This window comes from Abramis brama, assembly GCF_963993115.1.
Source record: "Abramis brama genome assembly, chromosome: 14".
In the NCBI taxonomy this organism is placed as follows: Eukaryota; Metazoa; Chordata; class Actinopteri; order Cypriniformes; family Leuciscidae; genus Abramis; species Abramis brama.
Window position 1 is genome coordinate 114,706 of NC_139976.1, and position 72,089 is coordinate 186,794.

General features: G+C 42.6%; 4 protein-coding genes across 6 annotated transcripts; 3 read left to right on the top strand and 1 right to left on the bottom strand.

Moving 5' to 3' along the window:
- Positions 1-11,519: 11,519 nt before the first annotated feature.
- On the top strand, positions 11,520-27,986 carry LOC311095858 (cadherin-related family member 1a). 2 transcript variants are annotated; one of them, XM_084134697.1, is made up of 17 exons: positions 11,520-11,717; positions 12,088-12,183; positions 12,664-12,809; positions 12,919-12,969; positions 18,776-18,865; positions 18,947-19,033; positions 20,349-20,495; positions 20,669-20,812; positions 20,907-20,985; positions 21,168-21,268; positions 21,366-21,569; positions 23,317-23,469; positions 23,549-23,713; positions 23,910-23,977; positions 25,502-25,730; positions 25,908-26,162; positions 26,406-27,986. In XM_084134697.1, the coding sequence occupies exons 1-17, from the start codon at positions 11,666-11,668 to the stop codon at positions 27,174-27,176; spliced, it is 2,838 nt and encodes a 945-aa protein (XP_083990823.1). In that variant the 5' UTR covers positions 11,520-11,665; the 3' UTR covers positions 27,177-27,986. The 2 variants fall into 2 exon arrangements, with proteins under 2 accessions (XP_083990823.1, XP_083990824.1); XM_084134698.1 differs by having other exon boundaries at positions 20,385-20,495.
- A 1,782-nt stretch (positions 27,987-29,768) lies between these two features.
- Positions 29,769-45,392, top strand: rgrb (retinal G protein coupled receptor b). 2 transcript variants are annotated; one of them, XM_084135238.1, is made up of 7 exons: positions 29,769-29,884; positions 38,451-38,607; positions 38,922-39,043; positions 39,209-39,368; positions 43,850-43,967; positions 44,203-44,316; positions 44,411-45,045. In XM_084135238.1, the coding sequence occupies exons 1-7, from the start codon at positions 29,848-29,850 to the stop codon at positions 44,537-44,539; spliced, it is 837 nt and encodes a 278-aa protein (XP_083991364.1). In that variant the 5' UTR covers positions 29,769-29,847; the 3' UTR covers positions 44,540-45,045. The 2 variants fall into 2 exon arrangements, with proteins under 2 accessions (XP_083991364.1, XP_083991363.1); XM_084135237.1 differs by lacking the exon at positions 29,769-29,884 and adding an exon at positions 37,399-37,732 and having other exon boundaries at positions 44,411-45,392.
- Positions 32,139-35,514, bottom strand: lrit1b (leucine-rich repeat, immunoglobulin-like and transmembrane domains 1b). Its single transcript, XM_084135236.1, has 4 exons — positions 35,229-35,514; positions 34,418-34,878; positions 34,025-34,330; positions 32,139-33,779 (listed from the first exon to the last, which is right to left on the bottom strand). The coding sequence occupies exons 1-4, from the start codon at positions 35,336-35,338 to the stop codon at positions 32,707-32,709; spliced, it is 1,950 nt and encodes a 649-aa protein (XP_083991362.1). The 5' UTR covers positions 35,339-35,514; the 3' UTR covers positions 32,139-32,706.
- A 13,085-nt stretch (positions 45,393-58,477) lies between the features above and the next one.
- On the top strand, positions 58,478-60,717 carry slc18a3b (solute carrier family 18 member 3b). Its single transcript, XM_084135852.1, has one exon. The coding sequence runs from the start codon at positions 58,704-58,706 to the stop codon at positions 60,246-60,248; it is 1,545 nt and encodes a 514-aa protein (XP_083991978.1). The 5' UTR covers positions 58,478-58,703; the 3' UTR covers positions 60,249-60,717.
- Positions 60,718-72,089: the final 11,372 nt, after the last annotated feature.

Sequence of the window (72,089 nt, forward strand, 5' to 3'; positions counted from 1 at the left end):
GAGTTTACACACACACACACACTCACACATAGACACACACGCTCTCTCTCTCTCACACACACAAACACACGTTTTGAGTTTAGAGTTCATTAGTTTAAATGAGTCTCAATGGCTCATATAGTATATAGAACGGCAGTTTGGTTTAGTCTTCAAGGTGTTTAGATTTAAATTTTCGACATACACACAAGCACGCACGCACAGACTCTCACTGTCTCTCACACACACACACACACTATCTCTCTCACACACACACTCACTAACTCACTCACACACACACAGACAAGCTCATTAACACACACACACACACTCACGCACATAGACACACTCTCTCTCACACACACACACACTCAGAGTTTATATGAGTTTAGAGTTTATAAGTGTACAAGTTTTTGAGTTAAGAGTTTATACACACACACACACACACACACACGTTTTGAGTTTAGAGTTCATTAGTTTAAATGAGTCTCAATGGCTCATATAGTATATAGAACGGCAGTTTGGTTTAGTCTTCAAGGTGTTTAGATTTAAATTTTCGACATACACACACACACAAGCACGCACGCACAGACTCTCACTCTCTCTCTCACACACACTATCTCTCTCACACACACACTCACTAACTCACTCACACACACACAGACAAGCTCATTAACACACACACACACACACACACACACTCACGCACATAGACACACACTCTCTCTCTCTCACACACACACACACACACTCAGAGTTTATATGAGTTTAGAGTTTATAAGTGTACAAGTTTTTGAGTTAAGAGTTTATAAGTTTAAATGAGTGTGTACGAGTTTTTGAGTTTACACACACACACACACACACTCACACATAGACACACGCTCTCTCTCTCTCTCACACACACACACACACACGTTTTGAGTTTAGAGTTCATTAGTTTAATTGAGTCTCAATGGCTCATATAGTATATAGAACGGCAGTTTGGTTTAGTCTTCAAGGTGTTTAGATTTAAATTTTCGACATACACACACAAGCACGCACGCACAGACTCTCACTCTCTCTCACACACACACACTATCTCTCTCACACACACACTCACTAACCAACTCACACACACACACACAGACAAGCTCATTAACACACACACACACACACAGACACACTCACGCACATACACACACACACACACATAGACACACACACTCTCTCTCACACACACACAGACACTAACTAACTCACACACACACACACACACACACACACTCACTCACGCACATACACTCACTCACACACAGACACACACACTCTCACTAACTCACACACACACACACCCTCACTAACACACACACACACAGACATGCTCACTGTCTCTCACACACACACACACACACACACACTATCTCTCTCACACACACACACACTCACTAACTCACTCACACACACACAGACAAGCTCATTAACACACACACACACACTCTCTCTCTCTCTCACACACAGACACACTCACGCACATACACTCACATGCACACACTCACACACACACACTAACTCGCTCTCACACATACACAGACACGCTCACACACAGACACACACACACACACTCTCTCTCTCTCTCACACACACACATAGACACACACACACACACACACGGACATACACTCACACACGCACACACACACACACACACACACTCTCTCTCTCTCACACACACATACACACGCACATACACACACACACTAACTCGCTCTCACACATACACAGACACGCTCACACACAGACACACACACACACACACACTCAGAGTTTATGAGTTTAGAGTTTATAAATGTATAGATTGATGAGTTTATAAGTGTACGAGTTTTTGAGTTTAGAGTTTATAAGTTTAAATGAGTTTAGAGTTTATAAGTTTAAATGAGTTTAAGAATTCAGAGTTTATTAATTTATGAGTTTAAGGGTTCATAAGTCTATGAATTCATGAGTTTATAAGTTAATTAGTTTATAAGTGTATGAGTTTAGAGTTCATTAGTTTAAATTAAATGGGTGAGAGTTATGTTATAAGTTATGTATGTTAGTTTAAAGCTTAAAGTAGTTCAAAGTTTGAAGTAGTTTAAAAGAACTTCTTTAAAAGAAGAAGAAAGTTGCTAGAAAGAAAGTAAGAAAGATTAGTTAGAAAGAAAGATAGATTAATTAGAAAGAAAGATGGATTAGTTAGATAGAAAGAAAGAAAGTTTAGTTAGAAAGAAAGAAAGAAAGAAAGAAAGAAAAAGATTAGTTAGAAAGAAAGAAAGACAGAAAGAAAGAAAGATTAGTTAGAAAGAAAGAAAGAAAGAAAGACAGAAAGAAAGAAAGATTAGAAAGAAAGAAAGAAAGAAAGACAGAAAGAAAGAAAGATTAGTTAGAAAGAAAGAAAGAAAGAAAGATTAGTTAGAAAGAAAGAAAGAAAGAAAGAAAGAAAGAAAGAAAGAAAGAAAAAGATTAGTTAGAAAGAAAGAAAGAAAGAAAGAAAGAAAGAAAGAAAGAAAAAGATTAGTTAGAAAGAAAGAAAGACAGAAAGAAAGAAAGATTAGTTAGAAAGAAAGAAAGAAAGAAAGATTAGTTAGAAAGAAAGAAAGAAAGAAAGAAAGAAAGAAAGAAAGAAAGAAAGAAAGAAAAAAAGAGAAAGATTAGTTTCTCATTAGATTAGATTAGCTCATATAGTATATAGAACGGCAGTTTGGTTTAGTCTTCAAGGTATTTTGATTTGAATTTTCGTCGGTTGGAATTTTTTAGAACTCCCCAATGTAAGTCAATGGGAGTTTTTGAATGAGTTTTTTCGAGTTTTGATCGTCATTTTTAGGAAAACCGTAAGTCCGATCAGTCTGAAAAGATATAGCACACTTGGTCAGAACAGTTTGAGTGTCTGAGCCGAGTTTGGAGTATGTAGAGTGAAAGCTCTAGGAGGAGTTTGATATAGAAATTTTTAGTCTCAGAAGAATAATAATAATAATAATAATAACTAGATGCGAAAGTTCGTCGAGACAAACTTTAAGTTGGCTTGAGAAAGTTTGGACCATAAAGTTTGAAAAAGTTTAAAGTAGTTTAAAGTTTAAAGTAGTTTAAAGTTTAATTTAGTTTAAAGTGTAAATTAGTTGAAAGTTTAAAATAGTTTGAAGTTTAATTTAGTTTAAAGTTTAAATTAGTTGAAAGTTTAAAATAGTTTGAAGTTTAATTTAGTTTAAAGTTTAAAATAGTTGAAAGTTTAAAGTAGTTTGAAGTTTAATTTAGTTTAAAGTTTAAATTAGTTGAAAGTTTAAAATAGTTTGAAGTTTAGTTTAGTTTAGTTTAGGGTGTTCTGGGTGGTTGCTATGGTGTTGCTAGGCGGTTGCTAGGGTATTCTGGGTGGTTGCTAGGGTGTTGCTAAGCGGTTGCTAGGGTATTTTGGGTGGTTGCTAGGGTGTTGCTAGGCGGTTGCTAAGGTATTTTGGGTGGTTGCTAGGCGGTTGCTAGGGTGTTATGGGTGGTTGCTAGGGTATTCTGGTTGGTTGCTAGGGTGTTCTGGGTGGTTGCTAGGCGGTTGCTATGGTGTTTTGGGTGGTTGCTAGGGTGTTGCTAGGCGGTTGCTAAGGTATTTTGGGTGGTTGCTAGGCGGTTACTAGGGTGTTCTGGGTGGTTGCTAGGGTGTTCTGGGTGGTTGCTAGGCGGTTGCTAGGGTGTTTTAGTGGTTGCTATGGTGTTGCTAGGCGGTTGCTAGGGTGTTCTGGGTGGTTGCTATGGTGTTGCTAGGCGGTTGCTAGGGTATTCTGGGTGGTTGCTAGGCGGTTGCTAGGGTGTTCTGGGTGGTTGCTATGCTGTTGCTAGACGGTTGCTAGGGTATTCTGGGTGGTTGCTAGGGTGTTTTGGGTGGTTGCTAGGCGGTTGCTAGGGTGTTCTGGGTGGTTGCTATGGTGTTGCTAGGCGGTTGCTAAGGTATTCTGGGTGGTTGCTAGGCAGTTGCTAGGGTGTTCTGAGTGGTTGCTATGCTGTTGCTAAGGTGTTCTGGGTGGTTGCTAGGCGGTTGCTAGGGTGTTCTGGGTGGTTGCTATGGTGTTGCTAGGCGGTTGCTAGGGTATTCTGGGTTGTTGCTAGGCGGTTGCTAGGGTGTTCTGGGTGGTTGCTATGGTGTTGCTAGGCGGTTGCTAGGGTGTTCTGGATGGTTGCTATGATGTTGCTAGGCGGTTGCTAAGGTATTCTGGGCGGTTGCTAGGCAGTTGCTAGGGTGTTCTGGGTGGTTGCTATGGTGTTGCTAGGCGGTTGCTAGGGTGTTCTGGGTTGTTGCTAGGCAGTTGCTAGGTGTTCTGGGTGGTTGCTAGGCAGTTGCTAGGGTGTTCTGGCTGTTTGCTAGGTGTTCTGGGTGGTTGCTAGGCAGTTGCTAGGTGTTCTGGGTGGTTGCTAGGCAGTTGCTAGGTGTTCTGGGGGGTTGCTAGGCAGTTGCTAGGGTGTTCTGGGTGGTTGCTAGGGTATATTTGGTGGTTACTAGAGCATTTCTAGATGTTGCTAGGGTGTTCAAGATGGTTGCTAAGGTATTTTTGGTAGTTGCTATGGTGTTACTAGGTGGTTGGTAGTTGTCAAAGATGGTTACTATGGAGTTTTTATAGAGTTCTTAAAATCTTTAATAACGAGTGCCTTCAGTACGGCACTCGGCCTGCGGCCTCGTGCCTATGGCCGAATAGGCACAAGCATGGAGCAATATCGCAAGGCCACGAGTGTAATATTGCGTTAAAAAATACAAAACAATGTAAAAAAAAAAAAATTTTTGGTTTAGGGTGGTTGCTAGGGAGCTCTTAGTGGTTGCTAGGGTGCTGAAACTGGTTGCTATGGTGTGGCTATGAAGATTTTAGGCCATTACTTATTGGTTGCTTGATAATATAAATCCTCTGAGGGAGAGAGAGAGGGAGAGACGCAGGGCTGTCAGGCCCTTTTGAGTCTGTGTGTGTGAAAACGGCAGTTTGGATTCAAATGTTTTTAGAACTCCCCAATGTAAGTCAATGGGAGTTTTTCCGAGTTTTGATCGTCATTTTTAGGAAAACCGTAAGTCCGATCAGTCTGAAAAGATATAGCAACGCGAGTCAGATCAGTTTGAGTGTCTGAGCCGAGTTTGGAGTATGTAGAGTTAAAGCTCTAGGAGGAGTTTCATATAGAAATTTTAGTCTCGGAATAATAATAATAATAATAATAATAATAATAAGTTTAAATAGGATTTCAATATGTTGGCTCTCTCAAGCCAACTTAATAAGTTTAAATAGGATTTCAGTAAATTGGCTCTCCAAGCCAACTTAATAACTAGATGCGAAAGTTCGTCGAGACAAACTTTAAGTTGGCTTGAGAAAAGTTTGGAGCAGAACGTTTTTTGCTAGGCAGTTGCTAGGATGTTATGGGTGGTTGCTATGGTGTTGCTATGGTATTTTGGGCGGTTGCTAGGGTGTTCTGGGTGGTTGCTAGGGTATTTTGGGTGGTTGCTAGGGTATTCTGGGTGGTTGCTAGGCGGTTGCTAGGGTTTTCTGGGTGGTTGCTAGGCTGTTTTGGGTGGTTGCTAGGGTATTCTGGGTGGTTGCTAGGCGGTTGCTAGGATATTTCTGATGGTTGCTAGGGTCTTTTGGGTGGTTGCTAGGCGGTTGCTAGGATATTTTAGGTGGTTGCTAGGGTCTTTTGGGTGGTTGCTAGGTGGTTGCTAGGGTCTTTTGGGTGGTTGCTAGGTGGTTGCTAGGATGTTTTGGGTGGTTGCTAGGGTCTTTTGGGTGGTTGCTAGGCGGTTGCTAGGGTGGTTTGGGTGGTTGCTAGGATATTTTGGGTGGTTGCTAGGGTCTTTTGGGTGGTTGCTAGGCGGTTGCTAGGGTGTTTTGGGTGGTTGCTAGGGTCTTTTGGGTGGTTGCTAGGGTATTTTGGGTGGTTGCTAGGGTGTTCTCGGTGGTTGCTAGGGTCTTTTGGGTGGTTGCTAGGCGTTGCTAGGGTGTTTTGGGTGGTTGCTAGGGTCTTTTGGGTGGTTGCTAGGGTGTTCTGGGTGGTTGCTAGGGTGTTCTGGGTGGTTGCTAGGGTCTTTTGGGTAGTTGCTAGGCAGTTGCTAGGATATTTTGGGTAGTTGCTAGGGTCTTTTGGATGGTTGCTAGGCAGTTGCTAGGATATTTCGGTGGTTGCTAGGGTCTTTTGGGTGGTTGCTAGGTGGTTGCTAGGGTATTTTGGGTGGTTGCTAGGGTCTTTTGGGTGGTTGCTAGGCGGTTGCTAGGGTCTTTTGGGTGGTTGCTAGGGTGGTTGCTAGGTGGTTGCTAGGGTGTTATGGGTGGTTGCTAGGCTGTTCTGGGTGGTTGCTAGGCGGTTGCTAAGGTATTCAGGGCGGTTGATATGGTGTTACTAGGTGGCTGGTAGTTGTCACAGATGGTTACTATGGAGTTTTTATAGAGTTCTTAGCATGATCTTGGCATGATTTAACACTTAACTAATCACTACTAGCATGTAGCTATTCACTGCTAGCATGTGTAGTATGTTGGAAGTGCTGTTTGCTAGCATGAGTCAAAAGAGCCAAACCTCATCTCTATACGATGTTCTGATACAGAGATATAGGTCTTACAAAACGGTTGCTAGGGTACTCGAGTTTGGTTGCTATGGAGTTGCTTGGGAGCTGGAAGATTTAAACTTAAGAAGTTTATAGTGGTTTGAAGTTTACAGTAGTTTACAGTAGTTTGAAGTTTGACAGATAGATAAATAAGTTAGATAGACACACACACACACACACACACACACACACACACACACACACTCTAACTCGCTCACACACTCACTCATAAACTCAGTGTGTGTGTCTGAGTTTAGAGTTTATAAGTGTATAAATTGATGAGTTTATAAGTGTATGAGTTCTTGAGTTTTGAGTTTATAAGTTTAAATCAGTTTAGAGTTTATAAGTTTAAATGAGATTAAGAGTTCAGAGTTTATTAATTTTATGAGTTTGAGTTCATAAGTTTATGAATTCATGAGTTTATAAGTTAATTAGTTTATAAGTGTTTATAGTTTAGAGTTTTTTAGTTTAAATTAGTCTCAATGGCTCATATAGTATATAGAACGGCAGTTTGGTTTAGTCTTCAAGGTGTTTAGATTTAAATTTTTGTCGGTTTGAATTTTTTAGAACTCCCCAATGTAAGTCAATGGAGTTTTTGAATGAGTTTTTTCGAGTTTTGATCGTCATTTTTAGGAAAACCGTAAGTCCGATCAGTCTGAAAAGATATAGCATACCGAGTCAGATCAGTCTGAGTGTCCGAGCCGAGTTTGGAGTATGTAGAGTTAAAGCTCTAGGAGGAGTTTGATATAGATTTTTTTAGGGTCAGAAGAATAATAATAACTAGATGCGAAAGTTCGTCGAGACAAACTTTAAGTTGGCTTGAGAAAGTTTGGACCAGAAAGTTTTTTGCTAGGCGGTTGCTAGGGTATTCTGAGTGGTTGCCAGGCAGTTGCTAGGATATTTCTGGTGGTTGCTAGGGTCTTTTGGGTGGTTGCTAGGCGGTTGCTAGGGTATTTTGGGTGGTTGCTAGGGTGTTCTGGGTGGTTGCTAGGCGGTTGCTAGGGTGTTCTGGGTGGTTACTAGGGTGTTCTGGGTGGTTGCTAGGCGGTTGCTAGGATATTTTGGGTGGTTGCTAGGGTCTTTTGGGTGGTTGATAGGCGGTTGCTAGGGTATTTTAGGTGGTTGCTAGGGTATTTTAGGTGGTTGCTAGGGTGTTCTGGGTGGTTGCTAGGCGGTTGCTAGGGTATTTTGGGTGGTTGCTAGGGTGTTCTGGGTGGTTGCTAGGTGGTTGCTAGGGTGTTCTGGGTGGTTACTAGGGTGTTCTGGATGGTTGCTAGGCGGTTGCTAGGATATTTTGGATGGTTGCTAGGGTATTTTGGGTGGTTGCTAGGCGGTTGCTAGGGTATTTTGGGTGGTTGCTAGGGTGTTCTGGGTGGTTGCTATGGTGTTCTAAGGTATTTTGGGTGGTTGATAGGGTGTTCTGAGTGGTTGCTATGGTGTTGCTAGGGTGTTCTAAGGTATTTTGGGTGGTTGCTAGGGTGTTCTGGGTGGTTGTTAGGCAGTTGCTAGGGTGTTCTGAGTGGTTGCTATGGTGTTGCTAGGCGGTTGCTAGGGTATTCTGGGTGGTTGCTATGGTGTTGCTAGGCGGTTGGTAGTTGTCAAAGATGGTTTATATGGAGTTAATAACGAGTGCCTTCAGTACGGCACTCGGCCTGCGGCCTCGTGCCTATGGCCGAATAGGCACAAGCATGGAGCAATATCGCAAGGCCACGAGTGCAATATTGCTTTAAAAAATAAAAAAAATATAAAAAAAGGTTTTTTTTGGGTTTATGGTGGTTGCTAGGGAGCTCTTAGTGGTTGCTAGGGTGCTGTAACTGGTTGCTAGGGTGTGGCTATGAAGATTTTAGGCCATTACTTATTGGTTGCTTGATAATATAAATCCTCTGAGGGAGAGAGAGAGGGAGAGATGCAGGGGTGTCAGGCCCTTTGGAGTCTGTGTGTGTGAAAACGGCAGTTTGGATTCAAATGTTTTTAGAACTCCCCAATGTAAGTCAATGGGAGTTTTTCCGAGTTTTGATCGTCATTTTTAGGAAAACCGTAAGTCCGATCAGTCTGAAAAGATATAGCAACTCGAGTCAGATCAGTTTGAAGGTCTGAGCCGAGTTTGGAGTATGTAGAGTTAAAGCTCTAGGAGGAGATTGAGTGTAATTTTTTGGTAAGAAGAATAATAATAATAAGTTTAAATAGGATTTCAATATGTTGGCTCTCTCAAGCCAACTTAATAAGTTTAAATAGGATTTCAATATGTTGGCTTTCTCAAGCCAACTTAATAATAATAATAATAAGTTTAAATAGGATTTCAGTAAATTGGCTCTCCAAGCCAACTTAATAATAATAAGTTTAAATAGGATTTCAGTAAATTGGCTCTCCAAGCCAACTTAATAATAATAATAATAATAATAATAATAATAAGTTTAAATAGGATTTCAATATGTTGGCTCTCTCAAGCCAACTTAATAATAATAATAAGTTTAAGTACAATATCACTAAGTTGGCTCTCTCAAGCCAACTTAATAAGTTTAAGTACAATATCACTAAGTTGGCTCTCTCAAGCCAACTTAATAAGTTTAAGTACAATATCACTAAGTTGGCTCTCTCAAGCCAACTTAATGAGCTTCGGATGATCCGGCGAAGAGAAACTGTGGCCTGATTATTCTATCATAAAGGCAGCCTTATGATTTTATATTTTAGGGCATCTAAAGCATCTCCACCAGTCCAACACTTGCACACCTCACTGAAACAGTGAATCAGATCAGTGTGTTTAGAGTAAAGCAGGAGAGGTCGTATCTTTCAACGACTCTTCATCATATAAGAAGAGTTTCGTCTGTGTTCGTCTGTAATGTTTCGTTATAAGCACATGATTCTGTTCTTCCTGCAACACTCTTTATATAGCGGAGCGATTCTCGTGATGTTCTGCGTGACGTGTGTGTGAACACACACCAAACCCTGATGAACGTCACCCTCACCCTAGAATAGCTCAGTGACAGATGTGTGTATCAGGAGCTGATGCTAATGTTCGTATAGCAGAAAGATGATGTATTAAAGGTTCTGTCCTTCCATTTCATTTGGTTCTGAAGTTACAGAACAAACTTTCTGAATCAGAACCCTGTGATATGTCCAGGAGAGGTTAGGGTTAACCCTAACCCTAACCCTAACCACAAGCCTAACCCTGTCCAGGAGAGGAGCCGGTGTTGTGGTTCCTGGCATTTGTTGGAAAGTTTTCTTTCATCGAAGCAGAGACCAGGAGACAGTTGGGATCGCGTTCAACGGAAGTTATTCTTTATTGAGAACTCCGCTGTACGTTGCTGTAGTACTTCCAACATGATCTAACTCTAATACAGCATGCATTGTAGTTATATACATTCCAAGGGGGAGGGATTACATAGAGGTGGAGATTCTGAACAAAGCATGCAAATTAAGTATACAGGTTAAGGTAACACCCTAGACTGAGGGTCTGGCCCATCCTAATTCAATCAGCATAAGGCTCCAAGAGGCATTTGGGTCCGAAAGCCATTTCCAGAACAAAAGGTGAGATTCTCAGTGAATCATTCGTGTGCTAATCCCATCAGTCTGACAATAAGGAGAGAACAGAAATTGCAACTTTGCTGAGATCTTAAAGATTCTTTACCATGATGTTATGTACAGAAGCATATTTGAAATAGATTCTTAAATTTGTAACCCTAACCTTCAATGAGTAACTTCAATGTTAAGTTCAAAATGTGGCTAAACTCTGAATGAATGAAGTGTGTGTGTGTGTTAGGGTCAGACCCATGGGTGTGTGTGTGTGTGTGTTAGGGTCAGACCCACGGGTGTGTGTGTGTGTGTGTGTGTGTGTTAGGGTCAGACCCACGGGTGTGTGTGTGTGTGTGTGTGTGTGTTAGGGTCAGACCCACGGGTGTGTGTGTGTGTGTGTTAGGGTCAGACCCACGGGTGTGTGTGTGTGTGTGTTAGGGTCAGACCCACGGGTGTGTGTGTGCGTGTGTTAGGGTCAGACCCACGGGTGTGTGTGTGTGTGTGTTAGGGTCAGACCCACGGGTGTGTGTGTGTGTGTGTTAGGGTCAGACCCACGGGTGTGTGTGTGCGTGTGTTAGGGTCAGACCCACGGGTGTGTGTGTGTGTGTGTTAGGGTCAGACCCACGGGTGTGTGTGTGTGTGTGTGTGTGTTAGGGTCAGACCCACGGGTGTGTGTGTGCGTGTGTTAGGGTCAGACCCACGGGTGTGTGTGTGTGTGTGTGTTAGGGTCAGACCCACGGGTGTGTGTGTGTGTGTGTGTTAGGGTCAGACCCACGGGTGTGTGTGTGCGTGTGTTAGGGTCAGACCCACGGGTGTGTGTGTGTGTGTGTGTTAGGGTCAGACCCATGGGTGTGTGTGTGTGTGTTAGGGTCAGACCCACGGGTGTGTGTGTGTGTGTTAGGGTCAGACACTTGTGTGTGTGTGTGTGTGTGTGTGTGTGTGTGTGTGTGTGTGTGTGTGTGTGTGTGTGTTAGGGTCAGACACGTGTGTGTGTGTTAGGGTCAGATCCGCGGGTGTGTGTATTAGGGTCAGACATGTGTGTGGGTGTGTGTGTGTGTGTGTGGGTGTGTGTGTTAGGGTCAGACCCGTGTGTGTGTTAGGGTCAGACACGTGAGTGTGTGTGTGTGTGTGTGTGTGTGTTAGGGTCAGACATGTGTGTGTGTGTGTGTGTGTGTGTGTGTGTGTGTGTGTGTGTGTTAGGGTCAGATCCGCGGGTGTGTGTGTTAGGGTCAGATCCGCGGGTGTGTGTGTTAGGGTCAGACATGTGTGTGTGTGTGTGTGTGTGTTAGGGTCAGACATGTGTGTGTGTGTGTGTGTGTGTGTGTGTGTTAGGGTCAGACATGTGTGTGTGTGTGTGTGTGTGTGTGTGTGTGTGTGTGTGTTAGGGTCAGACATGTGTGTGTGTGTGTGTGTGTTAGGGTCAGACATGTGTGTGTGTGTGTGTGTGTGTGTTGTTCCAGGTCTCAGTCATGAGCTGCAGTGAGTCACAGGATTACTGCGTCTGCTTCTCCTGCGTTCTCTCACACACACACACACACACACTCACACACGCGCGCGCCTCTAAAGACTTCTTCAGATGGGCAGCGGCTGCTTCTTCACTCTCTCTCCAGAATGAGGAATAAACAGACTTTACTTCTTCTCATCTCACTGTGTGTGTGTCCGGGTGAGTAACTGAGTGTTTGTGTGAGAGACTGTAGTTTAATCAGATCCAGATCTCTGAGTGTCTCAATAATCCTTTAAGTATCATGGACTGAGCAGAGCTTGTCCTTTAATATACACCTTTTGTTATAGTTATAGTAGTTATCTAAAATGCATGTAATTCTCACTTACTACTGTAAGTTTCAGTAGAATTGGTCCAAATGATGATTCTGTGTCAGTGATTTCACTGAATGCTGTTGCCAATCTAACAAAGACACACAACACTGTATTTCTTACCGCAGTCTCAGGTTTAGGGTGTGAACATCCTTATGTTTAACATTTGAAGTGTATTTCTGTGTTATTTGATGCTAAGTTTGAAGTATCTGTGTTTTCAGGCAAATCTGATTTCGCACCGTATTTCTATGATAATGGATCTGGCAGCAACAACGGAAACATGGCGCTGTTCAGTCTCGCTGAAGACACAGCTGTGGGTTAGTGTTCGAACACCTCACTTCTGAGTCAGATAGAGGAGAATAACTGAGAGCAGAAGAACATCTAATGCTGTATATGCACTGACTGAACGCAGGACCACAGAACAGAGATATCATGAGACAAATCTCTGATCACGCTGAATTCATATTTGTGTGCAGAAATTCATTTCTCTAAATCAGTGGTTCCCAACCCTGTCCTGAAGGCCCCCCAACACTGCACGTTTTCTTTGTCTCCCTACTCAAACACACCTGATTCAACTCATCAGCTCATTATCACATGGGTTAATGAGCTGATGAGTTGAATCAGGTGTGTTTGATTAGGGAGACAAAGAAAACGTGCAGTGTTGGGGGGCCTTCAGGACAGGGTTGGGAACCACTGCTCTAAATCATTTTCATGAAATCAGATATTTATCTCATTGTAATGGTGGGTTTAGGGTTTTGGTCGCACAGTATGAACACTTCTGGACTGGTTCTCCACAGGGACTCATGTGTACACGCTGAACGGCTCCGACCCGGAAGGGGAACCCGTGACCTACGGCATGACCTTTGATAAGGGATCCAAAGAGTGTTTCAGCGTTGAGCCCAAATCAGGGAATGTGACGCTCGTGGAAAGTCTGGACAGAGAGGTGAGTGTGTGTGTCATTACAACGGCACAATATAAGGACAGAAATCAGGAAGAATACCAGCTGAAGTCTGAGATTTGTGTTAATAATTAAACTTGTTTTGATTGTTAAGGTTCAGGATGAGATCGTTGCATGTGTGACCATAACAGATGGAAGAAACAAGGTGAAAAAACTCCATTACAATAAGATTTAATTACAGGCTAACTTCTTACAGTGGAAGCGTGTCATTGTTTGTGTGTTCAGCTGTCAGTGGCGTCTCAGTGTCAGTCGCTGTCAGTCATTGGTCAGTTTGACTGTAAAGAGTGAAACACTGTCAGTGTGTTTGACTTCATGAGTACAGAGTCTAGGGGTGTGCAAAGCAGCCGGTATTTGTATCTGTATTTGTATTTGTTGAGGGGGGAAAAGTATTTGTATTTGTATTTGTATTTGTATTCGTATTCGAGTAAAATTCAAAATAGGTGTAAAAATCCATTTTTTTTGCGTTACACTTCTAATTTACGTTATAGTGTAAGTATTCTTTAATTATATCCATTATAATAATTATGGATATGCAATATTGGTTGATGTTTTTCCATAAATCCAGCAATTGAACATGTAACAAGGAACGTCATTGAAAAGAAAATAACATAACAGCCATTACCAACAACTCTGTCAACAGCCTATTGTCTAAATTACCGAGCTAACAGAGCTACTAGTGTTGTCACTGTACCAAAATTTCAGTATTCGGTACCAATACCAGTGAAAATCCACGGTTCTCGGTACCAATTTCGGTACCAAAGCTTAATTTAGATTAAATTTACATATATTAAAGTGTATATCACGGTTACAAAGATGGAAACTGTAGTATTAAAAACACTTTACAATAAGATTCAATTTGTTAGATAACATTAGATAAAATGACCTAACAATAAACAATAGTTATATAGCCTACTGTCGCAATTATTCTCCTTGGGGTTAATTTAAAAATACATTTTTAAAATCAAAAGTTAACATTATTTATGTTAACATTATTTAATGCACAATGACTGAAGTGAACAAACATGACCAATCAAGTGTTTGTATTAAATAACATTCACAAACATTAATTAATGTTGTAAAAATATATTGTTCACTCAATGTGTTGATGTTAGATGTGCATTAAGTAATGTTAATGAATGGTATCTTGTAGTGTTACCAAATACAGGAGATAAAACGTGTTTTATTTGACTTGGCTGTACTTTTATTTAATCCAAAAACTGCATTCATATTTAATTTTTAAAGGGCTTTTTAAACCTGCTAAGAGTTATCCAGCCAAGAATAAGCCTAGAACAGCTTTTCTGAAGGACTGATATTAATGACATGATGACGGCTTTTTATTTCATTTCTCATCTCCATAAATATATCTAAAGCTAATGCAAGGGCTAGAAATCAATTAATTATTTGCTGATACTTCCTCGTCATCATGGAGAGCGCAGTTCGCACCGCGTCTGTCGTTGCTATGCAACCAACATAGGCGCGCCTGGAAAAACGAGCGCGCTTGCCGCGCGCCTACATTTGAAATCTGCACGCGCAAAAAAAGCGCTATGTGAACGACCGCTTATGGCAACGTGACATTAGCCTAATCCAAAATATTTCCGTGTCATTTCCTCCTTTCTTATCAAGTGGATTTACAGCCGGAGGAAACGCAGCTTTTTGATATAAAGTTTTTCTTGTTCCCGAATACAAATATTTTTTTAAGTATTTGTTCGAAATAAGTATTCGTAAAAAACACATTATTTGTGCCTTTCCGAATACCGTATTCGGGTTCGGCTCCACCCCTAGTACAGACCGATCGCATCTGACCTGAAGAGGTCAAGTCATCTTCATTTATATAGCGCAATAACAATGTAGATTGTTCTAAAGCAGCTTTACATTGATAATAGGAAATTAAAGTAAAGTGTTTTGGCTTTACAGCAGCTCTAGGATAAAGTTATTGTCCAGCTAAAGTTAGTTTGATTGATTCACTTCCGTCGCAACGATCATTAGTTATTAACTTAGGGGCTGCTAACACGACACCGTTCTAACAGAAAACTCTTAAGTTCTTTCTGCGCAAACTTCAAAAACGCAAACCAGTGAGAACGCTGATGGTGCACATGCGTATTACGAGTTCAGTCTATAGGTATGCGCGTTTGAATATATGTGCGCAGGCGTGTAGTCCTTCCCTACGAACCAACCCTCAACAAACCACTTGTCTGGCCTTAATATTTATAAAACAGATTTTTTATCGCTTCCACGTAGCCACGTGAACCGGAATTATCCCGACAATGCTTTATCTGTAGAGAGGGAAAGGGAGGGGAGGGAGGCCTTCACAGGGGAGAGACTAGTGACACTTCAGGACTGCGCTGTCGTCGCGTCCAGGCGCTGGTCCTTCATCAGATCTGGTGTGTGTGTCAAGTCAAGTCAAGTCATCTTCATTTATATAGCGCTTTTAACAATGTAGATTGTTTCAAAGCAGCTTTACAGAGATAAACGTATAATTTAAGGTAACAGAGACTGTTTTGGCTTTATAGCGGTTCTTTAATAAAGTTATTTTCCAGCTAAAGTTAGTTTTGATTGATTCGCTTCCGTCGAAACAATCATTTGTTATTAAATTAGGGGCCGCTAAGATGACACCATTCTCTCTACATAGACTTTAAACACGAACCTGTGAGAAACGCTGATGGCGTTCACATGCGCATTAAGAATTGGTTCTATAGTTATGTGCGTTTGAATATGTGTGCGCAGGTTTGTAATTCCCTACAGACCAATCCTAAACAAAGTACTGGTCTTTCCTTATAAATTTTGATGGAGAATTATATTTTATTTTGTCACTTCGGGGTAGGTACGCGAAACGAATTTTCCCCACAACGCTTTATCTGTAGAGTGGTAAAGGGATCCTCCATAGGGCTAGTTGGCACTTCAGCACTGCGTTGTCATCGGGTCCAGGCGCAGGTCCTTCATCAGATCTGGATACAGCCAGGATCCGGCAGGCTGCGGGAAAACCTTGGGATAAACAAAGACACTAAAATTAGCGTAGATGCCATTCTTCTTATGATGTAACGAATACATCAGGACAAGTGTTTCCGGTTCCGGCTGACCTAATCTATGCAGCCTAACATTGAATTATAGAAGTCTATAATGTGTTATGTGAATGCTAGGTCAAAGAGATGTGTCTTTAATCTAGCTTTGAACTGACAGAGTGTGTCTGCTTCCCGGACAATGATAGGAAGACTGTTCCAGAGTTTTGGTGCTAAATAGGAAAAGGATCTACCGCCAGCAGTCGATTTTGATATTCTAGGTATTATCAACCGTTAAGAGCTCGCTCAAGCACTGCAGAGCTAAACCATTTAGTGCTTTGTAAGTAATCAGCAATATTTTAAAATGTATACGATGTTTAATAGGGAGCCAATGCAGTGTTGACAGAACTGGGCTAATATGGTTATACTTCCTGGTTCTGGTAAGAACTCGAGCTGCTGCGTTTTGGACCAGCTGTAGTTTGTTTATTAAAGGAGAAGTTCACTTTCAAAAAAACTTTTGCTGATAATTTACTCACCCCCATGTCATCCAAGATGTCCATGTCTTTCTTTCTTCAGTCGCAAAGAAATTAAGGTTTTTGATGAAAACATTCCAGGATTTCCCCCCATGTAATGGATTCTATTGGGACCCAAACGGTAGAAGGTCCAAATGACAGTTTAAGTGCAGCTTCAAAGGGCTTTAAACGATACCAGACGATGAATAAGGGTCTTATCTAGCGAAACGATCGGTCATTTCCAAAATAAATAAAAAAGTTTAAGTTTTATAAGCACAAACGCTCGCCTTGCTCTGTTCTGTGATGCGCGTTGAAGACGTCACGTAATACGCAATTACGTTGAAAAGGTCACGCTTGACGTGTTTACAAATGTGCGGAAGGAGGACCATATACACATTTTCAAATGTATTTGTGTCAGTTTATCGTTTAAAATGCCCATTTCGTGTGCGTATCCTGGGTGTTTTAATATTAAAAAGCCAAAAAGAACATTTTCTTCAGGACAGAAATTTTTCAAGCGTGACCTTTTCAACGTAATTGCGTATTACGTGACGTCACGAACGCGCATCACAGAACAGAGCAAGGCGAACATTTGTGCTTATAAAACTTAAACTTTTTTATTTATTTTGGAAATGACCGATCGTTTCGCTAGATAAGACCCTTATTCATCGTCTGGTATCGTTTAAAGCCCTTTGAAGCTGCACTTAAACTGTCATTTGGACCTTCTACCGTTTGGGTCCCAATAGAATCCATTACATGGGGGGAAATCCTGGAATGTTTTCATCAAAAACCTTAATTTCTTTGCGACTGAAGAAAGAAAGACATGGACATCTTGGATGACATGGGGGTGAGTAAATTATCAGCAAAAGTTTTTTTGAAAGTGAACTTCTCCTTTAAGCGTGCAGGGCAACCACCCATAATAGCATTACAGTAATCTAGCCTTGATGTCATGAACGCATAAACTAATTGTTCCGCATTTGTCAATGAGAGCATATGGCGTAATTTAGATATATTTTTAAGATGGAAGTATGCGGTTTTACAGATACTAGACACGTGACTTTCAAATGAAAGATTGGTATCAAAGAGCACACCCAGGTTCCTAACCGACGACGAGGACTTGACAGAGCAGCCATCAAGTGTTAGACAGTATTCTAGGTTATTACGTGAGGACGTTTTTTTGTCCAATAATTAGAATCTCTGTTTTTTCAGAATTAAGTAGTAGGAAATTACTAGTCATCCAATTTTTTATATCACCTATACATTCCGTTCATTTTGTGAATTGGTAAGTTTCGTCAGGGCGTGAAGAAATATAGAGCTGAGTGTATCATCGACATAACAGTGAAAACTAATTCCATGCTTCCTAATGATATCTCCTAAGGGTAGCATGTACAGAGTGAACAGCAACGGTCCTAGTACTGAGCCTTGTGGTACGCCATACTGAATTTGTGATCGATGAGACATCTCTTCATTTACTGCTACAAACTGATAATGGTCAGATAAGTATGATTTAAACCATGCTAATGCAATTCCACTAATGCCAACATCATTTTCGAGTCTATTTAAAAGAATGTTGTGGTCAATGGTGTCAAATGCAGCACTAAGATCGAGTAACACTAATAGAGAGATACAACCATGATCGGATGATAAGAGCAAATCATTTGTGACTCTAATGAGAGCTGTCTCAGTACTATGGTACGGTCTAAATCCTGACTGGAAATCCTCACAGATATAATTTCTTTCTAGAAAGGAACACAGTTGTGAGGATACCGCCTTTTCTAGTATCTTTGACAGAAAAGGCAGATTGGAGATCGGCCTGTAATTGACTAATTCTGTACGATCAAGTTGCGTTTTTTAACAAGCGGTTAAAAAGGTGCATGTTGGGTAGAAACTGGAGACGTCACAGTGACGAAAGCCATCAAAAGATCAGCAATGACGACAGCGGTTTCACAAATCCATACTTTTATGAAAGTAAAAACTTTTTAATGTTTATTAACATAAAACTGATAAAAATGACATTCTGATGCTGTATTAAGCATTAGAGAAAGTACTGAATGAAAAGTGATCAGGAGTCAAACACACCCTGTGACTGATGCTTTCACAACACTGATGTGTGTGAGCAGCACGGCTTCTGCTTCTGCTTCTGCTTCTGCTTCTGCTTATGTTTATGCTTATGTTTATGTTTATCTGCTTCAACTGGAATGTGTTTGGCTGTAGGAATGCTTGGGAAAGAATCGTTCATTTAGGATTTTGTTTAATGCTGTTAGTTGTGCCAAAATTAAAAACTTCACTTCTAAGAAGTGGTATAGCCTTTGATGGATTTCAATTATAATTGTTTATTAATTATTATTTAGTCCCATAGTCCTCTGCATATTATTGTATTTAATGTGCTTTAATGTACATTTTTGACTATGCAAATGCAATTTTACTTTATACCTCGTTTCTCCAGGTGGTAGAAAATGTTCGAGTGTTTATCACAGATGTTAATGACGAAAAGCCTGAGTTTTTAAATCGACCCTTTATAGTGGACGTCCCTGAGGTAAGAGTGAAAATCAGCTTGGAAATTAATATATATATGTGTTATAAAACACAGTGTGCATGATTGTGATCTGTGTTGAAGGACATTCCCTCGGGCAGCAGCTTCTACAGAGTCCAGGCCGTCGACAGAGACATCGGCTCCGGGGGAAGTGTTTCCTACTTCCTGCAGGTGAAGATAAACTACTTCCTGTGGCGTCAGTGTCACTCTCCCGTTGTCAGGGGAACGAGTTTAAAATAATGACCACTGAGGATGAGGTTCGACTCTGAGTCGAGGACAGTCATGTGGTACGCTGTCGAACAGACCGGGACACTAAAGTGCTTTCAGAAAATGTGCTGCTACTGGATTAAATTTCAATTACATTTATGCAGGTTGAGGCTTAGCCTGGCTTACACCCACACACACACACACACACACACACGAACGTCTGGCCTCTAGTGCTGCTTTCCCAGAGGAAAAACTAGAAACTACACACTACAGATACACTACTCATACACTACACATACTCTAATCATACACTACAGATACACTACTCATACACTACTCATACACTACACATACACTACTCATATACTACAGATACACTACACATATGCTGATCATACACTACTCATACACTACAGATACACTACTCATACACTACACATACACTACTCATACACTACTCATGCACTACTCATACACTACACATACACTACTCATACACTACTCATGCACTACACATACACTACTCATACACTACACATACACTACTCATGCACTACACATACACTACTCATACACTACAGATAAACTACTCATGCACTACAGATACACTACTCATGCATTACACATACAATACTCATACACTATAGATACAATACTCATAACCTACTCATGTACTACACATACACTACTCATACACTACAGATACACTACACATACACTACACTTACACTACACATAGACTACACATACACTACTCATACACTACTAATACACTAACAGCGGCAGTCAGAACCTCTGCATGATTAAAAATCTAGATGTTTGGATCTAAACAATGCAGAAAGTGCATTAGTGTTGCTCTGAGAAACCAGATTCTTCATCATGCGTACTTCATGATTGTGTCAGATATCATCTGTGTCACGATTATCGTCACTGTCACCTGAGTTCTTGCTTGTTGCCATGGTTTCTAATTAGTTTGGCACCTGTTCCCTGTTCTGCTGGTTATTGACGCCTTCTGTTTTCTCAGTTATGTGTCCTGCATTAATAGCTGTAGTGGTTATAGCTCTGTGTGTTCATTAAAGCCTCTTGTAAAGAGTTTATTCTGCGTCACACATCTCATTCTTGTTGGATTGTCTACACGCACACCGTGACAAGCAGCTTGTAGTGGCGGTTCAGTGTGTGCCATTTGAGTTTTAGTCATCTTTCGGAACAGATTGGTCTGAAACGGTTGAGTTTAAACACAAACTGACTGTAATCTTGAGAGACATGTTATATATTTCAGGAAAGAAATCTTCATCAGTTGTCGTTTCGTTTGCAGTCCAGCAGTAAGTTCACCATCGACGGTCACAGTGGCGTTCTGCGCATCAGACCTGGTGAATCGCTGGATTACGAACTCACCAGGACTCATTTTGTCACTGTTGTTGCAAAGGTGAGCAGCAAAATCCTAGTTTGGGGTGTTGGCTTTGATCGTTCATAAATGCCTTTATGTTGTAAAAATGAAGTTCAAAGATGAGAAGAATTTCCTCGGAACGTCGTTTCCCATGTGGCCATTTAATTGAGTACGTATCAGATCATCTGTATGTTTCTGTATGTCTGTTTCAGGATGGAGGAGGTAAATATCATGGGAAATACCAGGTTATGACCTCGACAGCCATCGTAACCATCAATGTCCTTGATACCCAGGATTCTCCTCCAGTGTTTGTTGGGACTCCGTATTTTGGATTTGTCTATGAAGTCTCTGTACCAGTAAGTATGACACTATTTCCTATATACATATATATTTCTACAATTCCTGAGCTTTTATGACAATGTTCTGTCTTTTTGTCTGTGTTGTGTCCAGGGTTCAGAGATATTCACTGTTTTTGCCAAAGATGGGGACCAGAACAGCCCCAATCCCATCCATTATTCCATTCTCAGTGGTCAGCTGTGTTTATTGCCTCAGTGCTGAACATCTGCATTCATGTTATCTAGTTCAATTTATCTACCAAGTTCTGTCTTAATAATGTTAGATTGTGCTAAAGAGCTTCATAGTTTCACTAATACTTTGAAAGTTCATCTAAATCTATCGTACGACGTCTGTCTCTTCTTCTGTTGGCCAAAGGCAGCGACGGCTTCTTCATCATCAACAGCACCAGTGGGAGTATCAGCCTGACATCATTTCCAGTACAGCTGAGGAATGAGTTATATGAGTTAAAAGTCAAGGTTGGCTGTAGTTATAAAATGAATATCAGTAAAGATTGAGTATATATTTATAAGTAGTGTCATGCATGACATAAGACTTTCTTCATGTTAAATCAAGGCTTCAGAGGTTGGACCTGACAGTCGGTTTGTTGACTTCGCCGAGACCACAGTCACGATTCGTGTGGTGGACCTGAACAACCACCCGCCCACCTTCTACGGCGAGAGCGGGCCACAGAACCGGTTTGAGCTGACCATGTACGAACACCCGCCGGAGGGAGAGATTCTCCGAGGCCTGAAGATCACGGTCAACGACTCGGACCAGGTGCAACATCAACGTTAGACGTTAAACAGTCAACGTTAAACATTAGTTTCATTGCGTTCACCAGGGGTCGGCAGCCATTCACTGCGGCGAGAGACAAACATGCCATTAATTTAGAGAACGTCCCTGCATACCAATCTACATTTTGATGATATATGTGCAGAGCAATGAATTAGGGCTGCAACTCACGATTTCTTTGATAATAAATTAGTTGGCCGATTGTTTCTTCAATTAATCGGATTAATAAAAATGTAAAATTTAAAATTAATTTTGTTTTATCAAATTGACAAAACACACTATTCCACATCCTGCCCAATGCTGTCCTTCAAACAAACATGCCAACTGAACGCTATGAAAACATATATAGTGAATATATCTTTATCTATATATATATATATGCTATATGCAAAAGCAATAAAGCAAAAGGACAGTTTAAATCCCTAAATTGAAAAAGAAGATAATAATTAAGATAATAAAGAAAAAGAAAAACACAAACTCATTGTTAACAGATAAGAGGAATGTTCTGCAGGAACACACACATTCACTCTGGACACATTAACCTGTTTCTGTGTTTTCTTTATCCTGTATATGTATGAAACGGCTTTTATTCAATTACACACTATCATCACTTTACAGTTACCACTCTCATAACATACTTGAATTACACATTGACTTTCAAACCTAAATTTAACGTCCAACAACAGATATTTCAGCAAAATTAATATTTTATGCACTGAATATTAACTGTCTTCCTCTGTAATGACGTTACATTACTTCTTTTAATGATGTTTCGTCTGTTTGACGCGCCGGTGCTCATTCAGTAAAGTCTGAAGTTTAACGCAGATTATCAGGACGAGCCTTCATGCAAAATGGAAATACTTGCATGAATTTGTGACACTTACAAATATGGATATATAACCGTAAAATGAAAGTTTTGCTCTGAGGAAACATATTTCACATTAAACAGCACACGCATCTGTCTGAGTGCGTGACAGGGAAGCCATGTTAAACATCACGCTAATGCTAATGTTTAGTTCAGCTCGGATCACGCACCTTTCCCACAGCAGCTCACTGTTTCCTACACTGTTCTTACATGCATTAGTTCCATAGAAATGTGTTATATTCAGTGCTGAAATTTGACACGACTGGCGGAAGTTTTCCGTGAATGGTGGGCAGACGCGACTAATCGATAATGACATTCGTTGTCAATGATATTCATGACGGATTATTATGAATACTCTGAGTGTGAGAGTTAAACTGCAGGTGGACAGAAGATCAAGGCTGCACTTCCAGTGTGAGTCAGTCTGAGTGGATGAGGCTCAACGAATGTTCTGCTTTCAGAAAACTGTTAATGTTGTACGCATTATACACACAAATCACAATGATGGTGATGCTCAAACTGCAACATTCACACACACATCACATTGGAAATCAAAGTCTAATTTAGACTTGTAAAGTTTAAAAAAAAATCTTAGAATTCTGCACTGATTGATCATATCATGCGGGGATAACATATCAGGTTTAATCTGTGCACACACACACACACACACTCTCTCACATACACACTCTCACACTCACACACTCACTCACATACACGTGCGCACACACACACTTTTATATTTTAACACTAACCTAACCCTTCTCAATTTTTTTCAGAACTTTCTTCTAATAAACAGTTTTCTGTGGACGTTTTAAGTGTTTTTCCCAGTATTAATGTACTGTATTCTGTGACCTCTGCCGTTTCATTCAGGGAGCGAACGCTAAGTTCCGGCTGTTTCTGGCGGGACCGTCTCGAGTTCTGCGTGTGGTTCCTCAGACGGTTCTCAACGAAGCCCAAGTCACCGTCATCGTGGAAAACTCAACCGCCATCGATTACGAGAAATACCAGTTCTTAACGTTCAAGGTCTGATCCTGATCCTAGTTTGCTCCTGATGATCCTTCAGTGTGTGTTCAGAGTCTGAGCGTTCGATGCTGTTTTCCAGCTGTTAGCGGTCGAGATCGACACTCCGGAGCGTTTCAGTGCCACCGCAGATATTGTGATCAATCTTTTGGACACAAACGACAACGTTCCAAAGTTCTCCTCAGAGTTTTACATCGCCAGGATCCCGGAAAACTCCCCAGGAGGATCCAACGTCGTCTCAGTGACCGTGAGCAGCGTGTGAAATGATGTTTAGCCTTTACCAAGACATGAACACTAAGTGCTAAATGTAGGCAGCGTTTTCAGCCTGTGATCGAGCAAACGCTCCAGTTCATAATCAGGGCAATGTTTTCAGCTCCAAGTCTTATATTGAGTGTTTTCATGCATTCTGTGTCCACGTTTGATGTGTGTGTGGTGTTTTACAGGCAGCCGACCCCGACTCAGGGCTTTGGGGAGAAGTGAAATACTCCATCTACGGCTCTGGTGCAGATCTGTGAGTTATCGCTCAATACTGAACACTGTGGCTTCAGATACGTGATTATATGCTGAGCCAATAACAGAGACGTTCTGCCTTTACATAACATTTGGTTCCGTCATCTGTTTGGATTAAGCTTTTGTTCATAATAGATGTCACTCTTCAAACTTTTGCTTGAGATTTTTGCACTAAAGATACCTAAAATGATGGATTCAATGGCAAATCTGACACAGAATGGGACCAAACTCCACCGTGTGTGATTCAGTGTTTCCGTTAGTTTAGTGAGGTCAGAGAGTGACACAGATGCGCTCGCTCTCCCAGTGTTTATGAGGCCGGTAGAGGACTAAAGGACGAGCACAGAACAGCTTACAGACAGACTCCAGTGAGGGAGCCGGCTAATCTTGTTATGGGATTGGAGGAGCAAAAATAGCATCTCCACACCCCGCTAGTGAGTCAGGCCCAATTAGCACACGGTTTGACAGCTGGAGGCAGAACACATACAGATAATGCAAAACCTGCAAATTTATGCCTTGATTCTTCACCAATACAGAAGGCAAATTATAATGGTGTGAAAAATAGCAGGTTTCTGTCTGACTGTTAATTTTCACACTGACAACTAAAAAGCAGCTGCTTAAAATCCAGACTAAATGACAAGTTCTTATAACGGCTTTAACATCAGACACAAACCTGCATGTTTATTTTGGATCTTCTGTATTTTAATCCATCATCACCACACTGAAATGTTTCTTGTTCAGTGCAGGATAGTATTCGTCTCGTTTTTTGGACACTTCTCATGAGTTAGACATCATTTGAGATGTTAACTACCTCATAGCTGGTCCCAAGCAAATGTGACAACTCTTAAACCAATAGAAACCCTTTATAAGCAAACTTTAAAAATATTAGACCAAAAACCAGCCATCACCACTGCAATATTATTACTAAATATAACTTATTCAATTTTGACAGTTTCTTACATTATCTAGATGCCTGTCTCATTTTCAGAATTGTACATGGGCTTGCACCTTCACCACTGGGTGAATTTATACAACAGAAGAGCAGTAGTGGCAGGGCAGCTAGGGCAGCTACCAGGGGAGACTGTGTTGTACCGTATAGACATAGTAAGTTTGGCCAAACAGTGTTCTCAGTACGGGCCTCAAATTATTGGAACTGCCTCCCTACTGAACTCAGAGAGAGCACCAGCTATTTATCATTTAAATTTACACTTAAGAAATGGATTAAAAACACTCAAAACTGCATTAATAGTTGGGTTACCTTATCTTAGATACTGCCCTTCTTTGTATTGTACTTATTATTATTTATTTATTTTCTTAATTTGTTTTTTGTTTTGCATGTATTCTTTTTGTACTATGATGCTGTGTTGACCTGCCAAGGGACTACAGATGAAAATTAGCTCTCTAGCTAACTCTGGCGCATTTACATTTTAAGTGTAAACAAAAAATGTTAATTGATGTGCATTATCCCTTTTAAATAAAAATAAAAAATAGTTTTAAATAAAGTCTTGTGATTATTTGTCTGTTTCAGGTTTCTCATTCACCCCACGTCTGGCATCATTTACACGCAGCCCTGGGCCTCTTTAGATGCTGAAGTCAAGTCAAAATATAATTTCTATGTAAAAGCTGAAGACACTGAGGGGAAATACAGCCTTGCAGAGGTTTTTGTCACTGTGCTCGACCAAAATGACCATCGGCCAGAGTTCAACCAGAACTTCCTGGAAAAGACCATGATCATCGGGGCGCCGGTGCAAATACAGGTTTGTGGGCTTGTAGTTTTCGTTCTTTAACTGAATTGGCCCCCATAGTGGATTAGCCCGAATCTCTCATCATGAACTCCCATGATCCCACAACCAGCTTGGGTTGATGAAGGAGATCGTGACCAATGGTGTAAATGTGAATGCGATGATTGAGACTTGACTCCGGTTTGTGTTCAGGCTGTGGATGAGGACGCAGAGGAACCCAATAACATCATTGAATATTCCATCATGAAAGCCGATCCAGGCGACATCTTCGACATTAACTCGTCCACAGGAGAGATTAAGCTCAAGCCGTACATCAGGTCTATGGAGATCGTGCAGAACATCACCAGACAGAAGGACTGCAGGTGGTCAGTTCTGGTCCAGGCCCGGGATCGAGGCTCTCCGTCCTTTAGCACCACAGCGGTCGTGAACATTGACATCACTGAGCCGGTGAGACCAGGGTCAGGGGTCAATGTGTGTGCGCTGGGGGAATTCAACGGCTTTGGATGATTATTTATATCTGTGTTTATGATACAGCACTTTGGGGTATGATGCGAATGCCTTGACACAGGAATCTGGAGTGTGTGTGTATATACAGTTGTTTTATTGTACCATGGTACAACTACGGTACTTCTTCATGTTGTGTACATTATTTACAACCCTTTCTTGTAATATTTCTTTCTCTTTTGACAGAACGGGCTCAGAGGGCCCATGGCCGCGTTTCTAATGCAGAGCCGAGAGAATCCACTGAAAGCTCTTGGTCTGGCGGTCGGCTTCATCTCTGTTATGGTTTTGCTGACAGTTTTGATCTCCACTCTTCTGTTCTTTCGCAACACAAAGTCCAATAGGATCAGGCCAGCACGGCGCATCATTCGCAGGAGGGCCAAAGAGCCTCAGCACTGGAGCTTCAGGCCAGCGTTTGGACACGACCGTGACCGCGATGAGGATGATGAAGACACGAGTGACAAGCTCAAGGGAAACAACAGCAGCTCCAGAACCAAGCGACCCATTCCCAGTGCTCCGGTCCTCCCTCCCCCTCTAGCAGCGACCGGGCCGACCGGGCGGATCCAGCGGGACGTGCCCTCGGTGTCCGGGCCGACCAGGTCTCAGCGGATCCAGCGGGACGTGCCCTCGGTGTCCGGGCCGACCGGGTCTCAGCGGATCCAGCGGGACGTTCCCTCGGTGTCCGGGCCGACCGGGTCTCAGCGGATCCAGCGGGACCAGCGGGACGTTCCCTCGGTGTCCGGGCCTCAGCGGGACCAGCGGGATGTGCCCTCGGTGTCCGGGCCGACCGGGTCTCAGCGGGACCAGCGGGACGTTCCCTCGGTGTCCGGGTCCATCAGTCGCAGCTCCGGGTCCATCAGTCGCACAGACGGCACTGGCATCAGCTCCGCTCTCGTGTCGGAGCTGAAAATGAGAATAGAACAGAAAATTATCGAGGCAAATCGAGGTTATTATTACTGACACACTGACGCATTCCACATGTTTTACGTGTGTATTTGATGGACCAAACGTTTGATGTCACAAGCAGCTCTTTGTGAAGAATGTTTATTTTTGTGTGAAAGTTTTTAAAGTGGCCGTCTGGTTCAGCTAAAGTGTTTCTGTTTTTCTGTACAGTCTTTATAAATATATGATCTGGCTTGTATTCTTAAAAAAAAAAAAAAATCATAAAAATGCTAAGTAACTTGCCAACACTGGTCTATGCACATATGTGTCTGTAAGCAGAAAACAGTTTCAGTAATGTACACCTCCAGTTCTTCATCACAATCACAGTCCTGCTGCTCTTAAACCCGTTTCTGCTTTAGTTCTGGTGATCTCTCTGTAATCTCTTAATTAGCTCCATACTGCCATCTTTAGGTTTCATTCCATTCAGTCTAAGCAATCTAATCATTAATCCCTCTAACGACCCTCTCTGTCCATCGTGACTCTATAGATGTACGTAGATGTATGTCCGACTGTCTGACTGTATTTCTTCTTTGAACAACTTTTGCCTTGAGGATCTTCGGTGAAAGTCTATGACTGTACGGACATCTGAAACCAGACTCTCTCATCTAGTTTTTGCTGTCAAACCTTTTTATTATTATTATTTTTATTGTTTTGTAACAAATTTTTCACTGATATTTTGAAAGTGATTTAAGAGCAGATGAAAATCCATGTGCTATTTGTACGGCATATCAAAATGTAAAGTGTGTTTATTATGTAAACTCTGTGCTTTAAATCCATTTAGAAATAAAACGTTTTTAAGGTATTGTTTAAAAATGAAAAAAATTAAAAGAGTCTAATGTCTTCTTCCTACTATTACATTGATTTAGATTTACATAATCTCATTTATTAAACATTTGTATTCAAGGCAACTTGAAAAATAAGGTAAAACATGAAAAAAACATTTTTGCAGTGCAATCATAAACAATGGCACAAACCCCGTCACAAACACCACACACTGCCCGTCACAAACACACACACTGCCCGTCACAAACACCACACACTGCCCGTCACAAACACACACACTGCCCGTCACAAACACACACACTGCCCGTCACAAACACACACACTGCCCGTCACAAACACCACACACTGCCCGTCACAAACACACACACTGCCCGTCACAAACACCACACACTGCCCGTCACAAACACACACACTGCCCGTCACAAACACACACACTGCCCGTCACAAACACCACTTAGTTTGAGGACAGGAGGTTTCTGGCTCCAAGCATGTCTTCAACTCCAAGTCAAGTCAAGTCAAGTCATCCTCATTTATATAGCGCTTTTAACAATGTAGATTTAGTTTAGTTAGCTAAAGTTAGTTTTGATTGATTCTGCTTCCGTCGCAACGATCATTTGTTATTAAATTAGGGGCCACTAAGACGACACCATTCTCTCTACATAGACTTGAAACGCTGATGGCGTTCACATGCGCATTAAGAATTGGTTCTATAATTATGTGCGTTTGAATATATGTGTGCAGGTTTGGAATTCCCTACAGACCAATCCTAAACAAAGTACTGGTCTTTCCTTATAAACTTGATACAGACTTTTATTTTATTTTGTCACTTCGGGGTAGGAACGCGAAACAAATTTTCCGGCAACGCTTTATCTGTAGAGTGGTAAAGGGATCCTCCATAGGGAGAGACTAGTTGGCACTTCAGCACTACATTGTCATCGGGTCCAGGCGAAGGTCCTTCGTCAGATCTGGATACGGCCTGGATCCGGCAGGCTGCGGGAAAACCTCAGGATAAACAAAGACACTAAAATTAGCGTAGATGCCATTCTTCTTATGATGTAACAAGTACATCAGGATTTATGGGAAGTGTTCCCGGTTCCGGCTGACCTAATCTATGCAGCCTAACATTGAATTATAGAAGTCTATAATGTGTTATGTGTATGCTAGGTCAAAGAGATGTGTCTTTAATCTAGCTTTGAACTGACAGAGTGTGTCTGCTTCCCGGACAATGGTAGGAAGACTGTTCCAAAGTTTTGGTACTAAATAGGAAAAGGATCTACCGCCAGCAGTCGATCTACCGCCAACTCCACCTCATGGAAGAGCTCTCCTGCTCTGGATTCAGGCCCTGAACACACCATATATGAGTATATAAGAAACCTACCTGCAAAGCTACCTGAAAACTATGTTTATTACAATTAATGGCAGAAAGAATGTTTGGATAAAGTATATGTTCAGCAAGGTTTCTTCAAGCATCTTGGAGACGTTCCCGCAGTTCTTCTGGATTTAGTTTGTCTCAGTTTATTCTGTTTCTTCATGTAATCACAGACGGACTCGATGATGGTGAGATCAGATCATACCGGCTGTTGTCAGACTCCTTGTGCATAACAAATCTCACTGGATTATTACAATTAATGGCAAAAAGAATGTTTGGAAATGTAAACTGATATTTCCTACTGACACACTACAGCAAAAGATATAAATAACTGACTTAAAACCATTTTTTGGGGGGGGAGGGGGATATTAACATGCCTAAGACTTTTGCACAGTACTGTATGAGTTCATCAGGATTATCTCTGGGCTGATAGAGTTGATGAATTCAACAAAGCCTTTGAGTCTGCAGTCACAGAGCCAGTGATTATCATGCAGCGCTAGAGCGACACCGGCCCGATCCTTTGCGTTCTGCGTCTGCATGCGGGGCCAGTCGAGGAACGCCTCTGGCAATGACGGTAAGCTGATTGAAGGATAAATTGGGCAGGTGGCGCAGGGCATGTTCTGGGAGCATGTCTATTCAGTTGTGTTTCAGGTCAAAAATGTCAAGGATCTCAGTGTCCCGAAAAGCAGTCCATGGTATTGAACGCATTTTGTTGCCCTGTATGCATCAGGTTGTGCAGTCCCTGCAGGCTTCTGACATTCATTAGCGTTATATTGTTAAAATTCTGCCGTCGGAAGGCCAAGGCACTGACTGTAGCGAACGCCGCTGGAGGGATTTCAACTAGGTGGGAGTTTTCAATACGGATTTTGATGTAATTCTCAGGAATGTTTTGCGGGATCCTTCCTAGGGGAAGCTACGTACATAGCAAACACATGTACGTTAGCAGGAAACAAAGGGACATTTTGGTTTGTGTTTACTGGAAAACATCAATACACATGAAAGACACTTAAAGTTCTACCCTAGATAAGTTGAATCGAGCTACACATTGAGTTACTGGGTGAATTAAAGTGTTTCTAGCAGCCTAAATCAATGACAGTCACACATCTGTTCTGAATGCCTGCCTCAACGTCTAAAGGGCTCGTCCCTGCAGGAGCATCGGGTCGGACACAGGGATCGGGTCAGACACAGTGATCGGGTTGGACACAGGGATCGGGTCAGACACAGTGATAGGGTCGGACTCCGCTATCGGGTCAGACACAGTGATCGGGTCGGACACAGTGATCGGGTCAGACACAGGGATCGGGTCAGACACAGGGATCCGGCAGACACAGGGTTTGGGTCGGACACAGGGATCGGGTCAGACACAGTGATCAGGTCAGACACAGTGATCGGGTCAGACACAGGGACCGGGTCGGACACAGGGATCGGGTCAGACACAGTGATCGGGTCAGACACAGGGATCGGGTCGGACACAGGGATCAGGTCAGACACAGTGATCGGGTCAGACACAGGGACCGGGTCGGACACAGGGACCGAGTAGGACACAGGGATCGGGTCGGACACAGGGATCGGGTCAGACACAGTGATCGGGTCAGACACAGGGACCGGGTCGGACACAGGGATCGGGTCGGACACAGTGATCGGGTCAGACACAGGATTTCGAGTCAGACACAGGGACCGGATCGGACACAGAGACCGGGTCGGACACAGGGATCGGGTCAGACACAGGGACCGGGTCGGACACAGGGATTGGGTCAGACACAGGGACCGGGTCGGACACAGGACCTGGTTGGACACAGGGACCGGGTCGGACACAGGGATCGGGTCGGACACAGTGATCGGGTCGGACACAGGATTTCGAGTCAGACACAGGGACCGGATCGGACACAGAGACCGGGTCGGACACAGGGATCGGGTCAGACACAGGGACCGGGTCGGACACAGGGATTGGGTCATACACAGGGACCGGGTCGGACACAGGACCTGGTTGGACACAGGGATCGGGTCGGACACAGGAACCGGGTCGGACACAGGACCTGGTTGGACACAGGGATCGGGTCAGACACAGGGACCAGGTCGGACACAGGGATCGGGTCAGACACAGGGACCGGGTTGGACACAGGACCTGGTTGGACACAGGGATCGGGTCAGACACAGGGACCAGGTCGGACACAGGGATCGGGTCGGACACAGGGACCGGGTCGGACACAGGACCGGGTTGGACACAGGGATCGGGTCGGACACAGGGATCGGGTCGGACACAGAGATCTCGAGGAAGAGGAAAAGCGCAGACAGAGCCGTGAGGAAGACGGCCAAAGTGTTCTGAAGACGCTTGAGAAGCTCTCTATCTGTGGTCCTGCTTCACTTAAGCGCATTACTCTTAATCTATCCTGACACAATGGATCAGGGAGCAAATGATGCTTAGACACAATACTGTGTTATTTTACAGGTGCTTACCAGCAATAAATAATGAACATGATCAAATTAAATGACTTTTGTTCAGTTGCTGTGCAGTAATGAATTACTGAAGAAAGTTTTAATAAAACAAGATAAAACAAGTGTTAAGAAATATTAATTCTCTAAATCCCTCTCTCGATCATGTAAATATATTTAATACAGAATTACATTTGGGATCTCAGATATTAAACACACGGCAGCTCCGTGCGGTTCACTGCGGTACTCTCTGTGTAAATCCTATTATCCTTAATGCTCAAAATTCAATGGAAGTTTCTAAATATTGCTTTGAGCATTCAGACGAACTAGGAATAGAGCGTCTAATGTGCTCGTACATGTTTTCAGGTGCATAACTTCAGATATCAAGAACCATATTTAAAAAAAAGGTTTTATTCAGTCATTTTCTTAAACACAAATATTTCAGTACATACAGACATTAACATATTCCTGATTTGACCGATTATAAGTACAGTTTTAGGGTTAAAGTGGAAAACATTCACCCAAGATAACAGTATAAAGAAAAACAAAGTAAAAAGAAAAAGTTTAAGCATGTACGTCACTAACCCTCTCCTGTCGGTCCAAACAGAAAGTCTTACGCTCTCACTTTCTCTATCAGACAGATGGGTATTACGTGCTGTATAAAGATATTTCACTGTATTCAATATGCATGATAAATTAATTATTGATAAACTTTCATTGGAAAAGTGCATGACAAAAATAAAAAACAAAAACATTATTTCATTTTCCCTTTTTGAACAGTGAACTTTCCCTAAGCTGGTTTGTTCCCTTTCGGGGCTGAGGAAGGTCAATATGCTTTCAAACACATGATCTGAGTCTGGATCAGCAGAAGTACTCGTTGGGCTGTCCCTCGGCCCGGGCCGTGGGTCTGGATCAGCAGAAATACTCGTTGGGCTGTCCCTCGGCCCGGGCCGTGGGTCTGGATCAGCAGAAGTACTCGTTTGGCTGTCCTTCGGCCCGGGCTGTGGCTGCCGAGTCCAGGCTGGAGCGGGCCGACAGCAGGCGGTTGGACTCGTCCGGGTTCAGTCTGCTGAGGTATTCCCCCTCCAGGCCTTTAGCTTTGGTGCCCGGAGACAGAGTCTCAAACGTCACATAGGAATCCTGAATGTCTTTGGCCTTGCGTCCCAGCAGTTTCTGCAGCCTCTTCTTCAGCGCCCCGCAGCACACTATCAGGGTCAGAGGAACCGCGATGACGCAGGCGACTGTGATCACCACCACGTTAATAAGCTTCTGCGTGCCGCTCGCACTGGCCGCCTCGTCCGTGGAGAAAATCACACACTGCTCTTTCTTAGGGATGAGGCCTTTCACACACACACATGCTATGTACTTGGTTTTGGGTACGAGGCCTTCGATCGTGACACGATTCTTGCCGGGTCCGACATTAATGCGCCGCATATCTCGCTCACCGAAGACGGCGTACAGAACGCTGAAGGACGTGGTGTTGGTGGCGGTTGGCGCTCGCCAGTTCAGGGATACGGTGTGGTCGGTGTCGCCGATCACTTTGACCGACCGAACGACTCGGCGCTCAGGGACCTGCTGTAGAGAAGAAGCATTGGACTCAAGGTTCCTCAACACATCTTTCTGAAGCTCCTCGGTGCTGTCGGTTTCTGTGCTGGCTGCCGGTGCCGCCGTGGCCTTCGCTTTGGGAGCATCATCAGAAACGCTGTAGCTTTCGACCCGGATGGACGGCGTTTTTTTCGGTCCGTTTAGGGGCTCAATAATGGGCACGGCGGCTGATGTGGCAGGAGGCACGTATCTGGCCACGAGTTTCTCTTGATACGCCGCACGACCAAATCCACCGTTCTTCTTTCCGTGACTTCTTTTGGCGACCGCTTCATCGATTTGCCATGTATCAGAAATGACCAGCGAGATGATGGCATCGGCACTCCCGACAAAGTTCGTGGCTCTGCAAATATATTTCCCTGAATCTCGGTAGGAAACAGCAGGAACGCTGAGAATGGACCAGATGATGCCCTCTTTAGAGACTTCCTGTTGAACTATAGGATAAAAAAAAAAACACATTGACATTAGTATGAGTTCTGATGTTGCATTTTGCATCCAGCTGTGCAATTACACATAACAGCGATTACAACTAATTTCTCTTGCATGTTTGCATCTCTCTTATTGCTTAAGCAGCAGATTCCATTTATTTATTTGTTTAGCAGTTAAAGCATGCCTAGGCGCTGCGGTCATTTAGCAGGAGCAATAAACCCAGGCAGACACGAGACGAGAGCGAGCGTACCGGTGCCGTTCATGGGCTTGCCGTCGGCCCGGGACCAGGCCAGCTCCGGGATGGGCACTCCGATGGTCCCACAGCGCAGAAGCACGTTGTTCCCGATGGAGCTGCGGACCCTGGCGACAGCCGTGTGCACGCGGGGAATCTGGCACTTGCGGAGCTCAGCGTCAGAGAAGAGGACTCCTGACAGGCTCTCCGGCTCGGCACAGCGCAGGCCTGTATCGATCAACGCCACCGAGGACGAAGGAAACTTCTGGAACTGCACCAAATCAAACAGACGACAGTCACACTGCCAGGGGTTGTCGTGAAGACCTGCACAAAGAACAGACACTTAAGTCAATGTTTTTCTATTGGTTAATGACTAAGACTCAAACGGTCAGACTGTAGAAATAAACTCACCCAGTATCATTTTGGAATTCTCTGTATCTGGAGGAGGTTTCAGAGAGAACCATGAAGTCAGAACCTCGCCTGGGACGGTACCAAGACTGTTGCTGGACAGATCCAGATAGGTCAAGTTTTTGATGTAAATGGTTGCTTCGGCTGGGATGCTGCTGATTTTATTGTTGTGCAAATCCAGAAGCCGAAGGTTGGGCATGTCCGTCAAACATTCCCATGGAAATGAAGTGAGAACATTCCCATCCATCCGTAGTTCATCCAAGGCATAGAGTCCTCGGAAGCTGTCGGCGCTGAGGGAGGAGAGCGAGTTGAAGGATATCCAGAGGTACTCCAGGTTAATGAGGTAGAGAAAGGTATCGCTGGACACGTGGCTGATGGACGTCTTCTCGATGCGGAGTTTGGAGGTGTCCGAGGGAAAGTTGTTTGGGATGACAGTGAGGTCAGGGCCATTACACAGGACACTCCTATAGAAACACAGCACAGAGATGTGTTTATGACATTATGATCAAACACAAATAAGAATGATCCAGTTTTATTTACAATTAAAGTAGTCAACAATGATATGCTGTGCACTATTCTGGGTTTACTTTTATTGTGTATTGTTATTATTATTATCATTACACTGTGTGCGATGAACGCCAGAGGCCTGAAACACTGCGACAGGGGAGATTAAAAAGCACACGCGCGTTAATCCAATGACTAAATGAAGAGCAGGCTCAATCTGGCATGTCAATATTCTGCAGACAACGGTCCATATGAACCCTTTCTACAGTAGCATCTGAGTTCAGTAAATGACAGAGTCCATGTGAAATACCTTGACTTAGAGCCGTCGCTCAGTTTGTGGTAGAAGCAGCTGCACTGAGCAGGACAGGATCCGCAGATCGAGGGGAGAAAACACAGCGCCAGCGCTAAACCCCAAAACATCTTCTGTGCCTCCGGTTCTCTCTCGCTGTGATCCTGAGTCTGTTATTCCTGCAGCATCTCTGTGTCTCTCCAGCTTCTGCTCGCTCTGCTCCGAATCCCCAGATAAAAGGGATAGAGCAGATTAGAGGAAGGACTTGGGTATTTTCATTTACACGATTATTCCTTCCTGGAAGCCTATAGGCTGTGCGGTTGCCTTTTGTATATATACAGAACAGAGTCGTCCCTTTTTGATTGGAGGGTTAATTTTAGACCTGGGATTGGACAGAAGTTTGTGAATTCACAGCATTGTTTTGGTGATCGGCTTTATTTTATTTTATTTTTACCACATGTCGAGGAAACCATACAGTGGGGAGAAAATGTATTTTTTATGATGTTGCTTTTCAAAGATTACAAAAATGTAAAATATTTTGTAATAGATATATTAAATGAAAAACATGATACATGCAAGTGTTTTGTTTGTTTGACCTTTGACTTCAAATCCATGCATCAAAACTCCAATTAAATTCAATGATGCACATAAGCAGGAATTTTAACTTCAGCAAAAACAGTGTTTGTGGTGCATTAAATTGAAGATAATATGAAATCTGCATTTTACTGGTTTTCTAATACATCTATTTTACTCACAGATCCGGTTATAATGGTTAGCTAACATAATTATCTTTACTGTCTGTTTGGTCTACAATGCTTACATGATTAAAACAAAAATGCAGATGGTGATACTTTAAAATATTAACAGTGCTGTGTGTGTATGTCGTGAGGAACACCTGGTGGCAGTATGGAGTCTTTTTACGTCTCAGACTGAAATACATTCATGTGCATGGTCTTCAGAATATATGATATTTCGTATAGGGTCTACAAAATATTTGTATAGCATGATAAATATACAGTCAAGTCAAGTCATCTTCATTTATATAGCGCTTTTAACAATGTAGATTGTTTCAAAGCAGCTTTACAGAGATAAACGTATAATTTAAGGTAACAGAGACTGTTTTGGCTTTATAGCGGTTCTTTAATAAAGTTATTTTCCAGCTAAAGTTAGTTTTGATTGATTCGCTTCCGTCGCAACGATCATTTGTTATTAAATTAGGGGCCGCTAAGACGACACCATTCTCTCTACACAGACTGTAAACGCGAACCTGTGAGAAACGCTGATGGCGTTCACATGCGCATTAAGACATTTCACAGCCTCTATTTATTCCACATTCTGTCCTGTAGAATAATAATGGAAATCCACACCATTCATCATATTTAATCTATGAATTAACTCACTTTTATTAAACAGATCCGAGTGTAGAGAACTGGTTTCTGATTTCTCAGGTTCACTCAGAATTGCACATTTGAATCATTAATTTAATAGAAACTCTTATCAGAGGAAAACAACAGGGGAAAGTACAAATGCTTCAAATGCTCCAGCTTTGTTCTGTGGAGAGTCTCTGTCAGCTAAAAGACTTTAGTGAGATTACAGTGAACCCATTTCATTCGAGTTTTGTACAGTGTATGCATATTATTTCCCAATGGCATTAACATCTGAATTCTAAGAACAAAGAATTAGTTTCCTAATTGCAACCTTTGATTTGAATTCAGCAGCAAAGTGTTTAACAGTCATGTATAAAGTGTGTCTTCACAAAATACAGACATTGTTGATTGATTCTGACACTTATTTGATCTCTAGCAAAAAAGTTTAGTTAGGTTTAGGTTAGGTTAGTTTAGCTTAATGTTAGGGTTAGATTATGTTAGGTTGAGGGATGAAGACGAAGCTGCAGAATATGAACAAAATTTAGGAAGCTAAAATGTCTGCATACTATTTATGTTCTTTATGGTGAAAATAAAACTTTTTGAGGATTTGAATTCCACCACGCCCCTTTAAACCTTAAAAATAAATATAATAATATATATAGCGGTGGCTATAGCAAAAAAAAAAAAAAAAAAAAAAAAAAAAAAATATATATATATATATATATATATATATATATATATAACATACATATATATGACAAGCTCATTCACTGTGATTAACAAAATATTTCGGAACTACAGTATCTGTATTGGGTATTTGTATTGGGTATTTGATGTTTGAGCGTGTATAGTGTTCATTAGTAAATCATGAGTGTGTGTGATTGTTCTTCGCTGTTCTCGGACGCATGACTGAGGGGAATGAGCGCAGCAGCTTTTATTTCACAAACTTCTGCGGCATTAAAAATTAAAACATTCCTGCGGGGATTTCAGAGGCTTTAAATCTCACACGCGCTTTCACAAGGAAAGAGACACACATATAAAGTCTGCCACTGTTAGCGGACAGCAGTGAGAAACTGTTGAAAATGGCTTCATACACGTTACCGGAGGGTTTCAGTGATTTTGACATGTTCGCCTTCGGATCCGCGCTGCTGGTCGGCGGTGAGTGACGCTGATCAATCAATCAATCAATCAATCTATGGATCCATTCATCTACGCTGGATAGCCCTTCAACTATGAATGTATTGACAAACATAACTGATAACTGCATGGCGCAGTTCAGGATTGCCATTGTGTTTGGTTGATTAGTGAAGGCTGGTTTATCGATTAATGAGAGCTGGTCGTGTTGATCTACAGACTCCTTGTACTCTGCTAGTGTGTTTGCTTATTGAGTTCACAAAGCCTGTGTATATATTTAAAAAAATCTATTGATAACTTATTTTAAAAAGAAAGCTACGTAAATAAACTTTTCTGAAAGTTTCTGAATTAAAAAACTAGTCAGTACAGTGATGGTATCTGATCATAAGCTGAGCTGGATGATGACATCACTGTTTTTTTTGCAGAACTGCTTTATAGATGAAATGAACTTATTCAATAATTGATGATCTTTACAGCGAAACACTGAACTGACTTCAGCTGAACAACAGCCGAAATGCATAATTTTCCTGTTATCTCTGTAAAGCTAAAGCTGAAACACTGTATTGTATTGTATAAAGCGCTGTAGAAATAAAGCTGACTTGACATGGTTATTATTGGTACTTTTTTATTAGTGTGGACTTGTAAGTCTTCTAACAGCATTATATGTTATTTTTCTCTGTTTATTGCTGTGCACACCGTTCTGAATTCCGTACGGTCTGAATATCTGAATATTTTCTTTCAGGCCTTCTCGGCTTCTTCCTTAATGTGATCTCAGTGATGGCGTTCCTCCGAGTGCGAGAGATGCAGACGCCCAATAACTTCTTCATCTTTAACCTGGCTGTGGCGGATCTGAGCCTCAATATTAACGGGCTGGTGGCTGCGTACGCCAGTTATCTGAGGTAAGACCAGCTGAACTTTTTTTATTATTATTTTTTTACCAGGTTAAAAAAACCTCATTGAGATTAAAATCTCTTTTACAAGAGTGACCTGACCAAGATGGCAGCTACAGTAACATAGACATACAAATACACATCAAAACACAAGAACTACTGCATCATTTCAGAACTGAACGTTTACAAAGTTTAATTTGCTTCTGAAAGTTGTATCTCTCTCTCTCTCTCTCTCTCTCTCTCTCTCTCTCTCTCTCTCTCTCGCATATTGTATGTATGTTGAAATACCAGTGTGTATTTGTGTTTTTTCTGACCTCTGACAGATACTGGCCATTCGGGTCCAAAGGCTGTCAGATTCACGCGTTTCAGGGAATGGTGTCGATTCTCGCCTCCATCAGTTTTCTGGGTGCCATTGCTTGGGACAGATATCATCAGTACTGCACCAGTGAGTAAATCCAAACATCCTCCATGCAGAAAAGCGTTACTGAATTATCCTTCAGTGTTCATGGTGCCTCATTTCCTTAAGCCTTGCGTTCAGTATTTGTAATGGTTCAGTGTGTTCAGTGACCCGCTGTTAGTCGGTAGATGAGTGAGTGGAGTGTGTTTGCAGAGCAGAAGATGTTTTGGAGCACATCTGGAACCATGAGCGCCCTCGTCTGGATCCTGGCCGTGTTCTGGGCCGCTCTGCCACTGCCTGCTATTGGCTGGGGAGTGTTTGACTTTGAGCCAATGAGAACCTGCTGCACACTGGACTACACACTCGGAGACAGGTAACACCTCACACACCTCACACACCTGACTCCATCTCACACACCTGACTCCATCTCACACACCTCATACATCTCACACACCTGACTCCATCTCACACACCTGACTCCATCTCACACACCTCATACACCTCACACACCTGACTCCATCTCACACACCTCACACACCTAACTCCGACTCACACACCTCACACACCTGACTCCAACACCTCACACACCACACACCTGACTCCATCTCACACACCTCACACACCTAACTCCGACTCACACACCTCACACACCTGACTCCAACACCTCACACACCTCATACACCTGACTCCATCTCACACACCTCACACACCTGACTCCATCTCACACACCTCACACACCCGACTCCATCTCACACACCTCACACACCTGACTCCATCTCACACACCTGACTCTGACTCACACACCTCACACACCTGACTCCATCTCACACACCTCACACACCTGACTCCATCTCACACACCTAACTCCATCTCACACACCTCACACACCTGAACCGGTTTTCCTTTCCACAGGCCAGAGAGGCTCACACACCTGACTCCAACACCTCACACACCTGACTCCAACACCTCACACACCTGACTCCAACCTCACACACCTGACTCCAACACCTCACACACCTGACTCCATCTCACACACCTGACTCCAACACCTCACACACCTGACTCCATCTCACACACCTGACTCTATCTCACACACCTGACTCCATCTCACACACCTGACTCCATCTCACACACCTGACTCCTACACCTCACACACCTGACTCCATCTCACACACCTGACTCCAACACCTCACACACCTGACTCCATCTCCTCACACACCTGACTCCATCTCACACACCTGACTCCAACACCTGACACACCTGACTCCATCTCACACACCTGACTCCATCTCACACACCTGACTCCATCTCACACACCTGATTCACACACTTGACTCCAACAGGCTTGCCACCACAGAGCCAGATCTTACGTCACTGTATACATCTCATGTTGCCCAGCAATGCTAGCGTGGCAGCGCCAAACACACCAGGCTTGTTCGAGATGGTTCGGCTTCTCGCAGACCGATCGGCGCATGACATCAAAGCACTGCGAAAGCGATCCAAAAGCACAAGGAGTCGTATGCTCTCCAAACACTCCCGCAGCTCCGATCGGTTAGGGTTAGTTTTATGGTAACGTAACTTGCATAGACGGAGATTACAATCTAGCTGCTATTAGCTCGATTAGCTGCTATTTAAAAAATGGTGTTCACAAGTTTCTGTTCGTCTTATTGGTCACAGTAACTCCGCCCCTGACGCAAGCGGTTCTTACTTCTAGATCAGCAATGTTTTGGTGCTACTTAAGAACCACTTTTCCTGGTTCAGAGCTGGTGCTTCTGGTGTCGAAAGACAAAGAACTGATTTGAAACTAGGCTCTGGCTCTGAACCAGCACTCAAACTGCCTTGGTGGAAAAGAGGTAACACACCTGACTCCAACACCTCACACACCTGACTCCATCTCACACACCCGACTCCATCTCACACACCTGACTCCATCTCACACACCTGACTCCAACAACTCACACACCTGACTCCATCTCACACACCTGACTCCACCTCACACACCTGACTCCAACACCTCACACACCTGACTCCACCTCACACGCATGACTCCAACACCTCACACGCATGACTCCAACACCTCACACGCATGACTCCAACACCTCACACACCTGACTCCAACACCTCACACACCTGACTCCAACACCTCACACACCTGACTCCCAACACCTCACACACATGACTCCCAACACCTCACACACCTGACTCCATCTCACACACCTGACTCCAACACCTCACACACCTGACTCCATCTCACACACCTGACTCCAACACCTCACACACCTGACTCCATCTCCTCACACACCTGACTCCATCTCACACACCTGACTCCATCTCACACACCTGACTCCTACACCTCACACACCTGACTCCATCTCACACACCTGACTCCATCTCCTCACACACCTGACTCCATCTCCTCACACACCTGACTCCATCTCACACACCTGACTCCAACACCTCACACACCTGACTCCAACACCTCACACACCTGACTCCATCTCACACACCTGACTCCTACACCTCACACACCTGACTCCATCTCACACACCTGACTCCAACACCTCACACACCTGACTCCACCTCACACACCTGACTCCATCTCACACACCTGACTCACACACCTCAAACACCACTCCATCTCACACACCTCACACACCTGACTCACACACCTCACACACCTGACTCCATCTCACACACCTGACTCCAACACCTCACACACTTGACTCCATCTCCTCACACACCTGACTCCATCTCACACACCTGACTCCATCTCACACACCTGACTCCTACACCTCACACACCTGACTCCACCTCACACACCTGACTCCAACACCTCACACACCTGACTCCAACACCTCACACACATGACTCCAACACCTCACACACCTGACTCCATCTCACACACCTGACTCCAACACCTCACACACCTGACTCCAAAACCTCACACACCTGACTCCAACACCTCACACACCTGACTCCTACACCTCACACACCTGACTCCAACACCTCACACACCTGACTCCATCTCACACACCTGACTCCATCTCACACACCTGACTCCAACACCTCACACACCTGACTCCAACACCTCACACACCTGACTCCATCTCCTCACACACCTGACATCATCTCACACACCTGACTCCTACACCTCACACACCTGACTCCATCTCACACACCTGACTCCAACACCTCACACACCTGACTCCATCTCCTCACACACCTGACTCCATATCACACACCTGACTCCATCTCACACACCTGACTCCTACACCTCACACACCTGACTCCATCTCACACACCTGACTCCAACACCTCAAACACCTGACTCCACCTCACACACCTGACTCCATCTCACACACCTGACTCACACACCTCACACACCTGACTCACACACCTCACACACCTGACTCCATCTCACACACCTGACTCCAACACCTCACACACTTGACTCCATCTCCTCACACACCTGACTCCATCTCACACACCTGACTCCATCTCACACACCTGACTCCTACACCTCACACACCTGACTCCTACACCTCACACACCTGACTCTAACACCTTACACACTTGACTCCATCTCCTCACACACCTGACTCCATCTCACACACCTGACTCCTACACCTCACACACCTGACTCCATCTCACACACCTGACTCCAACACCTCAAACACCTGACTCCACCTCACACACCTGACTCCATCTCACACACCTCACACACCACTCCATCTCACACACCTGACTCACACACCTCACACACCTGACTCACACACCTCACACACCTGACTCCATCTCACACACCTGACTCCAACACCTCACACACTTGACTCCATCTCCTCACACACCTGACTCCATCTCACACACCTGACTCCATCTCACACACCTGACTCCTACACCTCACACACCTGACTCCAACACCTCACACACCTGACTCCATCTCACACACCTGACTCCTACACCTCACACACCTGACTCCAACACCTCACACACCCGACTCCAACACCTCACACACCCGACTCCACCTCACACACCTGACTCCATCTCACACACCTGACTCCATCTCACACACCTGACTCCACCTCACACACCTGACTCCATCTCACACACCTGACTCACACACCTCACACACCTGACTCACACACCTCACACACCTGACTCCATCTCACACACCTGACTCCTACACCTCACACACCTGACTCCATCTCACAGACCTGACTCCATCTCACACACCTGACTCCTACACCTCACACACCTGTCTCCATCTCACAGACCTGACTCATACACCTCACACACCTGACTCCGCCTCACTCACCTGACTCCATCTCACACACCTGACTCACACACCTCACACACCTGACTCATACACCTCACACACCTGACTCCGCCTCACTCACCTGACTCCATCTCACACACCTGACTCACACACCTCACACACCTGACTCCATCTCACACACCTGACTCCAACACCTCACACACCTGACTCCACCTCACACACCTGACTCCATCTCACACACCTGACTCCATCTCACACACCTGACTCCAACACCTCACACACCTGACTCCACCTCACACACCTGACTCCATCTCACACACCTGACTCACACACCTCACACACCTGACTCCAACACCTCACACACCTGACTCCATCTCACACACCTGATGCGTTTCACCACAGTTTGCTGTAGCTCAAGGCAAAGCACAACATCCCTGAAAACGACGGCACATTACTAATCTTCAGACAGAGATAACATTGATAACAATACTGAAATGACTACTGATTAGTTTATCTGCGGTGACGTAAATGATAATGCAAGAGTAATGCGTTGTTCTCTTCTCTGCTGTCATCTTCAGGAATTACATCAGCTACATGCTGTCCATCACTGTTCTGTATTTAGCGTTCCCTGTTCTCATCATGCAATCCTCCTACAATGGCATCTATGCTTATTTCAAAAAGACGCACCACTTTAAGGTACTCGCACACTCTCTCCAAGTACGATTTTAAAGGAAGTATACAAATACAATCATTCTAGTTTTAAAGGAACTCGCTTTACACAGTTTTATAGTCTCCTCAGTTGTAGATCAGGATCTAGTGCTCATCGTTCTGTGTGCTTTAAGGTCTCGTTCTTGCATTGAAAGTTTGCTGGTATAGTTGATCGGACCAGACAGTGAATGCATGTCAGCAGCTCTTTCTCTCTGTCCTGTAGTTTAACACAGGTTTACCGCTGAAGATGCTGTTGTTCTGCTGGGGTCCGTATGTTCTGATGTGCACATATGCCTGCTTCGAGAACGCCAGTCTCGTTTCACCGAAGCTCAGGATGGTAAGAGAACCGTAATCAAACACGGATAAATCTTCTCTTCTCTTAATCAGCACATTAGTTCAGAATCTCAGTCTTCTACTTGTAAATCCTGCAGGTTCTCCCGGTGCTCGCAAAGACGTCTCCGATCTTCCACGCCGTCATGTACGCGTACGGTAACGAGTTCTACCGTGGGGGAATATGGCAGTTCCTCACGGGACAGAAACCTGCGGACAAGAAGAAATAAGAGTGAAAGTCTGTTCGTCCGTCCATGTAATGTTGTATTCAGAAGAATCTACAAGCGTTCACACATGATGATGTTTATGTCGAATCAGTGCCTAACACATTTGGAGATGTTTGTCCAGAATTTCCCTGAATTATTAATTGAAGACTGAAATACAGTGCGAAGCCTGAAGTGTGAGAGATGACTTACAATTCCCACAATTCATTCAGGACATTCATTGTTGATGCCTTACTGTCTCTGTTGACTAATGAGTCAGTATTCATGTGTGAATCTATGAAGAAAGAGGATTTTTCTAGCCAAAACTTGAATCCAGTGAATGAACCGTTAATAACAAAAGGGCCTTTCTTTGTTAATCCACAGAATAAACGTGAGGCTTAAGATGGTTGTCACAGTTTCTTCAGGGGCCCTTCAGGGGACCGATGCTTATAAAGGCTAATTAACTCAACAAGCCTGTTGACATCAGAGGGTCATTCTTCTTTACTGGTTTCATTCATAAACGTCGTTCTTCTACACTGGTTTCATTCATAAACGTTGTTCTTCTTCACTGGTTTCATTCATAAACACTCAGCCTACTCACTAAATGATGTTTTATTAACAAAGTTCGGGAGGAGCACATTCAGATAATTAACACGAGTGGAGAGCACTCAGCAATCAACGATAAGAGGTGTATATATATTCAGCAGTCTCACCTCAATTCGTTGACAGTTTAGCAGCATCCCTCCACCACCCCTCTTCCACACTTTTAGTCCTAACCACTTACATGCGGAGGGGAGTACTCTGGGTTCGGGCCGAACTCCGAGCTCGGAGCCCTCCCCCCGGACAGCATGCCAAATACACATTAAACTTTACTCCCTCTAATTGTATGTAAGTGTGAACTCGTGAAACGCTCTCATCCCTCTACATGTGTGAGTTAGGAGTCCTAATGTCTAAATTATGCAATTATGCAATCCAGGTTGAGAGATCTTCATGGATGGGTTCAGTGGTTAGCTCAGGTCTCTAAACAGTGGGCTAATAATCAACATGCACATTTAGGATTAAGAGATCTGGAGGCTTTTGTAATCTTCAGTAATTCCTCTGCACAAGGAGCTGCTCTCATATCGGTAGATTTGGGTTTGTGACGCATGTTTGTTTCCCAAAGCGGATCAGGATCATTAATGCGCCGGTCACAGGGCGACTCTCAGACCTGCTGACCAACAGCTCTCAGAAACCCTCCTCTTCCTCACACATACACACACACATACACACACACACACCAGTGCAGATCTGAAACCCTCCTCTTCCTCACACACACACACACACACACACACACCAGTGCAGATCTGAAACCCTCCTCTTCCTCACACACACACACACCAGTGCAGATCTGAAACCCTCCTCTTCCTCACACACACACCAGTGCAGATCTGAAACCCTCCTCTTCCTCACACACACACACATACACACACACACACACACAGCAATCGGCTATTCGATTGCTCCTGTCTGCCTCGTTGCTTCTGCTGCTGTTTGCGTTGGTGTGCGCCTGTAAGCTTCGTATATCTTTCTGTTTTAAATCATTATTTACTATCATTCCTTGTTGTTTATACTGCTAAATATAACTTACTCAACATCACACATTAACCTGACATTCAAACTAAATCGTATTGCTAGCACAACACGCTAGTAATTCGCTAGCCTGTTAGCGTGCCATCTGCGCGCTCTTTATTTATTTATTTTTCTCGCGCACGCTCGCACCTTTTACGAGTCCATCAAACAACTTAGGTGAGTAGGATCAGTCAACAAACACGGTAAGTCATGTCATCTTCTCCTCTTATTGTTACTTGCACCTCATGCAACATGTTTAGCATATCCTTCTCTGTCAGCACAGGATTTACATGTGATAAATGCATGGAGATTGTAAAGCTGACGGGGAAGATTTCAGAACGAGAGACACGCATCCAAACTTTAATTGAGGATAGTAAGAATGCAAGGGCTTTAGATACTGCTTTGGATGCAACTAGCTTAGTGAACTCTTTACATTGTTCGGTTCCGGCTGAAGTAGAGCCCATGCAGCAGGGCAACTGGGTGACAGTGAGACGCTGTAGTCGCGGGACAAAGCACCGCTCTTCCGTTCCGATAACAACATTAAACAGGTCACATGTTTGCCGGGAGCCAGAGCGCCTGACATCAAAGCAAATTTAAAAGTGCTGGCAAATGCTAATTGTAAATTCTCTAAGATTATTATTCACGTCGGCACAAATGATGTTCGACTCCGCCAGTCGGAGATCACCAAAATTAATATTAAAGAGGTGTGTGAACTCGCAAGTACGATGTCAGGCACTGTAATTTGCTCTGGCCCCCTTCCTGTTCGCAGGAGTGATGAGATAGTCAGTAGATTGTATTCACTCAATGGCTGGCTGTCGAGGTGGTGTCTGCAAAATAATATAGAATTCATAGACAATTGGAAAAGTTTCTGGGGCAGACCTGACCTGTTGAAAAGAGATGGTATTCATCCGTCCTGGGATGGTGCTGCTCTTCTCTCTAGTAATTTGGCTCATAGTCTTAGAGATAAAAAATGACAAATTGGGCACCAGGTCAGGAAGCAGACAGACTGGCTAAACCGACCGTCTGCTAGCTGTCTCGCGTCACCAAGGTCAGATAAATCCCATCACATAGAGCCTCTTTCACCTAGCTATCATCATATAGAGACTGTGTCTGTTCCCCGAATTTGGAAATCCAAAAAACGTTTCAATCCATCTAAGGTTAAAATTGTAATTGATGTTCAACAAATAAAAAACAGCTATAATACAGATGAGCAAATGATAAAGCTTGGGTTGCTGAATATTTGATCCCTTACTTCAAAAGCACTTATTGTTAATGATATGATTACAGACTATAATCTAGATGTGCTGTGTTTGACAGAAACCTGGCTAAAACCAGACAATTATATTACTTTAAATGAGTCAACCCCGCAAGATTACTGTTATAAACATGAACCTCGTCTGAAAGGCAAAGGGGGAGGTGTTGCTGTAATTTATAGTAATATTTTCAAAATCACTAAGAAATCTAGTTTTAAATATACTTCTTTTGAAGTGTTGGTGTAAAAATATATAGTGTAAATGACAAATCACGTTTGAGATTTGTGCTGGCTACTGTATACAGGCCACCAGGGCACCAGGGCACCATAAAGATTTTATCAAATAATTTGCTGACTTTCTATCAGAGTTAGTATTGGCTGCAGATAAAGTACTAATTGTTGGTGATTTTAATATACATATAAATAATGAAAAAGGTGCATTAGGATTGGCATTTAAAGACATTCTGAACTCTATTGGAGTTAGACAACACGTGTCAGGACCTACTCATTGTCGTAATCATACTCTAGATCTAATATTATCACACGGAATCAATGTTGATGCCGTTGAAATTCTGCAGCAGAGCGATGACATCTCAGATCAGATCTAGTCTTGTGTAAATTACATTTAGCCAAGACTGCAAAGCCGACTCCGTGTTACAAATATGTGAGACCTATCACTTCTGCCACTAAAGATTGCTTTATTAATAATCTTCCTAATCAGTTTCATCATCTCAGCATCCCAGATAGCTTAGAAGAACTCGATATTGCAACAGAAACTTTTAACTCTCTCTTTTCCAGCACTTTAGACACAGTTGCTCCGTTGCGCTTAAAGAAGATTAAAGAAAATAGTCCAACGCCGTGGTATAACGAGCACACTCGGGCCCTTAAGAGAGCAGCCAGAAAAATGGAGCACAACTGGAAGAAAACAAAACTAGAGGTATTTCGGATTTCATGGAAGGAGAGCTCGATTACTTACAGAGAGGCCTTAAAAGCTGCTAGATCTGCTTATTTTTCAACCCTATTAGAAGAAAATAAACATAATCCTAGGTATTTATTTGAAACAGTGGCTAAACTAACGAATAATAAAGCTTCAAGCCCAGAAATTTCCAAGCAACACAGCAGTAATGACTTTATGAACTTCTTCACTTATAAGATTGATAATATCAGGGACAAAATTATAACTATGCAATCGTCTACTACAGTATCGCATCAGGCAGTGCATTGTAGTCTCCCTAAGGAAAAATTCGATTCATTCATTGCTATAGGAGAGGAAGAATTCGCTAAACTCATTAAATCATCTAAATCGACAACATGTATGTTAGACACTATACCGACTAAGCTACTGAAAGAGATGCTTCCAGAGGTCATAGATCCTCTTCTTACTATCATCAATTCATCTTTGTCTCTAGGATACGTACCAAAAACATTTAAGCTGGCTATGATTAAACCGCTTGTTAAAAAAACGCAACTTGATCCTACAGAATTAGTCAATTACAGGCCGATCTCGAATCTACCCTTTCTGTCAAAGATACTAGAAAAGGCAGTATCCTCACAACTATGTTCCTTTTTAGAAAGAACTGATACCTGTGAGGATTTCCAGTCAGGATTTAGACCATACCATAGTACTGAGACAGCTCTCGTTAGAGTCACAAATGATTTGCTCTTATCATCCGATCATGGTTGTATCTCTCTATTAGTGTTACTCGATCTTAGTGCTGCATTTGACACCATTGACCACAACATTCTTTTAAATAGACTTGAAAATTATGTTGACATTACTGGAATTGCACTAGCATGGTTTAAATCATACTTATCTGACCGTTATCAGTTTGTAGCAGTAAATGAAGAGATGTCTCATCGATCACAAATTCAGTATGGCGTACCACAAGGCTCAGTACTAGGACCGTTGCTGTTCACTCTGTACATGCTACCCTTAGGAGATATCATTAGGAAGCATGGAATTAGTTTTCACTGTTATGCTGATGATACTCAGCTCTATATTTCTTCACGCCCTGACGAAACTTACCAATTCACAAAATTAACGGAATGCATAGCTGATATAAAAAATTGGATGACCAGTAATTTCCTACTACTTAATTCTGAAAAAACAGAGATTCTAATTATTGGACAAAAAACTTCCTCACATAATAATCTAGAATACTGTCTAACACTTGATGGCTGCTCTGTCAAGTCCTCGTCGTCGGTTAGGAACCTGGGTGTGCTCTTTGATACCAATCTTTCATTTGAAAGTCATGTGTCTAGTATCTGTAAAACCGCATTTTTCCATCTTAAAAATATATCTAAATTACGTCATATGCTCTCATTGACAAATGCGGAACAATTAGTTTATGCGTTCATGACATCAAGGCTAGATTACTGTAATGCTATTATGGGTGGTTGCCCTGCACGCTTAATAAACAAACTACAGCTGGTCCAAAACGCAGCAGCTCGAGTTCTTACCAGAACCAGGAAGTACGACCATATTAGCCCGGTTCTGTCAACACTGCACTGGCTCCCTATTAAACATTGTATAAATTTTAAAATATTGCTGATTACTTACAAAGCACTAAATGGTTTAGCTCTGCAGTGCTTGAGCGAGCTCTTAACGCATTATAGTCCTTCACGTCTATTGCAATCTCAAAATTCCGGCCAGTTGATAATACCTAGAATATCAAAATCGACTGCTGGCGGTAGATCCTTCTCCTATTTAGCATCAAAACTTTGGAACAATCTTCCTAACATTGTCCGGGAAGCAGACACACTCTGTCAGTTCAAAGCTAGACTAAAAACACATCTCTTTGACCTAGCATATACATAACACATTATAGACTTCTATAATTCAATGTTAGGCTGCATAGATTAGGTCAGCCGGAACCGGGAACACTTCCCAAAAAAACTGATGTACTCGTTACATCATAAGAAGAATGGCATCTACGCTAATTTTAGTGTTTTTGTTTATCCCGAGGTTTACCGCAGCCTGCCGGATCCAGGCTGTATCCAGATCTGATGAAGGACCTGCGCCTGGACCCGATGTCATAGCGGGGTACTAAAGTGCCAACTAGTTCCTCCTTATGGAGGATCCCTTTACCACTCTACAGATAAAGCGTTGTTGGGAAAATTCGGTTCGTGTAAGTTAAGGCCAGACAAGTAGTTTTTTAAGGCTTGGTTTGTAGGGAATTACACGCCTGCGCACATATATTCAAACGCGCATACCAATAGACTGAACTCGTAATACGCATGTGCACGGCATCAGCGTTCTCACAGGTTCCGCGTTTAAAGTCTGTGTAGAGTTTCCTGTTAAAACGGTGTGTGTTAACGGCCCCTAAGTTAATAACAAATGATCGTTGCGACAGAAGTGAATCAGTCAAACTAACTTTAGCTGGACAATAAACTTATTCTAGATCTGCTGTAAAGCCAAAACAATCTCTGTTACTTTAAACTATCCTTGTATCTCTGTAAAGCCGCTTTGGAACAATCTACATTGTTAAAAGCGTTATATAAATGAAGATGACTTGACTTGACACACACACACACCAGTGCAGATCTGAAACCCTCCTCTTCCTCACATACACACACACACCAGTGCAGATTTGGAACCCTCCTCTGGAATTAGTTTCCATTGTTATGCTGATGACACTCAAATCTATATTTCATCACGGCCAGATGAAAACGCTAAATTATCCAAATTGACAAAGTGTGTTAAAGATATTAAAGATTGGATGACGCGCAATTTTCTTTTATTAAATCCAGACAAGACAGAGGTACTAATCATCGGTTCAAAAAATCGCCCACAAAACCTCTCACACTACAACTTTAACATAGTAGGATGTCCTGTTACTTTATCCTCTACAGTAAAAGACCTGGGTGTTATACTAGACTGCAACCTGTCTTTTGAAAATCATATTTCATATGTTAACAAGAACAGCCTTTTTCCACCTTAGAAACATTGCTAAGCTACGTAACATGCTATCAGTTTCTGATGCAGAAAAGTTAGTTCATGCATTCATGACCTCGAGACTAGATTACTGTAATGCTTTATTAGCCGGTTGTCCTGCATCCTTAATAAACAAGCTACAGTTAGTCCAAAATGCCGCCGCTAGAGTTCTTACTAGATCAAGAAAATATGATCATATAACACCAATTTTATCATCACTACATTGGTTACCTATAAAGTTCCGTATTAATTACAAGGTATTGCTACTGACTTATAAAGCCCTAAACGGCTTAGCTCCAGTCTATTTAACGGATCTTCTATCGCCCTATAATCCATCGTGCTCTTTAAGATCACTAAATTCAAGGCTTTTGGTCATACCTAGGATATCCAGATCAACCAAAGGAGGGAGAGCATTTTCACATTTAGCTCCAAAACTCTGGAATAGTCTTCCTGATATTGTTCGTTGCTCAGACTCACTCTCCCAGTTTAAAACTAGATTAAAGACGCATCTCTTCAGCCAGGCATTCATATAATACTTTTAATCTTACAGTTAAATCCGACCTCTAGTTCATAAACGCCAGAGGAGAACTGGCCCCGACTGAGCCTGGGTTCTCCCAAGTTTTTTTTTTTCTCCATTAGGTCACCTGATGGAGTTTTTCGTTTCCTTGCCACTGTTGCCTTTGGCTTGCTCAGTTGGGGATATTTGGGGATATTTAATTTAATTAATCAATCAACAATACTATTGATCAGCATTACCAAACGTGGACGTTTTCCACTAGAAACAAACACTGATGTATTATTTTAATTTAATACTGTGAAGCTGCTTTGATACAATCTGTATTGTGAAAAGCGCTATATAAATAAACTTGACTTGACTCTTCCTCACACACACACCAGTGCAGATCTGAAACCCTCCTCTTCCTCTCACACACACACACACACACACACACACACACACAGCAGTGCAGATCTGAAACCCTCCTCTTCCTCACACACACACACACACACACCAGCGCAGATCTGAAACCCTCCTCTTCCTCTCTCACACACACACACACACACACACACACACACACACACACACACCAGTGCAGATCTGAAACCCTCCTCTTCCTCACACACACACACACACCAGTGCAGATCTGAAACCATCCTCTTCCTCACACACACACACACCAGTGCAGATCTGAAACCCTCCTCTTCCTCACACACACACACCAGTGCAGATCTGAAACCCTCCTCTTCCTCACACACACACACACACACACACACACACACACACCAGTGCAGATCTGAAAGCCTCCTCTTCCTCACACACACACAGACACCAGTGCAGATCTGAAACCCTCCTCTTCCTCACACACACACACACACACACCAGTGCAGATCTGAAAGCCTCCTCTTCCTCACACACACACAGACACCTGTGCAGATCTGAAACCCTCCTCTTCCTCACACACACACACACACACCAGTGCAGATCTGAAACCCTCCTCTTCCTCACACACACACACACACACACCAGTGCAGATCTGAAACCCTCCTCTTCCTCACACACACACACACCAGTGCAGATCTGAAACCCTCCTCTTCCTCACACACACACACCAGTGCAGAAAGTCTCTTCTGTCATTCATTGAGCTTCTCCCTTTCTTGTCTTTAATCTTCCTTTAACAGGAGTCAGTGTTGTATTTGCATCTTGTATTTACGTCTTTAACAGTTTCTGGACTCTCAGGCCTCATTTATAAAACAGATTTGATCTTAGAGTGTGTGTGTCCCAGTGGGCAGAGATGTAAAGTCCAGGTTCAGAAAGTAAAAGTCCTCCTCAGTATTTTGTTCCAATCACCTGGATTTGCTAATTTTTCGGTGGAAAAATGGGTGTTTTTCAGAGTTCATGGGTGGAATAAACATATGGCAGGACTTTTACTGTCTGACACCTGGACTTCACACCTCTGCGCAGACGAACACACACTCGTCAGAGAGTCGGAGAACTGCAGGTGTTTGGAGATCTGAGATCTGGAGATCTCGACTGGTGATCTGTCACATGTTAATCACATTACGTTTACAAGGTGGAGATCTGAAACCATTCAGCTGTGCAAGATCATTTCTGATTTATAAATTTCACTTCTGGAATAGAGGCGTTCATTCTCTGAATCAACATCTGAGAAACGATCTCAGATCAGATGTAGGACGGTTTCTCCACAACAGTTTATAAATGAGGCTCCTGGTGTATTTAACATGAGCATGAGACAAACAACTGAACATTGGCTAAAAAACAACAACTTAACTTTAAAGTAGACAAAACAGATGCAGTTAATTTGGGATAAGAACAGTTTCATGGGAATACTTTGTCTTTTTTTTCCAGATATTTGCTCTTTAAGCTGTGGTAAAGATATTTAAAGGTTTTCTAAACAGTGGTGTTGTCAGCTCAGATGAAGCAACAGCTTGAGGTCTAGTTCACACGCTCTGGGTCACCGACTCTCGATCTCAGGTTCATCTCAGATCTATCTCGGGCTGTACGCTGACATTGACCCCGTAAGCTGGATTAACTCCATGACTCTTCTCAGAAACAGCCTTGGAAATAGACATCGAAGAGCGTAAACACTCCAATAAAAACTTTCACACGGTCCTGAAGCTCTGGATTAGATCACAGTGATAAAGATTAGACCAGTTTCTCTAAGCAAAGCTGACAGACACTTCCTATCACAGTGCAGATTTAAGACTACATTTACATTTAATCATTTATCCAAAGAGACTTACAAATGAGGAGAGCAATAGAATCAGTTAAACCAACAAAAGCGCAAAAAATATGCAAGTGCTGTGTGTAGAAATAGAGTAGAAGTGTTATTATTAATGGTTCAAGTGCTGGAGAAAAAGATGTGTCTTCAGCCGTTTCTTGAAAAGTTTTTCAATTTCCCAATAATTGATGAGAAGAGATTATCCCCCATATTCCCACAATGATCTGGTCAGTGTGATTGTTCAAATGTAAGGTCTAAAAGAAACACCATCAGTGAAGAGAAAATGCTGTGAGGTTACGTAAGATCCCTAATATTGCAACATCTGTAAAAGAGTCCAGTTAGTTTTATTTAGGTATATATTGCAGATGTTGGTAACACTTTAGAATACTGTTCCTTCATTAATGAATAACTACACAGGAACAAATGAGTAATGCATTAGTAACACTCTAGTAACTACTATTAACTAACAAGAAACTCTGATTAACGAATTAGTAAGTAATAGCGCTCAGTCGGATGTGGTAGTTCACTATTAGCTAATCAATAACTACTATTTTTCATACCTCACTGAAGACTAAGAACTACTATATACAGGTTAATAAATATTTATAATGCACAATGTTTAATATAAGTTAATGGTAGCCCATTAGTAATGAATCAAGTGTTACTACATCCTTCTAAAGGAACTACTAATTATTTGGATCAGTATCTAAAGTGAAGATCATGGGAACACACTAGTAATGACTAAAGTGTTACCAAATCCATTGGAAGGAATTGCTAAAATCAAAATCTTACAAAAATCTCAAAAGCTTACAATGACTTCAGTCAATATTAGGTTGTTATGTTTTTCACTTTAGAATACTGATCCAAATAATTAGTAGTTCCTTTAAAATGATGTAGTAATACTTGAGTCATTACTAGTGGGTTACCATTACCTTTTATAATATATTATGCATTATTCATGTAAATTATGAACCTGTATATAGTAGTTCTCTGGGAGGTATGAAAAAAATAGTAGTTATTGATTAGCTAATAATGAACTACTACATTCATCTGAGCGCTATTACTTACTAATTTGTTAATCAGAGTTTCTTGTTAGTTAATAGTAGTTACTAGAATGTTAATAATACGTTAACTCATTTGTTCCTGTGTAATTATTCATTAATGAAGGAACAGTATTCTAAAGTGTTACCCAGATGTTTCATGGACCCGCGGATAAAGGTCGGTTTGTTTAATCATTAACTCCGTGCAACAAACATTCATTCATACAGAACAACGTTCTCCTCCGGCCATTGTGACGGCCACCTAGTGTTAAGTAGTGTTCATGACATGAATGTTGATATGCCTTAAGATGACTTCTTCAATGGCGCACGTTATTGTATGTGTGCTGTTCTTATGTGAGCGCGCACGCACAGTGAGAGTGAGAGAGATGACCGCTCTACTGCTGTTGTTTTATTATAATGTGTTTACTTCCACTTTGATTTGTAGCGTGTTTCAGAGTGTTTTCTTTTCCATGCTAACATTCGCTCTTTGACACGTATGCGAAGAGTGTGCTTAACTGAGAGGAAACATCTATAAAAGACTCGTGGAACTACCAGTTCATTTGCACTGTCTTTCCTATTCTTCATCTGGGCAGACTTACACCAGATGAGTCTACACTGTCACACACATTTACTCATAATGGTTATACACCTTTACATGTGGCCCTGATTATTCTCCAGTTTTGGGCTAAACCTGTTTACCTTTATCACATGTGAACCCTACTTGTAATCCTGAGCAAAGATTAAAGAAGATGTAAGTATGATTTATTTTGCAGCAACACACGCTGAAGCAATGCTAATCAGTTATTGCAGATAATGTAATTCTGAACAGACACTGAAGACACACACCTGAACACACGTTTGTTTCCAGACCGACAGCGCCATCTAGCGGCCGAACTGCGCACTGCGCACTGCACCTGATGCTGAACTACAGCTGAGATGTACACACACACAGATCATTGATCATCTGAGGGTTGTTCCATAAAACAAGATTAGAATACAAGCCAGGCTTATTTTGGTTAGTCAGACTTATTGTCGGTGGATTCCGTTTCATAAAGCAAACTTAAAATAGTTCGAACTCAGTTACTCTGGCAACTTATGCTGGGAAACTAGCCTGGTCCAGGGCAGGCTAACTGTCAGGCTAAGCCTCGGTTGCTACACAGATCCTCTAACACTGACCAATAGGAACACAATGACTGACACTCTCTCATACCATTATTTGACTTTATTAACCATTATCAGTCCAAAAATAAATATACAGTAAAGAAAATCAACTTAAATAAGGCTTACTAGTATTAGATAAATGAGACAATATAGACCTACAAACGTGTTAATTTGTATATGAAATGTTTGTTAATGTTGTTATATATATATATATATATATATATATATATATATATATATATATATTAATAAACAATTGATAGTATACAATATAATTTAACACGTTTGTAGGTCTATAGTGTCTCATATATATATATATATATATATATATATATATATTATCCTGGTTTTATTTTTGTTTTGTGCCCAAGATTTAATTAGATACTTTTAAAGATTTATGAATACATTTCTCTCTGGTTCTATTTGGCAGCTATAGTACATTTTTATGGATATTAGAAGAACATTAGAACATTACAATCTAAAAGAAAATTAAAAAAAAAAAGCTTATTAAAGCAGAAGTTAAAATCACAAAATTTAAAATAAATAATTACAAAAGCACAGACTACATTTTAACTGGCAAGATGAATCTGAGCTTAGTAATTGGCTATATTAGCCTACACTTGATTTACCCCATTACAATAGTCCCTTTACAGTTATTTCTATCATAAAAATACATTTGTAGGTTTAAAATTGTAAATAAGGCACATCTAATGTCCAACAACAAGTATTTTAGCATATATATATATATATATATATATATATATATATATATATATATATATATATATATATATATATGTATATATATTTATATTATGTACTTTATTATATCTTTCAATTCAAACACATTTTTCAAACACAAAACAGGAGAAATCAGACCGTTTATATTGAACGCCCGATAGATGTCAGTGTCGCGCAGTTCATTAGTACTGATGATCAGAATAACTGTGCATGCTTTATTACTTCCCCAAATACTGATATCCCAAAAGGTGATATCATATTGTCTTGTCTCATGTCCGTGAATTGAAGTATTTAAATAATTTAAATAATTGAAGTAATAAAATAATTTATTCGTTCTAATAATAGCGGTTAACCAGCCAACACAAGTCTAGTGTGAAGTCAGCTTTATTTCTACAGCGCTTTATACAATACAGAGTGTTTCAAAGCAGCTTTACAGAGATAACAGAAAAATGATGCATTTGATCTGTTGTTCAGCTGAAGTCAGTTCAGTGTTGATTCAGTTCTGCTGTAAAGATCATCAATTATTGAATAAATTAATTTAATCTATAAATCAGTTCTGCAAAAAAAAAAAAAAAAAAAAAGTAAATTATGTCATTGTCCAGCTCAGTTCCGTTCTCATACAGCAGCGTCAGACAATTATAATCATATGTTTCTCACTGGTTGAGGTGTTATTGTTATTTCTCTGTATTTTTATTATCTATTTCTTTCCTTTTCATTTTATGTTAATGAATTCAATGCAGTGCTGTTTCTTTTCTTGCAATAAAAAAACACAGCAGCGTCAGTAAAGTCAGATCAATAATACTGATGAATATTAAGTGAATGACACAGTGAATGATTTAAATTATTTAACCTTGTAATATCAAGTTTCACAGAAATAGTCGCATAAAAAGAAACTATAACAATTATCATTTAGTGTGTGTGTATGTGTGTGTGTGTGTGTGTGTGTTTAATGAGAACTTGCATCAAGAAAACACTTAATATACATTTTATCCTGATCTGACTGGAAACTCATAATGTGCATTTCTTGATTTGTTCATGCATTTATTATTTGTCCAGCATACAGATTCTGATTATTATCAGCGGTAATTTACGACGCAAGACGAGCTTTGATGAACTTTTGTTCTTGCCAATATTTCTCCAGTGTTTGGAGAACAGACTAAGAGCTGATCCAGGGTGAGTTAGAGCTCGTCCGAGAACTGTTTTTCTTCATCATGTGAGGATGACTCTGACTGGTCAGTGATTGGTCAGTTTTAGAACGGCCGCAGCTGATGACCAGCGGGCACGCGCGCGCGACACACACCCCTGGAGAGAGCACAGAGGAAATAAGAGGAAACTGATATTGGCACACTTCTTAATTTGTGCTCATAGCAAGTCTACTATTTCTGATAGTATTTTCTGATAGATATTTCAGTATAAAAACTGATGTGAATGGCCACAGGTGACAGACATTGCGCGCGCACGAGAGAGCGCAAACTCAATATGCGCGTAACAGGAATGTAAATGAAAAAAGGCTCAGTAGAAATGGAAATGCAAGATGCAAAGCTCAGGATTGTGAAGAGAAAAGACTAGCACGTCACCAGCCGACAGACCAGAGCAAAGCAACCCAAGCGCGCGCGCCGGACACCAGGAAAGTTCGTGCGTAAAAACCAGAAGCGTCGCTGCACATAAAGGGAATGAAAAGACATTCTGAAGGACATTTCTCCTGAGGGAAACAGGCATGGAGTCTGCTGGTTCTGCTGGGTCTGCTGGGCTGGCTAAATCAGCCGCACTAAAGTTGTCTGAGATGGGCGAAAGAAGTAAACAGCTGGGCAGCGCGTTGCGGGATCCGGAGCGGCAGAGACGCGTCATTCTGGTGATAGTTTGCGTTGCGCTTCTGCTGGACAACATGCTTTACATGGTGATCGTTCCCATCATTCCCGATTATCTCACAGATTTAGAGAACGCGCAATCTTTGCGCACTCATGCCAACTCTTCCCTGAGCAGAGCAACCCGGGAGAACCTGGACATCCAGATCGGGGTGTTGTTCGCGTCCAAGGCCATCCTGCAGCTCCTGGTGAACCCGTTCACCGGCACCTTCATCGACCGCGTCGGGTACGACATCCCGCTGCTGATCGGACTCCTGGTCATGTTCGTCTCCACGTGTATATTTGCGTTCGCTGAGAACTACTGGACGCTGTTCTGCGCGCGCAGTCTGCAGGGCTTCGGCTCGGCGTTCGCGGACACGTCAGGGATCGCGATGATCGCGGATAAATACACGGAGGAAACGGAGAGGAGTCGCGCGCTCGGCATCGCGCTCGCCTTCATCTCGTTCGGGAGTCTCGTGGCGCCTCCGTTCGGCGGGATCCTGTATGAGTTCGCAGGTAAACGGGTCCCGTTCATAGTTCTGGCCTGCGTGTGCTTGGCAGACAGCGTTCTGGTCTTGACTGTGATCAAACCTTTCTCTAACAGGACGCGCGAGAACATGCCGGTCGGGACGCCCATTCACCGGCTCATGATTGACCCGTACATCGCCGTGGTGGCGGGCGCGCTGACCGTGTGCAACATCCCGCTGGCGTTCCTGGAGCCCACCATCTCCCGCTGGATGGAGAGCACGATGAACGCTAGTGAGTGGGAGATGGGGCTCGTCTGGCTGCCCGCGTTCCTGCCGCACGTGCTGGGTGTTTATGTCACTGTCCGATTAGCCGCGAAGTTCCCGGACCTGCAGTGGTTCTACGGGGCCCTCGGGATGGTGATTATAGGGGCCAGTTCGTGCACTGTTCCCGCATGCAGGAGCTTCGGCCAGCTGATGGTCCCGCTGTGCGGAATCTGCTTCGGCATCGCGCTGGTGGACACGGCGCTCCTGCCAACGCTCGCGTTCCTGGTGGACGTGCGTCACGTGTCCGTGTACGGGAGCGTGTACGCCATCGCGGACATCTCCTACTGCGTCGCGTACGCGCTAGGGCCTGTGGTCGCGGGGCAGATCGTGCACCACCTGGGGTTTGTGCAGCTGAACCTGGGCATGGGTCTGGTGAACGTGCTGTACGCGCCCGCGTTGCTGATGCTGCGCTCCGTGTGCCAGATGAAGCCGTCGCGCTCCGAGAGCAACGCGCTGCTGGAGGACCCGCCCGCGGGCCTGTACCACACCATCCGACTGGAGGAGCGACGACGCGCGCGGAAGGGCCTGTGCGTCACGGCGACCAACGCGCTTCCCGTGGACGAGAACGGGCTCTTCGCGCGCTCCAAATCCTGCTCGGAGGAATCATCCGGACCCGAGTTCACTTAACAACACTCACACACTCACTAAACTCTCTGTTTATCGTGCAATTTATATGCGAAAATGAGTTTTTACGTGCATGTGATACGCAGTTTATTGCGTGGAATAACCCACGTACCCCACACCACTAATCCTACCCAAACGTACGCGCGCATCCTAACCCTACCCAAGGGGTTTACAGTTCGTCTCATATGCACGTAAAAACTCATTTTCGCGTATAAATTGCACGATAAACACAATGCGAGCTATAGAGACTCATTTGATGTTATTTTAGTGAGCCAGAGATTATATCGCAAACATTCAGCATCTGGTGTGCAATATTTATCCCTCAGCTCACAGAAGTGTGTCTGCTTACCTCGTCTTTTAAGATTTCGATGGAAACTATTAGAGGTTTGTCTCTAAACGACAGTGTGTCTGTAGTGTGTAGAAGATGTGATGTAACTGCACAAAACCCGAATAAAACCAGTGCTCATATTTTCCTACACATGCCTTTTTATTGACTGAATCAATAAATATGACAATGAATCATCTTTTGTATTTTTTTTTTTTTAGTATCTTCAAATTTTCTAAATTCTTAAAAAAGATTCTTGTAAAATAATATCTTTTAACGACGGTCGAGGGAGTCCGTTTGAATTTGTGTGGGTTTCATTGAATTGAAACGAAATATATAATTAATTCAATTCAATTAATTAAATTACATATAAAACCTGTTAAGGTGGGAACAGATATGAGACTAATTTAAAAACCCATTTTGATAGTAGTTAATTGCATATAAACAAAATCAGAAAATGTAGCTATACATAGACAGCATAAAATAATTTGTCAAATAAAACAAATTGTCGGAAGTGATGAAAGAGCAGCAGCACCTCTGGAAACACCTGGAGGAGCATCAGTGTGTGTGTGTGTGTGTGTGTCGGACGCGGGTGGGCGGAGTCACAGACACACACACACACACACACACGGACCCTGTCCACGCGCGCACGGCTGACACACACCTGAAGCTGCTGGAGCGACACACTGATGGAGCAGGTGAGCGGATCTCTCTAGAACTTCTGTAGAAAAGTTTATAAAGGAAGGGTTTGTATTTGAAATCATTTATTAGTGGCATAGTTTTCCTACAGTACTTTTGCACGTCTGTCACTACACCTGATTGAAGCTGCCATTGATCTATGAAGCTGTGCATGTTTTCTGTCACGCGCGTCAGTGTTTTATCATTGTCATCATCAGCAACAGATCGTTCCTCTTATCGCGAATATAAAGAGTGAGAAACATTTTCCTCTATTTTCATACTTTAGTCTAATTCTCCTAACTCCCCAGTTCCCTCAATCAATGAAACTAAATTAAAATGAAATTGAGTAAAACACCAATGACTCCCACTTCTGATGAACTTTATGAAAGCGTTCAGGTCCATCCATTACACTAAAACAATCGTTGCAATCTGTATTAGAAATTCGTCTAAATATTATCTAGAAAGTGACCATTTTCATGAGGATTGCAGGTTATTCCTAAAAGTTTCGTGGTGATTGACAGGAATCAAACATCTGTGTGTTCAGGATGAAGCCGAGACTCGGGTTATTAGTGTTGTTGCTGCGGTCTGTCGTTAACACAAATGAAGAACTCTTACCCTACAGCTCTTCCTGATGAAACATCTGGCCTGTTTCCAGCTGTTCTTCGGTTTGTGGAAGAACCTGCAACAGGAATCAGACACACAGACGCACTCACGCTTTCATATCGTTGATTTCTCTGATTCAAAGAGTTGTCAGACACAACAGCTGATGTTTATAGAGGATTACAGTAGGTGTTTTTCTTTGTTAGTGTCCTATTTCTGACAGGATGAATGTACAAAAGTAGCTATATGCTGTAGCTTGCGTCAAAAATGATTTATGGTTTTATGGGGTGGGGGGGTGGGGGGGTATGGATGTGTGGCTATGACAGTAATCTGTGACAATGAGGTGAATGTTTTTTCAGGCGGTGTTTTTTATTATTGCAAGATAATGTCCGCAGAATGATTAAGAACATGAAGAGATCTGTCATGGATTTGTTTTTCAGATTTTACTGCAGCGTCCATAATGTCTGTGGGAGAGAATAAAAACGGTGGAATGAAATTAAGAAATAGCATTGGCAAATTAAAGCATATAAAATAACAGATATATGAGATAAGAATACAATTAAGCATTTTAAAGTAAGTTTTAAACCGGACTCGAAGTGAACTCCGCAGCTCTTTGAATTTTTCTGAACAGAAGAAATGTTACAAATTAGCTTTTAAAAAATAAAAGCTTTGCAGATAAATAAACCATATAAAATACATGAAATAAGATGAAATTTATTTAAGTATAACTATTTTTAAAGTTAGTTTTAATCTTTTAAACACCATGTTGAAATGAGACTCTGTTTGACGATGTCCTTTTCCTTGATGAGTTTAAGAAATAAATCCATTAGGCTATTGTTAAATAAAATAGAAACATTTAAAAAATATATATGAGATAAGAGATAAGAATACAATTATCAACTATAAGTATTTTAATCTAATACACAACGTTATACTGCCTTACATAGATAAATAAACCATAAAATAGTGAATAATAGTTCATATTATTTGAAATAAGATGTTAAATGATCAAGTATAAGCATTTTAATCTAATACATCAGTGATATAGAAGGCTCTATTTCACCTTCTGTGTCTCTCACATGTGGAGTTCCCCAGGGTTCAATTCTCCGGCCAATTCTCTTTTCACTCTATTTGCTCCCCCTTGGATTAATATTAAAAAGACACAACATCAGTTTCCATCTCTATGCAGATGATTTGCAAATCTATCTGCCCATCAAAATAAATGATGGTAATTCTTTAACAAGATTGGTTGACTGTTTTAATGATATTAAAGCCTGGATGGCTGTACATTTTTTAAACTTTAACGAGAGTAAAACTGAGGCCATGATTTTTAAACCCAGTGCACTTCTGATGTCTCACAAATGAATCTGGCCATTTTGCAACCTTATGTTAAGTCTGTTGTAATAAACCTGGGAGTTAAACTGGATTGTGATTTTAAAATGGAGAAGCAGATCAATTCTGTTGTGAAAGCCAGTTTCTTTCAACTTAGGCTTCTCACTAAGCTTAAGCCCTTTTTATCCTTCACAGACTTTGAGAGGGTTATACATGCATTTATCACAACACGTCTTGATTATTGTAATGCTCTGTATGTAGGTGTTAGCCAGGCCTCCCTTTCTCGTCTACAACTGGTTCAAAATTCGGCCGCTCGTCTTCTTACTGGAACTCGTAAGCGTGAGCATATCACCCCTGTCCTTGCCTCTCTTCACTGGCTCCCTGTTAATTTTAGGATTGATTTTAAGATTCTATTGTTTGTTTTTAAAGCCCTTCATGGACTAGCTCCTGTTTATATTACTTCTCTGTTGAAGCCACATGCTCCTTCAAGATCTTTAAGGTCTGCAAACCAGTCTCTTCTTGTCGTCCCTAAAACGCGTCTCAAAAGCAGAGGGGATCGAGCTTTCTCAGTCGTAGCCCCGAGACTGTGGAATGAATTGCCTCTTCATGTTAGACTGGCTCCCAGCCTTCTGGTTTTTAAATCGCGACTTAAAACACATTTTTATTCCTTGGCTTTTAATCCGGCATGAGAATTGTTGTAATTGTCTGGTGTTGTATCTTGTCTACTTATTGTTTCTTCTCAATGTACAGCACTTTGGTCAACATGGTTGTTTTTAAATGTGCTATAGAAATAAAGTTTGTATTGTATTGTATTGTATATAGGGTCATCATGTGGACACCGCAATATACTGACTTACGCAGATAAATAAAACATAAAAAAGTGAATAATACTTAATATCGTTTGAAATAAGACGTTAAATTATCAAGTATTTTAAAGTTAGTTTTAAACGAGTGTTGAAGTGAACTGACCATCGGTGAAATTAGGAGGTCTTTTTGTCTCTGGTTAAAATCACAGATCCTTGAATTTCTGAGCAGAGATGTTTGCTCTCCGTTTGCTAAACTGAGAATGAAGATTGTTTCCAATCACAGGCCCTCCCCTTCCTCTCTGTGTAGTTGCTATGTATTAGCATTAGCAGTTTGTTTCAGGAAAACATCAATCTCCTATCTGAAGCCTTCCTGTCTGGCAGGGACACCCCAAATCTGACCATTCTGGCTCCTCTACACTGACCAGGCTGTGACTATAATCACTATAATTAGATTTTTATACCAGTGTCTTCAGGAAAAAGTCAGGGATTAAAACAAAATGGCCAGGAAGTTACATTTTATAAAGCCCACTCTTATCCAGTGATTGTTAAGTTAAATTGTCCTCTTCCCGGGGGAGCAGTCCCCCACCCTGTTGTTCTTGGAGAACGCGTGAAAGAAATAGGCCCCCAAAAATGACAAAACGCCTTTTGAAGATCAGATTTCTTTTTCTAACATTTAAACTTAGAACACATCATTAGAACACCCTTTGACTTTATGAATACACATAAATGACCGCTTAATCATTTTTTATATTTTCGTGCATTTATTTAAAGACTACATGTACCATAATATAAACTCTCTTGAGTGTTTCTTAGAGTGACAGAGCTGTGTGTTTTAGCTAAACTGGTGGGGACATAGACATGATGATACTGTAACTGTATATTCTACCTGTACACCTAAACACTACCCTCACAGAAAACTTTCTCCGTTTTTTACATTTTCAAAAATATAAATAAATATAATTTATAACGTGTTTTGCTCATGGGACACATTTTGCAAAAATACCTGAACCACACACACACACACACACAAACACACAAACACACAAGGGTTCTATAAAAATAAACTTATCTATATTTTAAATTAAATTAAATAAAATGTATAACACAATGAATAATATCAGAATTGGTACAAAATTGATTTAAAGAGTTTTAGTTAGTAAATAAACTGTTAAATAAATAAGTTGGCAAAAATAAATAAATAAATATAAAAACACCTTACATTTAAAGAGCGCTGAAGAAGTAGTTGTTTATGCAATGATAAAAAACAATCCAAAAAGCAAATAGTTTAAGTGGTCGTAAACAGAACAGCCCCAGATCCTCAGGGATAAACTGTGAACTGAAGCTTCAGATGCTCACAGAAACAAGAGGCGTTACAGGCCTGATGTCACAGCATATGTAAAGTTAGTCTACTTTCCAGAGGTTTATTCCTATTTAATTCATTTAAAAGCATAATCTTAAAAGTTTAAATTAGATCTTTTAAAATTAAAAGACTTTTTTAAATCAAATCTTTAAAGTTGTATTTAAATCGTATCTTCTATTTATCTTCCTAGAAGAATTCTGTATGGTAGAAATGAAGGTGCTATTTTTACTAAACAGCATCTGCTCAAAAAACTTTACAATTTTAAAGCAAAAACAGTGCTTAGTCGTCTTAGATCTTATTTATACAAAGATATTCAAGCAGTATTTTATCCACCAACACACACCAGCAAGATGTATTCATGTTACTGTAACGTTTTAACCGTTTGCACTATCAAAACATTTCAAATTGTAATCTCAGGCTTTCCGTCAGCAAAGTACGGCCGCTTTCTGGCAGAGCAGGGGTGCTTCTCAATTCTTCTTTGTGCATCCTCGTTTCCTTTCCTCGCTTCCTTTCCTGGTGTCTCAGCTGCACTCCTGTAGGATGCGAGGAAAGGCTTCTGTCAGGTTTGGTATAGACGAAGCAGACAGAATGGTAAGTTAAATGCTTTAATTTGCAGAATGGATCGGTACAGCGTAACAGGTGAGTAAACAGTAAGTTGAATATCAGATGATAGCTTAACTGAAGTGTAACCAAGTCTCTCTCTGTCTTTCTCTTGCAGATGATGATGAAGGAGTTCCTTAGAAGACGGAATGATGACTGGCTGAGAAGATAGGGATCGTAGGCAGGAATACAGGTAAGTATGGCAGAGAGTCTGTATCATGTGTAGACGAGATCAGACAATGACTGAATGTTCGTAGCAGGTATATATGGGTGAACTGATGATGAGGTCCAGGTGACGGTGATTAGTAATCAGGTGACAATGAGCGTGTGAATGACTGAGTGGGCGGAGTGAGGGAATGAGTGGATGGAGATGGTGATGGAATCCTGACAGTACCCCCCCTCCCGAGGCGGCTCTTGACGGCTGGGAAGAAGAGAGATGTTGCCGGCGGCGAGGTCGACCACGACCCCTGGGAGCTGGGCGGTCAGGATGGTCAGAATGGAACTGGGAGAGTAAGGCTGGATCTAGGATATCATCACGGAGTACCCAGGAACGCTCCTCTGGACCGTAGTCCTCCCAGTCCACCAGATACTCCAGACGGGGACCTCGCCGCCTGGAGTCCATGATGGATCGAACTCTGTAGATGGCCTCTTCTTCCACAGGAACGGGAGGAGGAGGCACGTCATCCGAGGTGGAATCTGAGGGAACAGAAGAGACAGTGAAGGGTTTGAGGAGAGAGACATGGAAGGAAGGAGAGATCTTGTACTGAGGTGGAAGGTTGAGTCTGTAGGTTACTTCGTTCAACTGCCTCTGGATGGTGAAAGGTCCAATGAATCGAGGACTCAGCTTACGGCAAGGCAGGGGCGAATGTCCCTCGTCGATAACCACACCGTCTGACCAGGTTGATATTGGGGTGTATCGGCTCGTAGACGATCCGCTTGATCCTTGTGCCTCCGCACTGCCTGTTGTAGATGCACATGAACTGAGTCCCATACCCCCTCGCTCTGATGGAACCAAAAGTCGACAGCTGGAACCTCCGAGGGCTCACCCGACCAAGGGAAGAGAGGTGGCTGGTATCCGAGGAAGCACTGAAAGGGGGTGAGCCCGGTGGTACGCTGAGTGAGGGAATTCTGGGCGTATTCCGCCCAGGGGAGGTATCGGTTCCAGCTGTCTTGGTACTGGTGGCAATAAGTTCGCAGATAACGTCCAATCTCCTGAATCTGGTCTGCGGATGATATCCTGATGAGAGGCTGACAGTGACCCCGAGGAGCTTGAAGAAGGCGTGCCACACCCGGGAGATGAATTGGGGTCCCCTGTCCGAAACGATGTCTTCTGGAATGCCGAAATTTCTGAATACGTGATGAAACAATGCTTCAGCTGTTTCTAAAGCCGTGGGTATACCAGGTAAAGGTATCAGCTTGCAGTCTTTGGAAAATCTATCCACAACGACGAGCACACAGGTAAATCCACCGGATCTAGGAAGGTCAGTCATGAAGTCCACTCCGATGTGTGACCAAGGGCGTCTGGGTATAGGTAGTGGCACAAGTTTACCCTCAGGTAGTTTTCTGGGAGTGTTGGTGATGGCGCAGACTGAGCAGCCGCGGACGAACCTGGAGACATCTTCAGAGATGGACGGCCACCAGTACCGCTGACTGAGGAGCGAGAGGGTACGCTTGCTACCTGGATGTCCAGAGCCCGGAACCATGTGAGCAGAGTCCAGAAGGGGAGTACGAAGATGTTGAGGTACGAAAGTACGCCCTTCTGGACCTCCCGGCGGAGCAGGATGGCGAGAATTTTCCTGAGAGATTTGCTGGTCGATGTCCCAGAGAATGGGACTGAGGATTAAGGCTGGAGGGAGGATGGTTTCAGTACTGAGGTCCTCTGAAGATGAATGATGGAGTCTGGAAAGAGCGTCTGCCTTGCAATTCTTACTTCCTGGACGGTAAGTAACAACGAAGTTGAATCGAGTGAAGAAGAGTGCCCAGCAGGCCTGGCGAGGATTCAATCTTCTTGCCTCACGAAGATATTCCAAGTTGCGATGATCTGTAATTACTTCAAACTGGTGACTCCCTCCAGCCAATGTCTCCATTCTTCTAAAGCCAGTTTTATGGCTAGCAGTTCCCGGTTGCCGATGTCGTAGTTTTGCTCCGCCGGGGACAGCTTTTTGGAAAAGAAGGCACATGGATGGAGTCTGGGAGGCTCACCCTGCCGCTGTGACAGCACCGCTCCAACCCCAGTGGAAGACGCATCGACCTCAACGATGAAAGGAAGTTCAGGATTGGGATGGATGAGGATTGGTGCTGTCGTGAAGACTTCTTTGAGGCGATGGAAGGCTTGGATAGCAGTGGGATTCAAGGACAGAGACTTGGGTCGATTCTTTAATGAAGATGTGAGAGGAGCACTGATGAGACTGTAGTTCTTGATGAATCTTCTGTAGAAATTTGCAAAACCGAGGAATCTTTGGAGTTCTTTGACAAATGTGGGTAATGGCCAGTCTTGGATTGTTTCCACCTTCCTCTGGTCCATCTGGATACCATGCTGATCTATGATGTAACCCAGGAACTGAACAGAGGTGATATGGAACTCACACTTATCCAATTTCAGGTAAAGCTTGTGTTCTCTCAGTTTCTCTAGTACTTAAATGACATGACGATGGTGTTCAGCAATTGAAGATGAATAGATGAGGATATCGTCAATGTAGACAATCACAAAGCGGCTGAGGTACTCACGGAACACTTCGTTCATGTACCCCTGGAAGACCGCTGGAGCGTTTGACAGCCCGAAGGGCATAACCTGATATTCATAATGGCCAGATGGGGTGACGAACGCTGTCTTCCACTCATCTCCATTCCGTATACGGATCAAGTTGTATGCACTCCGAAGGTCTAGTTTAGAAAATATGCGAGCCCCACGCACCTGCTCCAAGGCAGCTGGGACCAGAGGAAGGGGATAACTGTATTTGACGGTTTGAGAGTTGAGATGACGATAATCGATGCAGGGCCTCAACCCTCCGTCCTTCTTACCCACAAAGAAGAAACTTGAAGCGGCAGGGGAGGTCGATGTGCGGATGAACTATTGTCCTCCATGGCCTTCTGCTCCGGGATGGACAGTGGATAGATACGACCTTTAGGTAGAGTGGCTCCAGGTAGCAAGTCGATTGCGCAGTCCCATGGCCGATGAGGTGGTATTTTAGTAGCCAGTTTCTTGCTGAACACATCCTGGTACGCCTGGTACTCCACTGGAATCTCTACTTGATGCTGTACTTCAGGGCTCTCAACCGAGGTGGAGCAAACAGGAACTTTGGACCTCTTCTGAGGCATCGATGATGATGAAGGTATTTTCTTGATGGATGATAGACAGGACAAATGACAGGACTCACCCCAACGCAATACTTCACCAGATTTCCAGTGGAGCGTCGGCTGATGTTGAACTAACCAGGGGCGTCCCAGGATGAGCTCAGCGGTGGACTCCTCCAGCACCATAAAAGAAATCTCCTCTGAATGAAGACATCCAACGCGCAGGGTCAGAGTAGGTGAACAGTAACGAATTCGACCTCGACCCAGCGGTTTTCCCTGGATGGTTTGTACATGGAGGTCTTGAGAACTGCGATGTTTGCAGATGTTCAATTTTTGGAGAAGCTGGGTGGAGATGAAATTCCCCGCCGAACCAGAGTCAATAAGGGCTTGCGCTGAGACACAAATACGAGAAGTTAATACATGCACTGTGGTGCGATTTAAAGCTTCAATTTTAGGTGAGACTTGAATTGTGCTTACCGCTGGGCATGGAGGTCGAACAGGGCAAGTGCTGAAAAGATGATTATCAGATGCACAATAGAGACAGAGTTTATGAAGAATTCGTCGTTGACGCTCTGAAGCTGGAAGATGGGCGGAGCCGAGATCCATAGGCTCTGGTGCTGGAGGAGTGACTGATGGAACCGTGGGCGGAGGACATACAGTGGGAGTCGAAGAATCACAGGCTGATAGTCTTTGCGAAACTCGAATGGATTTTTTAATTAATTTCTCAATTCCCAGACTGTCGTCGTAAACCACCATCAACTGACGAATGTTAGGGTTCAAACCATGACGAAAAGCTGTGATCAATGCTGCCTCATTCTATCCACTGGATGCCGCTAAGGTGCGGAATCGTAAGGAGAAAGTACTCACGGAAGATTGGCCTTGAAGATTGTAGAGTTGATCATGTACTGAAAGATCAGCAGCTGTTTGACCGAAAACTTCTTTGAAGTGTTGTATGAAACCGGAGAGGGATTTGACGACTTCGGAATTCGAATTCCACAGAGACTGTGCCCACTGAAGTGCTTGCCCAGACAGAAGTGAAATGATGAAAGCAACACAAGCTGAATCGTTAATGAATTGATGTTCTTGCATGGAGAAATACAAAGATACCTGAAGTAGAAACCCACTGCAGTCCGGAGAATGTCACTGGTCGGGCCATGGGACACGCTGAGGCAGTGAACGAAGCAACGGGCGCTTGAGGAAGTGAAGCTGAAGAGGTGGGTTGATGAATGGCGATCGGATTGACAGGTGGATTCACCGTGGATCCCAATGGATTCTGCATGGTGGTCTGATCTTCTGTCAGGTTTGGCATAGACGAAGCAGACAGAATGGTAAGTTAAATGCTTTAATTTGCAGAATGGATCGGTACAGCGTAACAGGTGAGTAAACAGTAAGTTGAATATCAGATGATAGCTTAACTGAAGTGTAACCAAGTCTCTCTCTGTCTTTCTCTTGCAGATGATGATGAAGGAGTTCCTTAGAAGACGGAATGATGACTGGCGATCGTAGGCAGGAATACAGGTAAGTATGGCAGAGAGTCTGTATTATGTGTAGACGAGATCAGACAATGACTGAGTGTTCGTAGCAGGTATATATGGGTGAACTGATGATGAGGTCCAGGTGACGGTGATTAGTAATCAGGTGACAATGAGCATGTGAATGACTGAGTGGGCGGAGTGAGGGAATGAGTGGATGGAGATGGTGATGGAATCCTGACAGCTGCAAGGAAAAGACAGAGGGATCGAATGAAAGCTTTTTTTCTACATTGGACATTTTCTACATTTTCTACACTCTCTCGAGCGTCACTTCACCGCATCATCAGCAGAGCTCAGAGGATCTGCCCTTATGTTGTTGAAGTTTGTTAATTTAAGAAATTCATAATAAATATTAATAGAGCAAGATACCCTGTTGAAATATGTGAGATGTGTGGTTTATATAAACTGCAAAGGTAAAGTATAAATCAAAATTATTGTGACCAATGTGAAGGGGGAGGAGAATTTAGACTTTTAGACTTTTAGACTTAGTTTATTGTCATTCTCACAACACGGATGAGGGGAACGAAATAAGAACTCAGGTCTCGGTGTTGACCAACTACTTCAGTGATTAATAAATACTTACATAAAAAAAAAGAAGAACATTCCTTCATAAACCCTGTCATACTTAAGACATTTCCAATTAAAATAAAATAATTTACAAAGACAGTATCAAAATAGCAGCAAGTTAATAAATAAATAAAGTGCAGTGCTAATTCTTGAGAAGACAAAGGCATGGCAGTGTGGAGGAGTTCATTAGTCTGACCGCATCCGGGTAGAAGCTGTTCTTCAGCCTGGTGGTCCTTGCCTGGATGCTACGCAGCCTTCTGCCTGAGGGGAGGTGGGAAAACAGTCCGTGTGCAGGGTGGGTAGAGTCCCTCATGATGCTGGTTGCTCTGTCCCTGCATCGGCTTGTGTAAATGTCTGAGAGGCCTGGTAGGTTGCATCCGATGGTCCGTTGTGCAGACCTTACCACCCTCTGCAGCATCTCTTTTTCTGCCACTGTGCAGCTGCCATACCACACAGTGATGCAGGAGGACACCACGCACCTGTAGAAGGAGCTGAGGATGTTAGTGTCCAGCGTTGCCTTCTTCAGCTTCCTCAGGAAATATAGGCGTTGATGGGCTTTATAGGCGTTGATGGGCTTTCCCATTTATAGGCGTTGATGGGATTTATACATGCGTCACGTTTTAGTCGATAAAACTCTTCCGCATAGGATACACCCGTGTATCCTCGCTCATGACTCCTCAGGAAGCCTCCTCACTCCTCGATCCGCGACTCCTCGACCCTCGACTCCTCGATACTCACTCCTCGACCCTC

Coding starts and splice junctions, on each gene's coding strand:
- LOC311095858 (XM_084134697.1), top strand. CDS start 11,666: ATGAGGAATAAACAGACTTTACTTCTTCTCATCTCACTGTGTGTGTGT. Junction 19,034..20,348: donor GTGTTTCCTACTTCCTGCAG/GTGAAGATAAAC, acceptor TATATATTTCAG/GAAAGAAATCTTCATCAGTT. Junction 21,570..23,316: donor CGGTCAACGACTCGGACCAG/GTGCAACATCAA, acceptor CGTTTCATTCAG/GGAGCGAACGCTAAGTTCCG.
- lrit1b (XM_084135236.1), bottom strand. CDS start 35,338: ATGTTTTGGGGTTTAGCGCTGGCGCTGTGTTTTCTCCCCTCGATCTGC. Junction 34,331..34,417: donor GAATTCCAAAATGATACTGG/GTGAGTTTATTT, acceptor TTCTTTGTGCAG/GTCTTCACGACAACCCCTGG. Junction 33,780..34,024: donor CAAGCCCATGAACGGCACCG/GTACGCTCGCTC, acceptor TTTATCCTATAG/TTCAACAGGAAGTCTCTAAA.
- rgrb (XM_084135237.1), top strand. CDS start 37,657: ATGGCTTCATACACGTTACCGGAGGGTTTCAGTGATTTTGACATGTTC. Junction 37,733..38,450: donor ATCCGCGCTGCTGGTCGGCG/GTGAGTGACGCT, acceptor ATTTTCTTTCAG/GCCTTCTCGGCTTCTTCCTT. Junction 39,044..39,208: donor ATATCATCAGTACTGCACCA/GTGAGTAAATCC, acceptor GTGTGTTTGCAG/AGCAGAAGATGTTTTGGAGC.
- slc18a3b (XM_084135852.1), top strand. CDS start 58,704: ATGGAGTCTGCTGGTTCTGCTGGGTCTGCTGGGCTGGCTAAATCAGCC.